This window comes from Phoca vitulina, unplaced genomic scaffold, assembly GCF_004348235.1.
Source record: "Phoca vitulina isolate PV1807 unplaced genomic scaffold, GSC_HSeal_1.0 scaffold28, whole genome shotgun sequence".
Taxonomy (NCBI): Eukaryota; Metazoa; Chordata; class Mammalia; order Carnivora; family Phocidae; genus Phoca; species Phoca vitulina.
Window position 1 is genome coordinate 16,527,096 of NW_022589731.1, and position 72,089 is coordinate 16,599,184.

The 72,089-nt window shown below is 43.3% G+C and overlaps 1 long non-coding RNA gene across 1 annotated transcript; it reads left to right on the forward strand.

Moving 5' to 3' along the window:
• The first annotated feature begins 22,664 nt into the window (after positions 1-22,664).
• Positions 22,665-23,781, forward strand: LOC116644123. Its single transcript, XR_004301701.1, has 3 exons — positions 22,665-22,842; positions 23,264-23,349; positions 23,753-23,781. It is a non-coding gene; the product is annotated as an uncharacterized LOC116644123 (long non-coding RNA).
• The last annotated feature ends 48,308 nt before the right edge of the window (positions 23,782-72,089 follow it).

Here is a 72,089-nt window from a genome sequence, read left to right on the forward strand (position 1 = left end):
CCAGGCGCCCCAAGATTTTCTTTTTTACTCTTATCCTAACCTATGATTCTAATCTAAGCTGAAGGTAGAAAAGGTGAAGGCCCCAAGAAATTCAGCTGTGTGTGTGTGTATGCACGTGAGTATGTGAGTCCACAGCGTATGCCCTGTTCGGGGGTGGGGGCATGTTGGAGAGAGGTATAGAGACCCAGTTAGAGTAACCGTAGGATCCCAGTGAGAACTTGGCAATGACTTTTTTAGAAACATAAGAATAAGGCTTTTCTGACATTAAAAATTTTTGTTCAGATGTCTTAGGTGATGGCATTCCCCTTGAAGAAAGATTAACAACATAACATAGCTGAAAATTCTCTTGAAGCTAAGAAAAGTAACATTTAATAACAAATTTTGACCTTGAGCATTAAAGTCTGTATCAGTGACTATATATAATCAATCAATTTTGGCTTTTCTGTAGCATTAACCATGGTGATGTTTGGATTTTAAGGAAAAAAACTAGGCTAAAAGTAGGAGGAGTGATTGTAATCTATATTCCACTTTCTAAAACTTCTGTGGGTAAACTTCCCTTAACAGAGATGGTTTGGTTTCACTGATGGCATAATTTTAATAATGAATAATTCAAAGAAGCACGCAGCAAATGTTAGCTGAAGACAGGAAAAAATATCTTTGAATTTCTGTTCCTTTTATGGGCCTTCAGAAGCCGCTGCCTATCTATACAGAGCCTCTCTCTAAGGGAGAAATGGGCACCATTCTTAGGCTAATGGGAAATAATGGTGTGATCTGTGAAGCGCTTTTCTTGGAAGCCGAAGATAGAGATAAACCACCTGAATCTCTCCACATCCCTGCTCTAGCATTTGGCATATTAGCAAATGAGGGATGTCCACATGGCACGCTTTTTCCAGGGGAAGCCAGCATCCACCTGAAGCTGTGCAGGTCTCTGGCGTGCAGGTCTGGGAGGAAGTCCAAAGTGAAAACGGACAAGGCATCATTTCACCCAGCAGATCGTGCAAGTGCAAATTTCAGCTTGCTCTGCTGTTTTCCAGTTTCTCCATGCCCAGAATGAAAATCCTTTGCTTGCGGGATTCTGAGACCGTTAGGCAGCCGTGCTCCCTGCAGGGGAGCTGATGGGATTGCATGCTGTCAATCTGGGAGCCTCACTCTCTCCTCCAGTCCTTAGGGGGCACGGAGCTGCTCCCATCTCAGCTGACCCCCTCCTGGAAGCGGTCTCGTACTTTTTTGAGCACATACATAGAAGCAGACGTCTATGCAGGGGCAAATGTGTTTAAGTGAATCAAATGGATGAATGTCTTTCTCTCCATGTACCCACTGTTTCTACCTTTGCTACCAAGCCCCAGTTTCTTTCTTCTGGATATATATATATATATATATATATATATATATATATATATATTTTTTTTTTTTTTTTTAAAGACTTTATTTATTTATTCATGAGAGACAGAGAGAGAGAGGCAGAGGGAGAAGCAGGCTCCCAAGGAGCAGGAGCCTAATGCGGGACTCGATCCCAGCAACCTGGGATCATGACCTGAGCCGAAGGCAGAAGCTTAACCATCTGAGACACCCAGGTGCCCTCTTCTGGATATTTTAGGAGCCTTTAATCTGAAAAACTGGCATGGACTGAGAGGAAAAGGCAGGAGTGATGGAAGCTTGAGGGGTTGGGAGCATGAAAGAAAGGTTTGCCTGTCCACTGAGTAGTTTGTGCTCAGTGGGCTGGATGCTCCCTCTCGTGCAGTGAGCATTTGAAAGTGTGGGTTTTTCTGGTTGTCACCTGACTGTGGGGCACTACCAGAACCTTCTGGGCAGGACCCATGGACACGATAGGCCCTGTAATGTGGAGACAATTGTATGAAACAAAGACATGGTGTATTAGTTTCTTAAGGCTGCAGTAACAAATTGCCACACACTTACTGGCTTAAAATAACATAAATTTACTGTAATTCTCAGTTCAGCCTGGGTCTCCTTGGGCTCAGGTCAGAGTATCAGGAGAGCTGGCTCCTTTCCGGAGGCTCTAGAGGAGAATCTGTTCCACTGTCTCTTGAAGCTTCTAGAAGCTGCCGGCATTTGTTCCTAGCTCTTGGCCCCTTCCACCATCTTCAAAGCTGGCAGAGTAGCATCTTCAAATCTCTTTGAATTTTGCCTTCCATTGTCACACATCCTTTTTATGCTCCTGTCTCCCTCTTTCCATTACAAGGACCCTGTGATGACACTGGGCCCACCCTGATAGTACAGCATAATCTCTCCATTTTGAGATTTTCAACTTAATCACATCTAAGTCCCTCTCATGATGTAGGTAACATATTCAGAAATCCCAAAAATTAGAACAGAGAAATCTTTGGCAGAGGCCATTATTCTGCCTACCACATATGCCCTGCCCCAGTGCCAAAAGTCAGTTTGGACTTGGTTGGCCAAGAGTTGGGTGATGTTCTTTTCTTTCTGGGGATGGCAGGAGTCTTGTTTCCTTCTGGTTAGGTGGGCCCGAAGATTTGGCAGGGGCTTTTGACCACTGCATGAGTGATGAGTAGGGTATTCTGGGCCAAACAAGGACTGGTGTTGGGCAGTATTAATCATCAATACCCATTTACCCCATCTTTCTCTCTGAACCATCAGTATGAGGTCCCAGATATTTTTCAAGTCTCAACAACATATCAGACAGGAGTTTGCATGGTATGGCCAACTGAATCACTCTTTCTTCCCAGAAGCAACCCTCATGCCTTCCCTTCATCGCCTGGCCCAGCCCAGCTGGCCGGTTTCCTTACTGACTTCATTTCCATCCCTGCTCAGCCACTTCCTCCACATCTACTTCAATTTGTCTGTCTAAATCGTTGGTGGGTTTGTGTGCTTCTCTGTGCTCTGTGTAACGTCTAGGTTTTTTCCAATAAGTACTTTAGTAATTAGAAACTCCTTTAACAAACTCCCTGAATAATAACCCTCAAGGGCGTCCTCCCTGGCCTCTGGGACTTGCCTTTCCAATAAGAGTTGTGCTTTTTCTCAGAGCCCCACTGGCTCTTGCATTCTACCTCGACTGTCACACCCACTCATTCATCCATTTGCAGCGATTCCTGGAGTACCTGCTCTGAGCTGGGCCCAGTGTTGTCCCACTACAGAACATACATAGTTGCCACCTCTGTTTCCCCTTGTAAGCTGAGTTCCACATGAAGTATACATTTATGCAGACAGAATCTCTCAAAGCTATGCTGACGCGTAGATCTCTGGTTGACTACCATGCAGGAGGAAACACATTTTCTAGGAAGAAGACAAAGTTCTCCTCATTGGCATGCTGTTTTGCTCTCTAATAGCTTGACTATATAATTGCCTCGTGGCTGGAATGAGGTGTTGGGCTTGAGAGATCTCCATCTTCAGACCTCCAGTTTGGTTTCTTGGCCTAGATATTTTCATATCCTTTTCTGAGGTGAGAATGGCCAGAGTGGCATTGAGCCCCTGGTCAGAGGCCAGCTGATGAGACTTTGATGTAGCTCTGCTGGTGGAAGTCAGGCTTATAAATTCAATCAGGGGTCTACCCAGTCTTGACTACAGCCCTGCCCTCCCCTGGGACAGCCCTTCTGCTGGGACGGACAGTGTGTAGAAAGGTGGGATCCAACAACTCCCACAAGAGGGGACAGAAGCTTCCTTGGGTGCTTGGACCATTTGGAACTTAGACTTGTTGATAGAGCCCAACCCGGGGGGCTGGCTAAGGTCTAAGACTCCCAATCTGTGACAATGGTTGTCACCCTGGCTTTGTCCTTTCTTAATTCTACATGCTTCACCCTCCCCAGATCTACCAATTGGGTTCTTGATCTGTCTGTGGCCTCTCATCAACCAGCATACTACTTGTCTTCTAGTCCCTTCCCTGTGTCCTTGTCTTTCCTCATCTCACTTCTCTTCCTCTCCCTCAAACATTTTACTCCTGTGTCAGGCAGGCAATTTGCTAGGAAGAGAGTGACCTAGTAAATAACTGGTTGATTCATCTCTTTACCAAATATGGGTATTGAGGAGTTGCCATGGGTCCGACCTTGGGACTGGCATGTCCAGATGAAGGGAGATCAGAGACGATGACGAAATGGAGGAACTGAAACAGGTCCAGCCTGACTAAGCACAGAGTAGGAAGCGGGGGGCAGTCTGGGAAATGATGCAAGAGGGGGAGGCAGGAGCCAGGACATGCAGGGTCTTGAGAGCCATTTTGGACACTGGCCTAAGAGCAGTGGGAAACCATGGCAACATTTGAGCTGAGGAGCAACACGGTCAAATTTGCATTTTAAAAAGCTTGTTTTGCCTAGAGCATGGGCCACAGATTGTGGAAGGGCCGGAGTAGGGTCCGGAAGACCATTGGAATAGCTGTTGCTGTGGGCAGCTGAGCTAAGGGGTGGACTCAAGTATGGCGGGGCCACGAATAGAAAGGAGTGCAAAGATCCATGACATGAACAGATATTCAAGAGTGGAGCCCACCACCCTTGGGGGCCGATCAAATGTGGGGCCCACGGGAGTGGAGGAGGGTGCTACCTTGGAGGAGCTTATGGTCTAACATAAGTGACTCCCAGGCTCTGGAGTGGAATAGGATGCAGATGCCAGGAGGGCCGATATGAACCTCTGGGGAAGGGTATGTGGTTTAAAAATGCTTTCAAATGCCTATTTTAAATACAAACTATAGAAAGTGAAGTTTTACAAAATTGTGGTGAGATCCGTAGAGAAGCATGCAGGAGTCATGGGTTATAAAATGTATCAGAATCCTGGCATAGGGGCGCCTGGGTGGCTCAGTCGGTTAAGTGTCTGCCTTCAGCTCAGATTACGATCCCAGGGTCCTGGGATTGAGCCCCACGTCAGGCTCTCTGCTCAGCGGGAGCCTGCTTCTCCCTCTCCCTGCTTGTACTCTCTCTCTCTCTGCCAAATAAATAAATAAAATCTTAAAAAAAAAATCCTGGCATAGTAGGAAGCAGAACATTAGAACAGATTACAAAATGGTGGGATCCATGTGCAGTCAGGACAAGGGGAAATGCTATTTTGAAAACCTCAAATGTTTCTTTATTCCATGATGGTAACAAAGCAATGTTTGGGGAAGATAGCCCTTTGTTTTGGGAGACCGTTTGGCGAGCCCCTTCCACGAGATGGAGGTCAAGGACCTTCCTGGTGCTACTGGGGGCACCTTACTTACTGGTATTGTACTTGGGATTCTTGTAATCTTCAGAGGAAGGTGTTCATTGTTTTCACATTCCTTATGTAGCCAGAGATGGAGGCATGATTTCTCTTAGGGCTCAGGGCTCCCCACTTTGGGGGAAATTACTATTTGATGCATCTGGCTGTGGAAAAGATGAAACTAAAGCTGAGCCTGGAATGGGTAGTGAGGCATCCTCTGCGTAAGGACGGTGACTCTGTGGAGGGTACAGGTGACTGCGGAGATTTTATCACATGGCAAAGGGACACGGACTTGGAGGTTTTGTGCGGAGGTGATGAGTGAATCCAGCAACCTGGCAGCTGGGGCTGGGGGAAAGGGGTTATTGAGCAGCCTCACGAAATATTTGGTCCACGGGGCTGTGACATAATTCTACTCCCCCAACCCCATCCCCGCCTTGAATTCTGTTATGTGCTGCCTAAACTTTGTTAACAGGTCTGTGTGGTTTCTGAGGCTGTGTTCACGATTGGGGATTGGGCAGATCGCAGAGAGCTGGGGGGGAGGCGGCCAGGTGTACCAGGTGAGAAGCTGGGGGCAAGTGGAGCGATACGCCCTGCATGACCTTCTGGAATGTTCAGAAGCAATAAGAAGTGATAATAAAATACGGAGAACATATGGGCATTGAGTGCTTCTGTGCCAGGCATTGTGCTGTGGGTTCTCCTAACTTTTCTACAGGGTTGGTGCTGCGAGCCTCCGACCCAGGTAGCGGATGGAGGCTCAGGAGAGGCGAAGGCTGCCTGGCTGCTGAGCAGGGGCTGTGTCACTCGGATCCTGAAATCAGGTTTAGGTCACGTGGGTTGACTGTGATTAAATGCTCAGCATTTGGAGGAGTGAACCCAGCCTAGGAGGGCTCCAGCCCCAAACCTGGGGCCAATTCATCCATGGGTGAGAACTGAATTCCAGCCCCAGGGCCCTCTGCCGGGACCCCTGTGATCCCCGCCTTCTGTCTCCACCACTGACCAGTGGCCTGACTGACCAGGGGAGACCCTGGTCAAGACCGAGGTGTTCCTTAGGTGGGCTTCCACCTGCTGTCCAGGAACCCCAATGCCCTCATCTAGCTTCAATCTGCCTCCCAGGCTCTGGCTTGGCCCAGCCCAGGTAAATGTTGCTCCTGTGTAGGGGTTGCTCCACAGAGAGCTTTCCAGCTTCTGCATGAAAACAACAAATCACAGCCCTCCTTAAGGATGTTATAAATTAGATCCCTTTGGCGCCTTTGTGAAATAGACCAGTTGGGAAATCATGCCATACAGGAGCTGATCTGCAGTTAGAATGCTTACTGCAGAATTAATGGACTAGTTAAGAGATGTCCATAAAATAGGGATGACCAAAGTCCCAAGGGTGGAGATGGAAAGTGATCACCGTGGCCACAGTGGAGAATTTATTGAAGGCTGTGAGTTCACAAGACACTTTGCAGAATGTGTAAAGAGCTGAGGCTCCTGGCCCCAAGGACTGCAGGCCTCACTAAGACTGATGTCATTGAGGATCGAAGTTCAAATACACTGACAACCTTGCGAGATCGTTACCAGAAATACTTTAGGCAGAAAGGCTAAAGACAGCTGTTGGCTTAGAGGAAGTGTTTAAAGGAGATTAAGAATGATGAGCTACAAAGAAAGGCAAAATGTTAACTTAGAGTAAAAAGGAAACGTCTGTATGTCTTGAATGCCTCAGAGACAAGGAGCTATATTAAATGTCAAATTAAAAGCCAAGTAATCAATGATAATAAATGCCAGCATCTTTAAAATGCAGCAGAAGTCTGCCATGGGCTCAGTGAGGCATGGACCATTTCTGTTCCACTGATCAAATTACCTTGGTTATATCTTCTCTGGGGGCAAAAGCCTCCACATTTGAAAAGACTGTGGTTAGATATTTAGGTGAACGTCCTGGCATGAGGTAAGAATTTGAGACCTGGGAAGGAGCGTGCTGAGCATACACACCCTCGTAGGGAACACACACACAGAACTGAGCTGCTTTGCTAAGTCTGATAAATCACAAAATGCCCCTCTGCCCCTCCTCACTTCCACACCACCTCCCCTCTAGAAGTTTTGAAAAATTAGCACTCGATCATGCATCATCTGATAGATATGACACATCTCTAAGTAATGTTGCAAAACTTCAGAATATATTAGTTGTACTTACCACTACCCCCTGAAATCCAGGTTTCTGTGTTGAAAGCTGCAGTTTTCCAACAAATGCATATACCAAATCACAGGCTGGACTGATAGCTCATGACCTCACTCCAGCTGAGCTCTCCTCTATGTGGGAAGAAGGGAAAAAAGAAAAGCTTCACTTAGTGCTCATTAGCTTAGGGAAAGTGCACATTATGTTTTCTGAGCACAGGGTTTTATGCATCACCCATATCCTGCCATGTTGAACTTTGTGCTTCCAAACGAGTCCGTGGAATTGGAATCATTCAGTTCCAAAGCTCTGCATGGAAGGAAAATACGCTGGCAAGCAGTACCTGTGCTGTATCCTCCCCTCAGTGCGCGTGCTCCTGGCTCTGACATTTGGAGGTGCAGTGCTGGATCTCCCCCACACTGCCTACTGACAGTCCTGAAGGCAGTTCAGACACCGTACAAGACTCCCGTTGCTGGGAGGCTACCTGGCTGCTGGTCAGAGCAATTCTGTCCATCCTCCTTCCTCTCTCTTTCTCTCTTCTCAATTCTTTCCCCTATTTCCCTCTTTTTCAAACACCACAGTTTGAAGGGCAAGTTGGAAGGTTTTAGGAAGTGGTTGTGGCTTCGGGACTCCCTTTAATTAGCCTTGGCCTCAGTGTGCCCCCCTCCCTTGATTTCCAGAGGGCACAGGAGCACAATGGCGAGAACACCCTGTGTGATGGTTGATTTTGTGTCCCCTTGACTGGGCTAAGGGGTGCCCAGAGAGCAAGTAGAATAGTTCTGGGTGTGTCTGTGATGGTGTTTCCAGAAAAGATTAACATTTGAATTGGTGAGCTGAGTAAATGGGATTGCCCTCTCCAGTGCGGGTGGCCCATCAGATCTCTGGAGGACCCAAATAGAACAAAAAGGTGGAGGAAGGGTGGATTCACTCTCTGCTTGAACTGACCTCCCATTTTCTCATGCCCTTGGACACTGGTACTCCTGGTTCACAGGCTTTCCGACTCCAACTGAATGACACCACCAGCTTTCTGGGTTCTGGCAGATGGTGAGACATCTCCGTCTGCATAGTTGTGTGAACTAATTCCTACAATACATCTCCTCTTATATATCCCTGTACATACGCTATTGGTTCTCTCTACCAAGCTCTGACTAGTATACCCTGCTGACACTTGATTGTTCATTGGACTTCGGACCTGAGACCCAGCACAGATCTCCCTGGTAAGATAGGTTTGACCTTATAGAGGACCTTTGTTTCCTAAACCTGAACAGCTTCAGAAGAAAGCCACCCAACATTGCCACCAGCTCCCTGGGCCTCATACACAGAAGCAAATAGCAGGAGAGCACCTTGTGTGGTCTCCAGGCCCAGGGCGGGCATGACTGGCTGCTGTGTGGACAGAGCACACTGGCCCTTAGGCTTAGAAGACAGAGGAGACTTTTAACCCCGCAGCACTCACCAGTAAGTGTGGCTCAGCCTTGCCCTGGAGGCCAAACAGTTGGCTCTCACAGAGCCTCCTCCCTACCACGGGCAGATGAGGATGGAGTGTGATGGACAACCCTTGGGCTTCTTTCTCTAGAGGCCACTGAAAATCACCCATCTCTATTCTTTTTCTACAAATCTGCCCTTTTTTGAGGCTCTCTATTACTTCTACCATGCAGAATGGTGCCGAAGTAAGGATTTACACAAATCGGGAAAAAGAAATTGAATACTGTGTATTTTAGATACTGTTCCAACATCTAATTAGCTATTGAAGTCAAAATGTTTCTAACAAAATAGGGAGTTTGCAAAATATTAAATGCTAGCTTCCATTTTTCCTCTTGTACATTAAAAACAATTTTACTAGCCCCATAATGTCCTTTTGAGACATTATCTGAAGATGAGTTTGCTTTGTCAAGATTGCTCTAAATGGTCAAAAGCACGCAACTTCATTTTCTAAAAGCTGCGAATCAGATCTGTTTTATACAATCAGTAATGAGGGCACTGACCTTATTTGTTTGAATTTGCACCAATGTAGTGTTTGGGAGACTCCAAGGCATGGATTAATGGTTAGAAACAAGGTGCTTGTTTTCCTCCCTGCGTCCTCCCTTCTTCTCCCAGCCAGCCAGGAAGTGGCCATGCCTATCAGACCCTGAGACCCAGGCCAGAGCCGGTCCTGCCAAGCCCGCCGGGGCTCCTGCGCAGAGAGCCTGACCCCTCAGCGCCTGCTAATGTGAATTTCCCGCCCGCCGTGACCAGTGACCGCAGCCGAGCAAACAACACACATGTAGGAGCTCCCAGTTCTGTAGGTCGGAGGTCCCTGCATGGGGCTCACTGGGCTCAGGTCAAGAGGTCAACGGGGCTGCTTTCGTCTCTGAGGCTCCAGGGAGAATCTATTTCCTTGCCTTTCCACTTCTGGAGGTTGCCTGCATTTCTTTCTGCCACCTTCAAAGCCAGCAGCAGTAGGTCGAGGCCTGGCGGCAGGAAAACTCTCGGACCCTGTCTTCTGCCTCCTCTCTTTCCTCTTTGAAGGACTCAGGCGATGAGGTGGATCCCACCCAGGTAACCCAGGATAACCTCCCATCTGCAGGTCAGCTAGCCAGCAGCCTTCATTATGGCCTCTGAGCCCTACATCCCTTTGCCGTGTCACATTCGCAGGTTCCAAGAGCAGGATGTGGGTGTCTTTGGGAGACACCATGTTGCCTGCCACACTGCCCCAAGGCCTGTGTTTCCATGTCCTCCACGCTGCTCCACCTGACTGCGCAGGCCTCCCAGACTCTTTGCTTTTCACATGTGGGTCAGCTTCTCTACCTGGAACCCAAGTAGCTGCAGCCTGGGGGAGCAGGGCCAACTGGAACAGGACCCTGAGATGGGGGCAGTGGGGGTTTGTGGCCTTTATAGGGAAGGAGGGAGGACCTGCAGGAGGTGTGGGCCTGTCTGGTCTGGGGGGTGACCCGAGGCCATGGCGGGGGGAGTGGGGGTCTGGGCCCGTGTGCAAACCACCTGGGTAATCTGCAATGCCAAAAGCCCACTGCTGAGGAATGAGGCTTTTGCTGTGCTGGTCTCGACTCAGCAATGCCAGACTACCCATCTGTTCCCACAGACCCATGCCACTGTGTATGCAAATCATTGCAAAGACACAGTAAACACTGGGGTTATGAAGTGCAGCCTGACAGCGGCTTAACTCAGGAGAATAATTTACTTCACTCTGGATGACTAGGGGCTGGGTCTCCCCTTTCCCACTCACGGGAAAATCTATTCTTGGCTGAAATTGATGTTTGATTTTTCCTTCTATACTCTTACATTCCTGAAGGTGACAAATAGTCTTTTGGCAAACACTGAATCTCTCTGAAATCCTGCTGACTGTGGCCTAATTTTCTTCTTGCACATTGACGAGACTCCCCGCAGCAGAGATTGATCCAGCTTGTTTACAGTGGGGTTAAGCAATTGATTTTAATTAAATCCTCTTTTTAGAAATCAGCAGAATGTGTCCATTTTGCTCCTCCCCCTTTTCTCAGAACATTAATCAACTTGTTAAATAATTTCTTCTAATTTATGGGCCCCAATTAGCCTCTGTCTGGAGACCCGGAGAACTAAGTGAGACATACCATTCATTTCCAATAGCCTTGAGTCATTAATTTTGAATGCTCACACCCAGAGTTCAGGGAAATCATTCAATAAGACTTTAGACCATTTTCCAGTTTTTTCGTTTTGCATTTCATGTGTCAAGAAGTGGCTTACCATGAGTGGATAAAAGTGCTGCAGCCTAGAATCCCTTTGCTGAAAGGGGTCCTGCTCCTGGCTCATCTGTCTCTGCACTGCTGGGATTCTCTCTGGTGGTTTCTCTGTCAGGGAGCCTCAAACTTGAATGTACATGAGAACCACATGGGAATCTTGTTAAAACATAGCATTACAGGTCCCTGATTCTGCTTTAGTGGGTGGAGGTGAGGCTTGAGAATTTGCATTTCTTTGTTATTATTTTTTAAAATAAAAATTGTATATATTTAAGATGTGCAATGTGATTTGATACAAACAGTGAGATGGATTACTACAACAAAGCTCGTTAACAGGTCCATCTCACAGTCAACCACTCTTTCTGGTTTTGTCATGGAAAGTATCTGAAATCAACTCAGCAAATTTTCAGTGTTCAATACAGTTTTAACTATAGTCCCCATGCCGGGACATTAGATGTCTAGACTTACTCATCCTACGTAACTGCAGCCTTGTCCACTTCGACGTCTCCCTACCTCCCCAGCCCTGGTAGCCACTGTTTGACTCTCTGGGTCTGTGAACTCAACTTTTTTAGCTTCCACATATAAGTGAGATCACGCAGTTAAAAAAAATTTTTTTTAAATGATTTTATTTATTCGAGAGAGAGAGCATGAGCAAGCAGGGGGTAAGGGGAAGAGCAGAGAGAGAGGGACAAGCAGACTCCATGCTGAGCACAGAGCCCGACACAAGGCTCAATCTCAGGACCCTGAGATCATGACCTAAGCTGAAACCAAGAGTCGTATGCTCAACCAACTGAGCCACCCAGGTGCACCCCCCCCTTTTTCGGGCTCATCCATACTGTTGCAAATGGCAGAATCTCCTTTTTTTTAAGGCTAAATGATCCATTATGTATACACCACGATTTCTTTGTATATCCGTCCATTTACTTAGGTTGTCTCCATGTGTTGGCTCTTCTAAACAGCTTCCAGGTCATGCCATGCTGCTGGTCCAAGGACCGCACTTCCGGCGATGCTGCTGTATCTAGGTGGAATGTTTCTGGAGGGCTGTGTAAGGAGGAACTTCAATGGGCTATGGGGAAGGAGGGTGAGGTGCTTCTGTGTCATCAGACATCTTAATGCCACAGATGGTTTGCCTGGAAGGCTACTTCTGGGGAACTCTAGGCAGAAACATAAGACTTTGGGTCCTAAAAGGGTAGAAAAGGAGTGATGGAGGAGACTAAAAAACAAATCTTACAATTCTTAACTTTGGTAGGCCAGTTTTCTCTCTCTGTGGTAGTTTACATGAAGCTTTTCTGTGTCTTATCCCTGGTTACTTCTTAAAGTTTCTTTTTAAGGAAGGGCTGCCCATGTATATTGCATCTTCACCTTTGCTCAGAACTTTCCTGGTAATCCACATTCATTGAAGTTCATCTGTGTGCATTGCTTTTTTTTTCTCTAGATTTTTTCAGCGAGCAGACTTTGGGGAAGAAATGGAACTTCATTTGAGAATATAAATATCTTACAAAATCGCCTCTAAGGTAGATAAAAATTTAATTGGCTTAATTTTCAGAGGGGCCTGAAAAAAAATCACTCTATCACCAGTTGATGTCCGTGAATCAGGAAACCCCTCTGAGTTTGAGATTTCCTGCCTACACTTCCCATTTCTTGTAAAAATGTGGAAGCTGATATTTTGCCATGTTTGTGAAGGAGCAATGATTTTGATGGAATGAAGCTCTTTATAAAGCTTAATATTAATGGTGATTATCAATGACTATGTATAATAGGCACGTGCAAAACTTAAAGCAGTTAGCGAGGGTAGTATCCTGATTTTTTAATACACTTAAAATATGACTTATAAAATGGATTTGTGAGGGTGCAGATATTTATAGGACATCCTGTTTAGTCTGTAAAGTATTTTAGTTAAGGGTTTTCCTTAAGCAGAAAGATGCCCATCTATAACGTAGGGTCTTGATTTACTTTTCAAAAATTGAATAACAATATTTTTGGAACAAAATCATTGTAAAACACGGGGTAAAGGTGTGCCGGGCAATCTGAGAGAGGGGGTAAAACAGATAATCATCATTAGGAATTTGTGGAATGTCAAGGGTTTCGCGTTCTTCAGTTACATTGGCTGCAACTAAACACTGTTCTTTCTCCTGGAAATGAGAGGAGTTTGAAGGAAGAGGTCAAACTTAAAGAAAGGCCCTTGGCAGCTCAGTGGGAAGGGCTGGGAGAATCTGCAGATGATCTGGGGCCGTGTTGAGGAAGGAACGCCGAGAACAGTCAGAAGGGAGATGTGCGTGGAAGAGGGTACGAGCCAGATGTGTGGCTACAAGTTAGCGATCCACACTGTGAATGAAGGCGCTGGTCTCTTGCATTTGCAGCCCAGTGGTAGCTTTCTTTCCATATGTCCTCTAAATAGTCATAGCTGGTTATTTTTAAGCATAATTCCAGACTCTCAAAGCCGCCTCGACAAGGCTTTCTATAAATGTCAGGAGAGCGGGGCCGAGGAGGGGAACCAAGCAAGATTCTTAAATTCTCGCAGTGACTTCCTCAACCCCTCCTGGCTCACTTCCAGGTTTCTTTAGTTCTCTTTTAAAAATTGTTTTTAGCTGCCACATCAGGAGCAGGAAGCTGCTTCTGGGCTCCAAACACGGAGTGACTGAGATAGTTCCTGTTAGAATGTTAAATGCTCACTGACCCCTTTCTTCTGGACTCTCGAAGAATAAATTGTGACTGCCCACATGTTCTGGGACCGCGTGTGTTTTGGCTTGCAGCTGGATCATAGAAAAGCTGTTATCCACGCTCCATTCATTTCATAAGCCCACAAAGCCTCTGGTGCCTCCCCTCCTGATTGCTAATTCAAACCACACTGCAGAGGAGGAGGTCGGGGGTCAGCCTTGCTTATTAAAGAGAACTGGAGCATTCCTGACACGAGCCCAGGGGCGGTGGCTTCAGATACTCTTAGAAAGCAAGGGAAGTTGAGTCTGGGGCTCTCAGACTCCCCTTCATTTCCTCAGGTTTATCTTAAATACATTTCCCCTCTTCCTTCCTTCAGTAATGACCTACCGTGCTTTGAGTCTCCTTTCAAAGAGTGCTTTCTCTCAGAAGACTCAGCAATCCACACAAGCACAATTTAGCACTGTCCGTCTGGGTCACCTCGAATTTTCACACATATCTCTAGGGCGGCAGTGGCCTCATTGTTTTAGGTTGTTTGCACTTCTGTGTTTACAGCTCCTAGCACAGCACCAGGCATGTAGCATTTATTCAGGACATGTGACCAAACGTGCTCCTTCGTCCATGTTCAACATGCATAACACGGGATCTCAACACACCCTTCAACCTGACTGAGGCCGATGTCCAATGGCACAAGTACTTACACTGAAACTTTTCAACCAATTGTGTTTGGACCTCTCGAGGAGGCGTCCAAGTCTCTTTTTTTAAGGGCCAGTGTAAAAAGAAGGACAGAATTGTCTGGGGTTAGACCCGGATTCAAGTCCCGACTCTTCCCTTAGCCATGGGAACTTAGACAAGTATTTCCCCCTGTCTGTGGCTATTTCTTCATCTGTGGAATGGGACAGAAATAGCATCTATTATGAGTTTAATGTGAGGATTATATGAGATAATGCATGTCATGTGCTTGGTCTAGTGACTGGGATTTCTTAGCAGTTAATGGTGGCTATTCTTAACATGAGCCATGGTGCTTGGATGCTTCCCCATCTTAAAAACTCTCCACAGAATAAACAGACACACACAGACACATACAGACATATGCTGTTTTTTTGTTTGTTTGTTTGTTTTTTATTTTTTGTTAATATGTAGCTCAATCTACTTGCTTTTCCACCCTGATCACTTTAAACCATTTTGCTTTTCGCTCAGTCCCAAATATGGTTGTCTAGGACATGTCCTTTCATTTTATTCAGTCTGCAAAGTTTGCTTTGGTCTTAAGAATGTTTTCCCAGTAGTATCTTTCTGTGAAATGAATCTGTCTCCCTGATGTAGGAAGGGTTTGGGGCGATGGGTTCCCACTGGGGATCATGCCCTCTTGGTTCTGTCCTGCAGCACAGATGGACTTGTGAGTTTAGCCATCTGGTGGCCTTAAGGGAAAATGACAGAATAATGGTGGATCCAGATGAATCTATCACTGAGACTGAAGAAAACATGACAAAATAAAAATCAGCTGGAGCCACGGCAGTGGCGACAGCCTCGTTTTGCATCAAGGGTGTAACTTCCTGAGGGAGGCTTAAAACTGTTCCTCTTCGTGTGAAAAAGTCTAGTGTCCTGGAATGTCAGATTTAGAACTAGAAAGAAAATCTGTTGTCTTGAAGACCACCGCACTCCCCACCACTTCTTCCACTTTACAGACAGTAAGACTGAGGCCTAGAGAAGAAAGGAAGTGGGCCACCCAGCGAGTTAGTGGGAAAAACAGGAAAACAGAACCCAGGTCTCATGACTCCCTTGGACATCATTTTTCCATGGAATTTAAGGCTCTTTGGCCAAAGTTAAAAATATTTTGTGATCCCTCATAGACCTGGGTTTCTATGAATACCAAAAATGAGGAGGAAGGAAATCAAGCTTAGATGACATTTCTCTTCCTTCACTAAACTCTTGTTCACTGGATCTTTCCATCTCTTAGATACTCCATTTGCCTTGGGCTCTGGTTTCTAATAGGGAAACCGCCACATCCCCTCTCTGGATGCTTCATCTCTCTTTGTAGACTCAACACTCTCAGTAGGTCTTAGTTTATGCCCCAGAGCCACTTATCCATACAGTGCTCTGAACAAATATTAGCTAAAGGCATGGAAGAACATGTGAATGTACATTTCTCTTACCTTGTTTTTATAGCATCTCATCTGATTACTTTAGCATTGCTCTCCTATCCTACACAGGCTGAATATAAATAATTTTATATCATAATGCTTTTGAAACTAGTACTGGAATCTTATGCTCTTTTGGGGATTTGAAGCAACTTATGGTACCCCTAAATTAGTATAAGTGTGTAAATTTAGATTTTTACAATTACAAATATTCCTTAAAATGTTCCCTTCAAAACCAAATTCATAGATTCTATGCTTTCCATTTGTGAATGATTTAAGATATTTGAATCTTGCTTGAAGTTAAGGATATTACAGCTTAGTGGTTAAGGGAAAGGACAAGGGAGTCAGATTGACTCTGTTTCGATGCCTGCCCAGCCTCTTATTCTCTGTACAGGCGTGGAAACCTATGTAACCTCTCCCCAAGCTTTAATCTCCTCATTTGTAAAATGGAGATGTAATAGGACCTACCCCATGGGATGACTATGAGAATTAAGTGAATTAAAGATGCAAAGTATTTGGCTAATATCTGTCATATGGTAAAGGTGTGATAAAGATGAGCTGTGATGATGATCATAAAGAAAAAAAGTCAAAGAAAAAAAGTGACGTTGAGTAGGAAACTTATTCCTGGAAAACCGTTCCTGGAGATTCCCAGCAATCTGAGAAATGATTCCATTCCATCATGTTACTGCAGGTGGAACTGTGTTTCCCAGAATTCCTTGCCATGTCTGATTCTAGATTGGGGTTGGCCATCAAAGGATTTTGCACAAGGCTTAGTAGGAGAAGTGCAGTGGCAGCCACAGCCCTCTGAAGGTCAGTGTTGAGTGCCCCTGGTGGTCCCTCCCCTCAGTGCTAGTTCACTTTATTGGTGCCAGTGAGCTCACAGCTCCTTCAGCTTTCACTGGACCTCTTCCACCAGCTTCTCCAGGTCCTGGGGTAGGTGCATGTGCAGCTCTGTGGCAAAAGGGACATCACCTTCTGCCAGTTACCATGTCATCAGAGTTAGTGTGATGAGACAGACACATGTTCCAATTTGTGTGTGGGTTCCAGTTTGTCAGTGTGTGTTCCAGATGATCTTTGCATTTTCCAATGTAGCCTTATCTCTCCCTCTTCATTTTTCTTCCTGATTTCCATACCTGTCACCCTACAGTGACTTCAGACCCATCAATGATGGAAAGTCAGCAAACTTCCATAGATTTCTTTACCTGTCCCCATTGTTTTAGAGATAACCAAGTAGTTGCTGTCATAGAATATTTTAATGAAAATAAGGAGTATAGTGGGTTTGGCTGGTTGTTTCTGAGTGTACTGGATAACTTGAGGCAAGTGTTTCTTGTGTGTGTGTGTTTTGTTTTGTTTTTAAAATCACAGATGTCTACAAGTGCTACTGGGCAACACCAGATACTTAACCACAGGCCATTAGGTGACCATATGACCTGAGCCACCTATCATAAGTTGGGTGTTGTTCACCCACCAAGCCATAAGGTTGGGTGTGCCTAGTAGCATTCCATCATCCAATGTAAGCATTATATATGAGATTAGGCTAGAGCAGATAAAGTGTCAGTAGATGCATGCTCATGGAATTTACTGGTTTAACCATATCCACATAGTCCTGACGCTGCTAACCTGGTAGACCCTGAATTGCCTTTTAGAAAATCCATTTACAGTGCCAGTGGGCAAAAACACCTTGTAGGGCTGGAATCATATGCTCTAAATTAGGAGCCAGTATATGGTGCTGTTTTCCCCATAACTTTCTTGGGACTGGGAATCAAGGAGAGAATATCAGAGTGGCTCTTCTTATTATTATTCCCAGTGACCCAAAAGTGAATTTTACTTTCCATGTCTGAGACTTTGGGTCTGTTTGTCTAGAGGTCTTAGTTCCCAAAGGATGACTGCTTCCACCAGGAGACACAGCAGTGGTTCTATTAAATGGGAAGTTGAGGCCGCCAGCTGGCCACTTTGGGCTCCTCATCATAGTGAATCAACAGGCAAAGAAGAGTTTCTGTACTGGCTGGGCTGAGTGATCCTTACTATCAAGGGTTGCTTCTATGCAGTAGAGATAAGTACCTCTTGGTACCTCTTAGAATACCCATGTCCTGTGATGATTAAAGTCAATGGAAAATCACAATGATAAAATTCAGCCAGGACTTCTAATAGCCTAGACCCTTTAGAATCAAAGGTTTGGGTCACCTCACCAGGCAAGGAATCATGACTAGCTGACATGCTTGCTGAAGGCAAAATGCATATGGAGTAAATAGTGAGGATGTGAGGGCGATCTGGCTGCGACATCTGTCACCCCATTGATTGCCAGGGTTGATTCGGCTGATCTGGCTGGCTAGGTGGGGGTCCCTTTCCTCCCTCACCGCTCCATGTGCATCCCTCCCGAAGCTGCGTGCTCGGTCGAAGAGGATGACCTTCCCCGATAGAGGAGGACCGTTCTTCACTCAAGGGTATACGAGTAGCTGCGCTCCCCTGCTAGAACCTACAAACAAGCTCTCAAGGAGTAAATAGTGAAAGAAGGAAGTTATACCAGCTATTGCAGAAATAAGTTACAGATGCTATAATAGTTATGAGCATTTCTTCTTTATGTTGACATGTCCATACTTGGTGCACGCATGGTTTTGTTCCCCTCTTCCCCTCCCCCCACCATTCTACATGAGATGTGTTAATAGTAGATAACTTTATATCTCAGTATTTAAGTTACAGGAGATCAAAAGCAAAGTGTGACTCAGAAGAAGAATGAAAATGACCCAAAGATGGATAAAAAGACTCTGTAGCCTCTTTTTGGGAGTGTGTTTTCAATTGTTCAAGGAATAGTTGCATGAAGGCAGGTGGAAACATGATTTTGCTTTCTGTCTTTATTTGGAAGTTAAGGATGGTTAGAAGAGATACATATGGATGCTGAGTGGACAAGGGGTGGACTGTGGTGGCTTTATACTCTGTCAGTTGACCTAAGCTAAAACTATCAGTGAGTTTTCAGGAAATGAGATGAAATTATTCCACATTAAGCTGCTGAGGATAGTTTTAGCAAGGAGATGGAGTTTAAATAACTAAAATAAAACCTTAAAAAGAACATCACAAGTTATTTTGCTGGAGTCTCCCAAACATTAGGAAATAGGGAAAATCGCAATTTGGATTAATAAGTGATGTGGAAATGTTGGGGTTTGGAGCAAATGGTCAAGAAGGAATTCTTGAGACGTCTTTGGGTGCAAAAAGGTGGTTTTACCAAAGCACGGGTACAGGACCCATGGTCAGAAAGAGCTGCACTGGGGTTGTGAGGACTGGCTGATTTTATATTTCCAAGTTGGGAGGGGGTGAGGGATAACACAAACCTCCAAGGTATTTTGGAAACAAGGCTTCCAGGACTCTCAGTGGGGCTAGCTATTGTTAGGAAAATGTCATTTATTACTGTTTAGTAAAAACTCAGTCATGAGACCTTTCAGATGTATCTTAGTGGGCCATATGCTTGCAGGATGACTGCCAACATATATCTTGGGGGGTCAAGACAAAGGAAGTTTCCAAAGGAATTTCTGTTTAAAGTAGACTCACAGGATCCTGGGGGGTCAGGCTGAGATTGCCTTTTGCCCTAGCAAAGTGTCGGTATGGAGGCAGCTGAGCTCCCAGAGGAAGGTCACTCTACCTTTTTCAAGGAATTATCAGTGGGCTGTAAGTAGGAAGGAGATTTAATTTTTCCTTTTGCCTTTGTTTCCCACATCAATAAGCACTCAGGAGATGAAATGAAACCTGGTGAGTTAAGTTTTGGCGAAAGAAATTGGCTTCACTGGGTTGTGTATTGAATATAGGATTGTTTCAGAAGTCTTGAGAAACAGATGAAGCAAAGCTGACTCCCCACGGTCAGAAGGCCGAGCTGAAAATGTTGAATATCCAGTGAGCAGAATCAAAGTCAGGGCTGTGTCTGCAAGTGCAAGGTAACAATGACGATGAAGCAGGCTCACGTGAGGGAGGTGTGAATTAAACTCCTCTCTTCCTTGGCTGGTTGGGGGCATCTTGAGTCTGTAAGGAGGGCATTAGCAGCCCTACTGATCCTCTCTTGTGATGTGAAAGTTGAAAGAATCTCTTCAACAAATTGTGCTGGGAGAACGGAATTTCCTAACGCCAAAGAATGAAGTTGGACCTTTGTCTTGTACCACTTACAAATTAACTCAAAATGCATTAAAGACCTAAATGTAAAACATCAAACTTATGCAAGAAAATATAGGGAAAATCTTCATAACATTGGACCTGGCAATGTTTTTTAGATATAACATCAAAAGCACAAGCCAACAAAAGCAAATAGATGAATGGACTATATCCAGCTTAAAATCTTTTGTGCATCAAAGGACACAATCTATAGAGTGAAAAGGCAACCTATGAAGTAAGAGAAAATATTTTCAAAACCCTTATCTGATAAGGGGTTAGTATCCAGAATGTATAAAGCACTCCTGTAAGTTGACAACAAAAAATCAAATAACCCAATTAAAATATGGTTTTAAAACTGAATAGACATTTCTCCAAAGATTATATACAAATGGATAATAAGCATATGAAAAGATGTTCAACATCACTAATCATCAGAGAAATGCAAATCAAAACCACAATGGTATATCACTTCACACTCATTAGGATGGCGACTACAACCCCCCACCCCTGCAGAAAATAACAGGGTTGGCCAGGATGTGGAGACATCAGAACTCTTGTGCCCTATTGGTGGGAATGTAAAATGGTGCAAACACCATGAAAACAGTATGAAATTTCCTTAGAAAGTTAAAAATATGATCCAGGGGCGCCAGGGTGGCTCAGTTGGTTAAGCATCTGCCTTCGACTCAGGTCATGATCTCAGGGTCCTGGGATGGAGCCCTGCATCGGGCTCCCTGCTCAGTGGGGAGTCCGCTTCTCCCTCTCTCTCTGCCCCTCCCCCGGGCTTGTGCGTGCTCTCTCTCTCTCTCTCTCTCTCTCTCTCGTTTGCCCCTGCTCTCTCTATCTCAGATAAATAAATAAAATCTTAAAAAAAAATATGATCCAGCCATCTCACTTCTGGGTATATATCCAGAAGAATTGAAAGCAGGGTTCGAAGAGACATTTGCCCACCCATGTTCGTAGTAGTGCTATTCACAACAGTCAAGAGGTGGAAGCAACCTGGGGCACCAGCTAGCTCAGTTGGTAAAGCGAGACTCTTGATCTTGGGGTCGCGAGTTCAAGCCCCACGTTGGGCATGGAGCCTACTTAAAAAAAAAGAGAGAGAGAGAGAGAGGTGGAAACAACCAAAATATCCAGTGATAGATGAATGGCTAAGCAAAATGTGGTATATACATACAATGAAATATTATTCAGCCTCAGAAAGGAAGGAAGTACTGTCACGTGCTACAAAATCGAAGAATCTTGAGGACATTCTGCCACATGAAATAAAGCAATCACAAGAAACCAAATACTATATGGTTCTGTTTATATGAGGCATCTAAAGTAGTGAAATTTATAGAAACAGAAAGTAGAGGGGCGCCTCGGTGGCTCAGTCGGTTAGCCATTCAATTCTTGCTTTCTGGTTCAGGTGGTGACCTCAGGATTGTGGGATGGAGCACTACCAGGCTCTGCACTCAGCGGATTGTCTGTTTGAGATTCTCTCTCCCCCTCTCCCTCTGCCCCTCCTTCCATGGCTCAGGCTCTCTCTCTTAAAAGAAAAAAAAAAAAAAAAGAGTAGAGTGGTGGCTGCCAGGGGCTGGGGAAATGGGGAAATGGGATAGGAAGATGATAAATTTTACTATGTGTTTACAACAATTTTTTAAAAAGGGAGAGATGGTGTTCAGTGGAGTTTTGTCTTCCCTGCCGCATGTCCTAAAGAGAAAGCTTTACAAAAGTCTTCCTTCTGCTAAGCCTCAGGGAAACTTGATCAGAAATGCAGCAGTTCATATGCAAAACAACTTGCCTCGGGGCATCTCACCTTCCTCCTCTAGCTGTTGCTCATCTTGAAGGGCCTGTGTACCAGGTGCCATCTGCTAGCTCCCAGAGCCCTTTTGTCATCTGTGCCCTAGTAAGATTTCACCGTCTCAAAATCAACTCGAAGTAGCTGTCGCTTCTTTGTACTGAGGCCAGGAAAACAGCTGGACCCCAGTAGTTCCCAATGATCAAAGCATTTCATGATATTTTGATCCATACAAGAGCCAGTGATCTTACCTCCCATCCAGTTGAATAGATCTGGATGAGCATGGGTCTAAGTTTTCTGTAATCTAAATCTGAAAAACGATCAGATGGTGAACCCAGAAATAAAATGGAGTAAGCCTTGTCTAACCGGTATCCTTACCAAGACATAATGCCTGGAAGCCAATTAACTGGATACACTAAGTGACCAGAAATTCCCCCTGCATTCTGTGTCATTTATGTAACAGGTTTAAGTAGTACTTACAGTGTATAGGTGCCACTCTGCTTTGCAAATACTAGTTTGTTTAATCTTTATCACAGCTCTATGAGTTTGCTACAAATATGATCACATTTTACCGATGAGGAAATTGAAGTACAGAGAGGTTAAGAAACTTGCCCAAGGTCAGTCGCCCAGCTACTCAGTGGTGAATCTGAACTCAAACCCAGGCAATCTCGTTCCAGAATCATGTCTTAACTGGGGAAGAAAAACAGAAAATCTCAAGGAAAGCAAATATCAAGGAAACAGATATACTTTAAAAGTAAATTTCTGCTTTGGAATTTATTTGTTTTCATCTATTTCCTTTACCAGCTATGGTATCCATAATAATGATTATTAAATCTTATTTTAGCTAATATTGTTTGAAGCCCTACTGTGGGCCAAGCATTGTACTGTTTTTTCCATGCATTTGTTCACATCCTACACTACAGCTGCTGAGTTACTTGTCTTCATCCTCCTTTCACAGATTGTAAAACTGAGGCTTAGAGAAAGAGAATCAATAGTGCAGAGTCACATGGAGGACAGTGAAGAATCATGGAGCCAGATCTGCCTGCTCTTGGACCCCATGCCACTTACACAAACTCTAAGACATCAAAGAGAAATGGGCAGTTCTGTACTTTATATATAATGAATACATTCTGGAAAAATGGGGTAAGTGTGAGAGAGTGGCCACTGGTACCTGCCGGGAACACCAACTAGGGTGGTGGCCCCATGAGAGGAACAGGCTCTGGAGGGTGCTGGGCATGTACAGGGCCTGCAGTGTCCAGGGGAACACGGCTCTAAGAGGTGGGTGCTACTACCTGTGCTGATCACCACCTGCCATCTTGGCTGAAATGGTTGGCAGTGGTACCACCATTCATTCATTCATTCATTCATTCGACATTTTTGGAGCACTTGCCATGTTCCGGGCAAGGGATCACACACAGGAGGTATCTGCTTCCTGAGTCTCTTTGGAAGATTAAATGGGATGATGCAAGTAAAAGGCTTCATAGGGTGTTTGACTCCTTGTAAGTGCTCAGTAAATCTACTGATTAAAAGCGCCAATCCTCCTTCCAAATTATGTATGTTCTAGATCCACTCCGACAACAATTGGAACTGCAGGACAGATTGATAATAGCTGCTTCAGGAGCGGGTGCTGTGGTCATGTCCAGTGCACAGGTGAGGAGATGAGGCACACAGAGGTTAAGTAACTTGCCCAGGGTTACGCAGCTTAATGGAAGACGTACCCCCAAAGCTGACTGATCCAGGGGTGGAGATACCTTCCTCTGTCAGGCCAGTCCAGCAGCTCATTTCTCTGCTAGCTGGGGAAGGGAAAGGAGATGGAGGTGAGCGACCTTGAACCTCTCAGAAGGACCTTGGACACTGGCTGGGCTGCTGCACTTCCTAGAGTATCCCCCCACCCTCCCCCAGCCCCCACCTTCTGCCTTTCCCAAGTCCTGGCTGTTCAGTTCTCCCTTTGATTCTGTAAGCTCCCTGCTATCCTTCTTAAAAAGCTCTCACCTTTTGTTTTTCAGTTACCTGTAATCAGATTCGTGTTTTGTTTCGTTTTTTGTTTTTTAAGTTTGTTTTCCACACTCAGCATGGAGCCCAATGCAGGGCTTGAACTCACCACCCTGAGGTCAAGACCTGAGCTGAGATCAAGAGTCAGAGGCTAAACCAACTGAGCCACCCAGGTGCTTCTGTAATCCAATTCTTTATTTGCACCCTCAGTAATCTTAATATACTTCTGTTGGATTAAAAATGTCAGCCTGTACATTTATTTTTAGAAAAGGCCGTAGGAATGACTCTGCCCATGGTTAAGAAACACTGCCCAAAATTACTGAGAAACTACTTCATGCATATTTAAAGATTTCTAACTGCACTATGACCTCTCTGCACAAATGGACTCCAACTAATTATTTCCAGTGAAAATAGATTGGTCTGGCTTATAAGCTCTCTGCATCAGGTACGGGTATAATTTCATTTACGTGACTCCATCCTTTTTGGGAGGAAATGCCCTTTGAATCAGAGGAATTTAGCTGGCTGTGTCCTGTCTACCGCAGTTCATAGTTCAATCACCACCTAGCCAAACAAGCCTTCAGGACACTTATTTAGAGATAAGAATTATTGGCTGCGGTAGGGGCTGCTATAGTAAAGTAATTCTTTGAGGTTAAAAAAACCAAAACCAAAAAGCACCTAGGTTCTAGGAGATGACTGACGAATGCACCGCACAGGAGATGATTGGATAACTAGCCGTGTAACTTAGTCATGGGGCAGGCACATTTCTGCATCTAATACAGTATAGCATCAGTGGGCCACGTGAGTGGTGTGGCAGAATTGTTTACTCTTCAATATCGTTTGCATCCCCACCCCCACCCCCTGACAGTTAGGTTTCCTGTTCTGGCCAGTGGGTCATGAGTAGAAGTGACAGGTGTCACCTCTCGGCTGGGGTATTTAAGAGACTGCATGTAATTCTACAGCTCTTGCATCCCCTACCTTAGGAACCTGGTGGTGTCATGTAACGGGAAGGTCTGGATTGCTAAGTCATTACAGAAAGGACAGTCACCAGCTCAACAGCAAGTTGCAAACCTTTGGTAAGTGTTAAGCCATTGAAACCTTCAGTTCATTTTTTTCCCTCTTTTTTCCTTTCCTCCTCCTCGTCCTTTTTTTGTATTACTGCCTGGTGTTATCCTAATATGGTAGATAACTCAATTTTCTCCAAATCAAGGTTTCTAAACCATGCTGCTATTATTTTGGGCCAGATATTTCTTTGTTGTTGGGGGGCTGTCCTGGGCATTGTAGGATGTTCAGCAGCCATCCCTCTAGATTCCAGTAGCGCCCACCCTACCCCTACCTGTTGTGACAACCAGAAATGTCTCCAGACATTGCCACATGTCCCTTGGGGGGCAAACTTGCCCAGAGTAAGAACCACTGCCCTAGATAATGGACTAGCTTTATATTTATTGTATTAGTCCTACCCTCTCCTCTGTGCTGGGGAAGATATTAATATCACTATCTCGGACTGCATGGCACAGCACAAAGAACACCAGTGATCTTTGTTCAAGACTGAGAGCTTGGGCAAATTGTAAACATATTGTTATGTTCTTGGTCGTAAGCAACAAAAACTATGATTAACTTAAGGCAGGAAAAACAGATCTGTCGGGAGCAGACTGGAAGGGTTCCAGAAGAAAGGGGGATTGAGGCAATCCGGCCACTCTAAGGATCTCAGCAGCAGGCCTTGTGGGCTGTCCCTCGGTTCCAACGGCCTTCTGCCTTGAGTCCTCTGCTTGGCTCAAAGTTGTGGGAGACAGAAGGTCTGAGTGGCTTTTTTTTTTTAGCGGTGACCCTCTCTTAGCTTGGGGGGGGTGGTGGCAGCACAGGAGGTAAGCAGCAGTGTCCAGGGATTACCAGCCTCATGGAAACCAAATGTGATGTGGGTGGAGGTTTTTCCTAAGTGAGAGGGAGATGCTGGTATCCGAGAAGGGAAGGGAGGCTGGACGAGCAGAAAAAGGTGTCTACGTAGAGTCTTAGTTTCTTTCTTTTTTTCTTTTTTAAAGATTTTATTTATTTAAGAGAGAGAGCGAGAGTGCTTGAGTAGGGGGAGGGGCAGAGGAACAAGCAGACTCCCCGCTGAGCGAGGAGCCCCAACTTGGGCTAGGACCCCGGGGTCATGACCTGAGCTGAAGTCAGACGCTTAACGGACTGAGCCACCCAGGCACCACAAGAACCTTAGTTTCTGTTTCTCTAAGATGTGGATGATAAAACCTGCCCTGCTTGCTTCACAGCATTTTAAGGATCAAATGAGATGAATGTGAAGCAGTAAATATCAAAGAGGAGACTTGACATGTCAGAAATGAACATGATCCAGAGATTTGTGTTAACAGAATGCTGCCGTACCATAAGGCAGGACTCTGGGACATACTAGAACTTTCTCATTCCGGTGCTTGTGTATAGCCAGAGGCTTTGATTTCAGTTGAAGTTTTATGAGACTTGGGCTTCTTAGGACATCTCTGGGAGTAATGAGGAGAGTGAGAAACTTGCATCTGCTCTTTCCCTTCTTTGGGCCACAACATCAGACCGGGAAACTAGGCTATGGGGAGGACACATCATGCAAAACAATTCTGTTGTCTCTTCTTTTTGGAAAAAAACACTATCCTACCTTGTTCTGCGTCCTTCCTTTCTGTGGAACAAAGTATACACGTGGTGTTAGAGAAAAATGAGAGATTTCTAGAAACATACAATCTAATCCTTTGGGGTAAAAAAAGGTAAAAATAAACACAAATGCCAATAGGAGAAAGTTGATTTATATCCAACCCCAAATCCTGAAAGCTATTGGAATCTGATGAATTCACGAGAACCAGGAGAAAGGGCTGGGGAGATGGTAGGATTGGAAGGCTGTGGCCTTTGCAGGCTGATTGTGGGTCAGTGAAGAACAGAGAATGTTTACCTGAGATCTATTTGGCTCAGGATTTAACAGGGAGTTCTATTATTTCTTGACAATGGTAAAATTAAATAAATGAAAGTCCCTATTGTTGTCTCCAAGGTAGGAGAGGTGCAAATAAAGCTAGCATCAGTTTTTCCCAAATCCTTAATGTATTTACATTCGTTTGGAATGACCACTTTGATTCAATTGTGCTGTGTCACTCATCTGTAATCCCATCAGCCTAATTTCATGTACAGAAACCTCAAGCTCCAGGGAGGATGTGCTTTGTAAAAATCCGTTTAGCCACAGAGGCAGACAGGAGACCACGACAGTAAAACTATGTGCGTGGAACAGTGGCAAATACCACAGTATGGGTATTTGATCAATTTGTTGGGGAGCCAAAGAACAATTGTTAAAAGAAGTCATGACTAAAATACATCAGGGATTGGGCCCCTCTGAGCACTAGGACTGAAGACGATTTCCCAGCACTTTGATCCCTCAGGTGGGAAGCTTCCTGAGGAAGGGAGAGTAACATGTCCGGTGAGAGATGAGAACGCTAATATTGTCCATTTTATAGTCCGTCCATATCATTCATATCACCCCTGGGTTACCAGGCTAATTTGGTCACCCATCAAGTAAATGCTTATTGAGGGCCAACCATGAGCTAGATGCCAAGGATGCAAAAATGGACAGAGTATCTGTCCTCAAGGAGTTTAAAGTCTAGTGGAGATCAACACTAACCCCCAAAATCGTACAGTGAATGCAGTACTGTCACTGTGACAAGGGCTATGGAAGGACGGGCATGTTTTGCTCTTGGAAATTATAATGGCTCATTGGCAGTTCAGCAGGGGTGACCTCCCTGAGAAAGAGAGAATTTAACTGAAATCCAAAGGAAGTGTTGGAATTCACTAGCAGTAGTGGTTTGGAGTTGGGGGTGGAGAGAGAGGCCTATAAGGCTGGGTTTCAGAGAGTCATGCATGTGTTGAGAGATTGGGCTTAGAGGCTAGTACTGTTAGGCCATGTAGAGCCATGTAGGCCAAGTATGGGATTTTGGTCTTTATCTTACTGAAGGGTGTTAAGCAGGAAATTATATGAGATTTGCATTTGAAAAGGTCACTTTGTGACATGGTGAGTGCTACAGCAGGGTGGGGTGGAGGGGGGATGTGGGAGCCAGGGTTAGACTCTGCAGAACCTCAGGTATCCAGGTAGGCAAGAGAGATGCCCAGAACGAGAAGGCGGTCCCAGCCTGGTTGGGCAGGTGAGCACTAGGAAGGAGGAGGCTGTAAGTGACCTACTTCTGAAGCAGTTTTTAGTCTGTCTGGCCACGGGCTACTTAAGTACATCTGCCCGGGAAGTAACCACAGGTGAGATTAGGAAAGTAACTTTAACTGGTGGGAAAGGAGATTTAAAAAGGAGTGCTGGTTTTGTCAACCTCCCTGTTCTAATTTCTGATTCAGAGAAGCCATGGCCTGCCCCTCCTCTGCTTTTCTTCTGATGGACTTTGGGTTCCTATTGTAGATCTAACTCTTCTTGGTTTACCATAGAAAAGGTAGAAAAAACTTTGCCTATTACTGAATGCTTCAGTTTAGAAAATGAATTATGTTATTCCTGTAGAGAGCAGAGAACTCTTATTGAATGAAATTTGAGATGGTTTTTAAGTTGGGAATTGAGAGATGCTTAAATGGAGAGGGTGAGTAGAGCCCATGTGTGACCCCCAAGAAAAGATGGGAAGAGCATGTCTTAAAGAGGGAACAGGCTGAGGCAAAGACAAAAAGGGGAGGAGGGGGAGCTGTCTTTGAAATGGCCAGTGGTCAGATATAGGACTGAGAGGCAGGAGAGTAGTACCTAAGGGCGCAGGCTGTGGACCCAGGCTGCCTCAGTGCCGGTCTCGGCTATAACACTCCTAACCGTCATGACCTCAAAGAGCTTCCATTACTGCTCTGTGGCTCAGTTTCTTCACCTATAAAATAGGAATAAAACCATTCACTTTATAGAATCATTATGAGCCCTAAATCTTCACAGATAAGGACTGCATAAGTTTTAGCTGTTATTACAGCAGTAGGAGACAATCTTATAAACAATAGTTGAGTCTATCATGAAGGGGTCAAAAATCAGACTGCAGAGCTTGCAAATAGTAAGGATTTTCCAGATATTCTGTTATTTCTAATTTAATTCCAGTCTGATTAGAGAATATACTTTGAATGACTTGACTCTGTTTAAAATTATTGAGGCTTTTATGACTGAGGATATTAGAAAATGTTCCATTTTCATTTGAGAACAATGTGTATTCTATGATTGTTGGATAGAGTGTTCCATAAATCTTGATCAGGTCAAGTTGGTTGATAGGGTTGTTCAGGCCTTCTATATCTGTACTAATCTTCTACTTGTTCAATCAGTTTTTGAGAGGGGAATCGAAATCTCCAACTATAATTATGGACATGTCTATTTCTCCTTACATTTCTATCAGTTTTTGTTTTATGTATTTTAAGTCTCTGCTAATACGGGCATTGATATCTATAATTGTTATATTCTCTTGGTGAATTGATTCTTTTATCATTGTTAAATGACTTTATCACTGGTAATATTCTTTGCTCTAAAATTTAATGTTAAATATGCCACTCCAGCTTTTTTTCTTAGTGTTAGCATGGTATATATTTTTTCATCCTTTTAATCTTTTGGTGTCTGGATATTTAAAGCATGTTTCTTATACACAGCCTATAGTTGGGTCTTGCTCTTTTTTTTAGTCCAATATGATAATTTGTACCTTTTGATTGGAATACTTAGACCATTTACATGTAATGTGATTATTCATATGATTAAGTTTTAAATCATTTTGCTGTCTTTTTTTCTATTTGTTTCAACTGTTCACTGTTCTTTTTCCTCTTTTCCTGTCTTCCTTTGGATTAGTTGAATATTTTTTTACTATTTTATCTTCTCTGTTGGCTTATTAACTATACTTCGTTTTGTTTTCTTGGTGGTTACTTTAAGTTTTATGGTATGTATTGTAACTTATCATAGTCTATCCCTGTTAAAGCAGTATGACGTCATATAAGAACTTGACAATAGTTTATTTCCATTTCTTTTTGTCCTGATGCTTTTGCTATTTTGTCGTATGTTTTAGTTTTTACATATGTTATAAACCCTATACTACATTATTGTTTTTGTTTTAATAATCAGTTATCGTTTAAAGAAATTTAACAATAAGGAAAAAAAATCATATCTTTGCCCAGGAAGTTACCATTTCTGGTGCTCTTCATTCTTATATGTAGATCTATATTTCCAATTGGTGTATTTTTTTCTTCTGCCTGAAGGACTTTCTGTAACATTTCTTATAGTGTAATTTTGTTGGCTATATATTCTTCCTAGTTTTTATGTCTTAAAAAGTATTTCACTTTTGTTTTTAAAAGATATTTTTTGCTGGTTGACATTATTTTCTTTCAGTACTTTAAGGATGTTTTTGTACTATTTGCTTGCATTGTTTCCTACAAAAAATCTGTAATCAAAAGGATCTTTGATCCTTTATATTTAACATGTCTTTTATTCCTCTGAATGCTTTAAAGATTTTATCTTTATCATTGGCTTTGGGCAATTTGATTGTGATGTAGTTTTCTTCGTGTGTGTGTGTGTGCGTGCACGTGTGTGCACATGCTTGGGGTTTGTTGAGATTCTTGGATCTGTGGGCTCTAGTTTTCATCAAATTTGGAAATTTTTAGCCATATTTTTTCAAATAGTTTTCCAGTCTCCCCTTCTTTCCTCTTTTAGGAGTCTCCAAGTACAACATATATTTGGCCACTTGAACTTTTCCCACAGTTCACTGATGCTCTGTTAATTGTTTAAATTCTCTGTTTTATTTTGGAGAGTTTCTACTGTGATATCTTTAAGTTCACTAAGACTTGTTTCTGCCATGTCTAATCTATTAATCTCATCCAGTGTATTTTTCACCTCAGACATTGTAGCCTCTGGAAGTTTAATTTTGGCACTTTTTATGTATTCCATATCTCTACATAGCATTTGAACATATGAATTATCATTGTAACAACTATTTTAATGTCTTTGCCAATTCTAACATTTATGTCAGTTGTGTGTCAATTTTGATTATTTTTTGTCCTCTTTAGGGGTTATATTTTTCTGTTTCTTTGCATGCCTGGTAATATTTGAAAGTATGCTAGACACTGTAAATTTTATTTTGTTGGGTGTAAGATTTATTTTCTTTGTATTTCTGTAAATTTTATTGAGCTTTGTTCTGTGACAAATTTAGGTTACTTGGAAGCAATTTGGCTCTTTGGGTCTTGCTATTGATGTTTTTAGGTGGGACCAGAGCTATACTCAGTCTAGGTTTAATTATTTCTCATCAATAAGGCAACCCCCTCTGTGTACTCTCCTGAAGGTTTCATGAATCATGGGGTTTTACAGTCTGACTAGAAGAGACATGTTTTTGGTCCCATGTGAGCAATAGGCACTCTTACCTCTAATCCTTTCAGGTGGTTCCCTGGCCTCAGGAAGTTTCTGTATGCACATGTGTTGACCAGGATTCAGCTGATACATGAGGAGAAGGAACACTGCAAATCCAGAATTCTCTCTCTCTGCAGCTTTTTCTTCCCTGACATTCTGTCCTGTGAACTATAGCTGCCTTGGTTTCTCTGGACTCAGCTCTGTCTCCTCAGTTCAGGGACTCTGCCAGGCTCTCTGGTATCCCCAGCCTGTGCTGTAGACTGGAAACTCTACAGTATAGAGGAATAATTGTAGAGCTCACCCTATTTGTTTCCTGTCCCTCACTGCTCTTCATTGGCTGATGTCCAGTGTCTTGGAAACCATTGTTTCTTATATTCTGTGTATTTTTTTGTTAGTTTGGATGGGAGGGTAAATCCTCCTGTTACTTTATCTAGGCTAGAAGTGTAATAAGCTCTTTGCTGCAAAGCTTCAATGTCATTCTATAGACGATATGGAAGCGTCAAACTTGGAGAATGATGATCAGTCCTGGGTGTCCAGAAAGTAATTCTAGTAATGTTTGGAGGAGGGACTAGAGAAGAAAGTCAGAGGTGGGGAGGTTTTGCAAACCCTAACGACAGGCAGTGAAGACCCAGAGAAGGTATGAATTTGGAAGCCCCTAAAATTCTATATGGGAAACATCTATCTGAAAATAAAGTGCAAAAGTCCAAGCTTGCATAATAGAAACATCATGTGAAGTATTTTGTTAAGAATTTGTAGCATTTTTGTGCCCTGACAACACATATTGAAGGTTGGATTAAGGTAGAAATTGTGTTTTCCACAGTGCCTCCCAAATGCTAGGTACTTAAAACCCTTAGAATTGGAGATTGAGGGGACTCATCAGAAGCAGCCCCAAAGGCCCTCGCCGATTCTGATGGCTGGAGAATCTGTGGATTTATGTAATCTGAAAGGACTTCTACGTGGCCCTTCTTGTTTGGACAACATTTTAGGCTATTTCCCATGAGAAATCATGATGTTTTATTCATGGGCATTTGTAAACTTTGTGAATAGCAGAGAATATTTTCGTATTTTAGAAGGCAAATCTCCACATGTGCTTATCACAAAGCCTTTGAATTTTCAAGTCACATTGGAATGATAATATTTTCCTTCGAAAGCACGGTCTAAGTCCAGCTGGGCTCTTTACATTTGAGCATTGTGTTTCTCCAAGTGACTGGTGTGCTTAATGCTAAAATAATATATTTAAGATAATAAAATTGGGAATAAAAAAGCACAAGCCATAGTCGAATACAATCAGTCTTGAGAAAATGTGCCTGTCCCACTTTGAGAAAGCTGGGCTTACATGGTTTGTCTTTAAACTTGGAGTGGGGAATGCTTGTCCAAGAAACAAGGGTATAGAAAACATTAAGAACTTAGTGTTGGAGAAAGACCATTAGTAACGTTTCAGCGTTCATTGCTCTGGGGGAGCAGTTCTAGTCCGAAAGATGTTCTCTCTGTGTCCTCAGGAACGAGGACAGCAAAGAACAGTGGGTGCCAGCAGCCTGTGGCTCTGTGCCGACTTCCTTTCCCTGCGGGAGCCTGGGGCCAAAGCCACACCTTCACCTTGAATTCCCATAGCTTTCAGAATGACTTGCAGACCATCCCCCAATATTCTTACTGATGCCCCTGTAAGGGGACCTCCACGAAATAGAAACGTCCTTATGCACAAACTCTCTACAAAGGGAATGTTGACCACCAACAAAAATAGTTACCTTTCCAGAAGCTTAAATTCAGGAAAGAGGACCTGCTGATTCTCAAACATTTATTTTTTTATTTTATTTTTATTTTTTTAAAGATTTTATTATATATTTGAGAGTGAGAGCACAGGCAAGGTGAGAGGCAGAGGAGAGCAAGAAGCAGATGCCCCGCCGAGCAGGGAGCCCAACGTGGGGCTCGATTCCAGGACCTGGGATCATGACCTGAGCTGAAGGCAGACACCTAACTGACTGAGCCACCCAGCCGCCCCTCAGCTAAAGTTAATTAATTAATTAATTAAGTTTTTTTATTAAGTTCAGTTAGCCAGCACATAGTACGTCATAAGTTTTTGTTGTAGTGTTCAACGATTCATTAGTTGTGTATAACACCCTGTGCTCATCTCAAACATTTAAATATGGTATAGCCACTGACTAACTCTTTTTATTACGAAGAGGGAAATGGGTGATGAACAAGGTGGCAGGAGAAAGAAGGAAGAATAACAGAGAACCTGGGTACATTGGTAGAAAAGAAAATCCCAAAACTTCCTTTAGTGTGGTTACTGATAATATACGTTTGACAACCATAAGACAACGAAGACATTGTTAGCTACTTGACAGGATTGCTACAACACTGTCATCCCCTGTGTGGTGCTTTTTGATGCTGGTATGATGGAAATCCGCCCCCCCCTTTAATGGGAATGGTCTTAACATCCTTTCCCATCCTTGCTGATGCCCTCGGAGGCATCATGTTCGAAGGCCGGCACGATCATGGCAGCTAAGCTTCCCCCCGAAGGTGACAAAGCTGGCAGGATCTAGGAGTCCAGTTGCTGGCTGAATGCGGTTGAGGGGAAGGAGGATGCCACCAGGGAAATGTAAACAGGGGAATCAGAACCTGTTTTGTCATTTTGTTAAATACCCAAATGAAGCCCGTTTCATAACAGATGGAGGATTTTAAGGATTAATGGTTTTTTAAAACGGCTTTATAATTGCAGACACTTATTTTTGATACAAATATGCTTTCTATCACGTGGATTGAAACTATCATCCAATTGCTTTCCGGTCTTCCTGTCAAGGTGATAAACGACCCGGATCAGAAAAGTACCAGCTGGCTGGGGCCGTCAGCTCATGATTTCACCACCACAGAAAGGGCAGGGGCAACAGCTGCTGCTGGTGGGGCTTGGTCCCTCCAGGAACTGGATTCTCTGTGGAAAATTATCCCCTAACATCCAGTGTACATGGGTAGTTGGAACGAGAAACAATCCTCCTACATAATTGGAAAGGTTTAATAGAAATTGGCTGCCCTTGGCTGTTCTTCGTGAATTGTGTTAGCCGAGAAGAAAACGGAAATCTACAGTTTCTGAGGAGCTGGAATTTAAATCATCCAATAAATGCAGGATTGGCCAAACCTATTACTGAGCGAAGCAGTGAGATTGTTTACCATTGGTTTCAGTTTTGAGTTTGTGCAAGGATGCAGGGACCGTGGGCTGGGTTTCTGATACTTGAGGAAAAGAGAACCCTGTCCGGTATCATCTTTAAGGTGATGCAGGATGGAAGACACAGATTCATTCTCTCTGGAGGCCCAGTGGAGACCATGAACTTTGCTCTGTCCCCCAGGAATCTTCCTTTCTCTTGGTTGGCTGAGAGGTCCCACGGGAACTCTCTTGGGGCACACCTCAACCCATTATCTGTCATTGTCATGAATGAGAAAGGCAAATCTTCTTCTCTCTCATGCACACACACATACCAGTTGGAAGCACGTTCTTACTGTATGGCCACCCGGGGAAGAGTCAGAATTTAGAAAATGTCATGGAAAGGAGTTAGTACCAGAGCTGGCTAACATTTTCTGTAAAAAGCCAGATAGTAAAGAAGTGATGTGGCTGTGTTCCAATAAAACTTTATTTATAAAAACAGATGGCAGCTGGATTTGGCCCATGGGACTTTGTTTTCTTATCCCCAGCTAGTTCTCTGCCCTAAATAAGGAAACAAAATCAACATGATCTACCCTGCTGCGTTGCTAGTAAAAAGTCCTTATTTCAGACGCCTGAGGCCCAATCAATTCCATTCCCACTGTCTTATATAGCAATTTTTGTTCTTAAATCCAAGCAGGTGAGCTATCTAGGTCCTTCTGTCTCTGGAGAGCTAAACACGGGTGCAAGGGATGAGCGTGCTGCCTCCTGAGTACTTAACGACTGTTCCCAAGTGTGTACCTTGTGTGGAGGCTAGGCTATGTCAGGTCACAGCCTCCAAGGGAGACCCAAGAGCCAGAGGGCAACTCTAACGTCGCCCCTTTCTGCCAGTGGGAACTAAACTAATGCTCGAATACACATCTTGTACCTGCTTATAGAGGCCGATCTCGGAAACTGCACAGTGAATTCTGAAGATAATTTGGCAAATTCCTGCAGAGGGATAATTCTATCTTCTAACGGATTTAGCAATATTCAGGACATTTTTCTGAGCCTCCCTGCTCTCTTCTTATCTGATATGCCTCAACACCACCCCAAGAACCTCATCGCTCAGTTGTTTATTCCTTTTAGGTAGTCAGACTTGCTTATCTGTACACCTTTACTCTTCATTTAGCTTGGCTGTAGCATTAATTATTTTAATCTTGTCTCATGAATCACACTCCCCTGATTTTGAATCACTAGCCTAACTTTGCCCTGAATGTTCTCTGGTTCACTTTTATTCCAGAAGTGGAATCTGAACTGTAAACGGAAAGTCCAAATCTTCTTTCCACATCCTGGAATTTTGTGTTATGAAAGACTGAAAAATATTTTATTAATTTAAGAATTTGCAGATAAAATGAACGCCAGGATTCATTTGGCCCATTTGATGTCTCTTTCAGCATGAGCTGAAGGAGATTGAAATGCCATTAAATCTAATTCTGCTAATTTGTTTAGGGATTGTTTGGTCATGAGGAACAGACACACAGCCAAGCTAACTTTTAAGGAAAGATCAAAATGAAGTTTACTGGGAGAAAATGGCGCAGACCACAGCAGACCAGCTGGGTGTCCACAAGGACCCAAACTAAGACCTGGCATGTCAGGGCCAGGATCACCTTCTGCATCTTTCTGGAACTTCAGCTCTTGTCTCCTCATATCTCTGCAGTTTACAACGAAACTGGAAGCAGCCTGGTCTAGAGCTCAGGTCTCTAACTCTCAGCCCCATCTTCTGTGCTCTTTACCAGTGTTCCCCACATTGGGCTCTTTGGGAATGCCACAGGGCCTCTCCAAATAACTCCAGAATATCCAGACCAGTGAAGATGTGGACCATCTGGAAAGCCCCTTCATAGCTTCCCTTAGCTTCATATGTCTGGGTTCTCTGTAAGAGAGGCATTGGAAAAAGGGGTTCTGCCATCTATTTTGTGCTTCCACAAAATCAGTACTGGGAAGAATTGGTCAAAACAAACAACAAAACATCAAGAACTATAATTTATGGGGCAATTTTTTGGATAATTATACTTTATTTGGTGGTAAATGAGCTAGTTGTCTTGTTAACCTTTAGAATGTGTTTCCTTTTAGTTTCTTAGGACAAGAATCCATTCGTTTTCTGGCTTTTTAAATGTGGGGCATACATGACTACAGTGGGGGTCAGCACACTACGGTCCTTGTACTAAATCCAATAGCTGTCTGTCAATAAAGTTTTATTGGAAGACAGCCATGACCATTCATTTACATATTGTCTATGTCTACTTTTGGGTGACAATGGCAGAGTTGAATAGTTGTGACAAAGACCATCTGGCTCACAAAGTCTAAGATATTTACTACCTGGCCCTTTACAGAAAGTTTATTGATCTCTGGACTAAAGAGATAAAACAAGAACAATTTTTACTTCAATATATCAGAGAGAGATGTCTCACATGGCTCTGGAGCCAAAAGACAAATGGTGTAAGAGTCTACAAGGAGGAAGCCATGGACCCAACATCCCAACTTCACAGTGAAATCTGGCCATGGGACTTGTTTCAAGAGTATTAGTAAACCAGGGGCTGCTCAGGTGAGGTGCTAGACCAGTGTTTTCAAGTACAGGCTGCAGTTCAAATAGTTTGACAAGAAATAAATAAGCTACAGGGGAGTGTGAATTATGGCCAGATTCTGGGTGTCTGTTACCGTAACCTCGCAAACTGTGGATTGAAATCTCCTCTCAAGGCTTGCTGGAACTGGGGCATGTTCTAAGGTAAAATCTGACAGAAGGTCAAAAGAAAATATGTACTTGACAGGTAACGAGGATACAACTTTTAGGTTGCAAACTGGATGATTCAGACAAGAATTTTGATAATTTTACTTCAGGTATTAAGGAACAAGCCTTGCTTGAGGCTGGCAGGGAAAGACTGTGTTGGTTTCCATGACAAAGTATAGCCACTGCTGGTCTTCTACATTGTTCTTTGGAGATGCTGTCAGAGCAAGTGGAATCCCAGTAGTACAGCCAAGGGAAAATGTTGTCTGAGTCCCCTCTTCCTTCTGGCACCTGGTTAGCGCCCCCCAGTCTCCGACCTAAGGGGAAGGTTCCTCCTCATCCAATTTACATCTGCATGCCTTATTTTAATCTGACAGACTTCCCATGTTATTAAGCTTTCCCCAAATGTCTCTTTATCATGTGGTTTACCTTTTTAACTGTGTTCTTGTTTTTATTTTATGTCCATAATATCAATGATAATGATATTGGTTATAACCTGGTATTCATCTATCAAGCACCTTTTAATGAGCCAAGCATTTGAAATACTTCATCTCATTTGACCCTCATATTGGCCCTTGGGAAGTGAATATAACTATAATTTTTATTTTACAAATGATACTGAGACTTAGGGAGATTAACTTAATTAATGTATTCATACATTCAACGAATATATACTTACCCTCTACATGTACCTGATCTAGCGCTGGGTGTACTGCAGTGAGCAAATATTCATGAAGCATGAGGTTGTAGTCGAGTTGGGCAGACAGATACTAAGAAACAAAACAAACACATAATTCCAAAGTAGGATGAGGGATTAGTAGGAAAGGACAGGGTGAAGGGCAGCAAGAGGTCACACAATTAGGGTGTGGCTGCCTGGCTCCCAAGTTTGTTCAAACTCAAGCCTATCTCTGAGGTCTATATTCTTCTTCTTCTTCTTCTTTTTCTTCTTCTTCTTCTTTCTTCTTTCTTCTTCTTCTTTTTTCTTCTTTCTTCTTCTTTCTTCTTTTTTCTTCTTCTTCTTTCTTCTTCTTTCTTCTTTCTTCTTCTTTCTTCTTCTTTTTTCTTCTTCTTTCTTCTTCTTCTTCTTCTTCTTCTTCTTCTTCTTCTTCTTCTTTTTAAAGACTTATTTATTTGAGGGAGCAAGCAAAAGCAGGAGGGGGAGCAGAAAGGGGGGGAATATCAAGCAGACTCCCTGCTGAGTGTGGAGCTGAATGTGGGGCTCAGTCTCACAACCCTGAGATCATGACCTGAGCTGAAATCAAGAGTCGGATGCTTAACTGACTGAGTGACCCAGGTGCCCCTTTGAGATTTCTATTTTTGCACACCTACCTGTCCTTCCTCCCTCAGTGGAACATTCTCGCCTAGAGTTGGATGGGATTTTGAGATCCCCTGGTCCTGCCTAATTATCTTACAAGGTGAATTTCTCCATTATCTGTTTTTGTCTGTGTCTTTTCTACCATTTTTTTCTTTCTCATTTTTAAGCAAATGAGTAAGTTCCTTCCTTCCATTTACATTATTTTATTTCTACCAGGGAGTGTAAGGTATTTAATTCAATTCGGCAACTATTAAAGATGCCTGGAGCTTCGCGGAGTGCTCTCCATAAATATTTATTGAAAAAGTGAATGTACTAGGCTCAAAACAAATTTAAACCAGATGGGATCCCTGTCCTCGGGGAGTTGACCACTGGCTGAGCAGACTGACCTGTAAACAGCTCCTCATAGTCTAAGGCAGGGAGAAGCAGGCATCGATGGGGCTCACTTAGGGTGGCTCTCCAAAAATTGTGCAAAATTCCAAGAGATTGGGTTTGTTTTATGATTCCATTAAGAGCTCACGTCAGCGGTCAGCACTGATTTGTAGTTTGTCCCTGCATTGTGTCTAATGATCTTTTGACTCAAAAGGAGGACTTTTTTTTTCAAAACTCAGATAAGGCTCTGCAGCTCACTGTCCAGGACGGATTTAATAGCACTGTTGCCAGTGACATAAATTTGTTCGGGTGACACTGCTGGCAGCAGTGAGCAGAGAAGTGATGAAGGGGATGGGGAATGTGTACGTGTGAGACTCATTCAGCTATGGCCAAGTGATTTGGTTACACAGTCAGTGTCCCCAAAGGCAGGGACTTCCATTGGCATCATCAGCGCTCCAAGGAAGGGGATGGAGAGCTGCAGCTGGGCATGTAATTTATGGCCACAGAAGCTTGGTCCCTTTACTCCAGCTCTGCAGGGCTCCGTGCCATTCTCAGAGACCCGCTCTTGTCTCTCACAAACTTGTATTGGTTTCCCGGGGCTGCCCGAGCAAAGGACTAACACTGGGTGGCTTGAAACAATAGACATTTATTCTCATACAGTCTGGAGCCCAAGTCTGAAATTAAAGTGTCACCAGGCCCCTGGTCCTTGGAGGCTCTCACGGAGAACCCTTCCTCGCCTCTTCCAGCTTCCAGTGGTTGCTGGCCATCCTTGGCCTGCCCTGTCTTGGGGCTGTGCCCAACCAGCCTCCCCCTCTGCGTGTCTCTGTGTCTTCACGTCTGTCTCCTGGTGAGGACACCAGTCACTGAATTCAGGGCCCATCCTCACCCGCTGTGACCTCATCTTGGTTGTATCTGCAAAGGCTCTATTTGCAAAAATGATCATATTCGCAGGTATGGTGGGTTAGCCCTTGAACTTCTGTTTCTGGGGGACACAGTACAGCCCACCCAGCCCTTCCTCCTGTGACATGTGTCTGGATTCTGAACACTTCTCATCATCTCCAGTGTGACCACCCCTGTCCCCACCACCATCTTCTCTCTGCCAGGTGCCTGCAAGCCTCCTGCAGGCTGCCCTGCTCTGTCTCCTGCCTCCCGCAGGCCCCTCTCTGTCCCATGGCCAGTGCAGCCTAAGCCTGTCTAAAGTACAGAGCCCGGGCTGAAAACCAAACCAGAACCAACCCCACCAATAACCCTGTGGTGGCTTCCTGCCGATACTGGAGGAACACCAAGTCCTTCTGTGGCCTCCCATTGCTCATTGCTGCCGGCCACCATGGCCACCTTCTGCTCAAATGCCCCGACTTGCCTCCTGTCTCCAGTCTTGGCACTTGCCATGGCCTCTGCCAGAGAATCTCTGTCTGACTTCTGCAAGTCAGGCTCCATCTTCCAGGTCTCATATCACATGTCACCTTCAGAGAGATCTAGACCACTCGTCCTGCCCCCAATTCCCCACCTCCCACTGCTTGCTTTTCCTCAGTTATAACCGCTGCATCATCTTGTTGATTTAATTAGATGTTGTCATCTGTGCTTCCCACTAAAATGTCAATCCCATCAGGCAGGAGCCTGGTCTCTCGGGCCCTTGGTGTCTCCAGTGCCTGGACAGCGTCTAGCACAAGCAGGTGCTGGAAATTATCTGATGGGTGACAGAACAGAGGAATGAAGTGTGCCTTTGTTTCACTCATGAAAGAGCTTTCCAGGTACTTGGTGACATTTGGTTTTCTGATTTCCTAGATCCCTAGCCGGAAAGATCCAAAGAAGGCCATGAGGGAGTGGGGTTGGGGGGTTGGGTGTGGGGAGGTGTGGCGCTGTGAGAGGGGGGCAGATGGACCCTGTTGGTGAGGGAGCAATCCAGGAAGGTCAGAAAACGCCGCCAGAGCCCACACAGGTAATGTGATGGGGGGGGGGGGGACATTTCATTGTGGGGGGATGGAACTGACCTCCCAATGGCCCACAAAAACACATCCACAGTGAAGTTGCAGGAGAAGCAGGAACCATGATGCACCTGCTCCTGTCCCCACCTCACTCCTGCAATGACCCCCTCGCATGGCTGGCTGGCCCCATACCTTCCTGGTTTCCACTGGAGTTGCTTTGTGGGATTGCCAGTCTCTGTGCTGGGGGGCTCCCTTTCCTCATGGCCCAAACCACCGGTCCCTGAGGGACCCTCTGTCCTGGATCCCAAGTGGAGCTGGAGGGAAAGGCCCTTCCTCTAGCTCTACTGACCATGGCAGACATGCCCATGGCTCCTTCTCTGTGCCACTCACCACATTTCACCAAGTCAAAGACCCTTTCCTCCCATTCCCCATATTTTAACATCCCATAGTCCATGACGTGGGAGACCCAGTGACATCCAGCCTTCTTGCTACCGGCCCTGGGAGGAGGGCACTATTACTGCCTCGTCTAGGGAAGGGGCCCGGAGAGCTTACGTAACTTGTCGTATGTGGTGGAGCTGCGATCAGGCCAGAGCCCGGAGCCCAAGCTCTTCACGGTCACACTTCCTGCCACACCTGGACACCAAGCCACACTGTCATCTGCCCTTCCCTCCCATCCATCATCTTTGCGAGGTAGAAGCCTGTGAGTGAACACTTGTGTCATCTGCCCCTCCCTCCCATCCATCATCTTTGCGAGGTAGAAGCCTGTGAGTGAACACTTGCAAACAAGCTCTTTCATCCTTTATAGTCCAACAAAAGAGCACCTTGAATATCAACTTGTGCAGTTACTTGGAATGGCTGCTGGGTCACCTGTCCCACAAATAGTCTGGCTCTGAACCCCAATTTAGTCTTTCCTGGAGACCTTGCCTATCAGCTAAGCACTTTTAGATGCAAGAAAAGGATCCTTTTGACTGCAGTGACTTCACAAGAGGATAATCATTTTTTCGCCTATCTGGAAATCTTGGGTCCTATCCAAGCTTAGTTCAGCAGCTTAGTGATGCTTCCAAGCACTCAGGTATCTGCCATCCTCAGGGTGCTATTCTGGCTCTCCTTGTTGGGGATCGCAACTATGGACAGAAGAGAGTCTTTATTTCCTCCTCGTCTCTTTTTATTTGGACCCCAAACAATAAAACCCCCAATTACCGCCACCTTTTCCTAATGTGCCCCCAGAGTGTTCCATTGGCTAAGTTTGGGTCACATGTTCAGGCTGTAGCTGCAAGGCAGGGAAGCTGGTGCCTGGCCCTATCAGCCTGGACAGTGGATAGCCAATGATGCTGAAACTGATTTCCCAGAAAGATTTAATCGAGCTCATTATTCTCAAGATAAGCAGACAGGGAAATAGGCTATATATTTTAGAAAACATTCAATCCTTCATGCTTAAAAACAAAGTTTTCATCCTTGTCAGTTTTCTGGAAAATTCATTATGTAGTATCCCTCAACCTCTGACAATTTCATATTCGTTATGTATTATTATAAGTGAATAAGTTGCTCTTCCAGTTGGCCAATCATTCCAAAGAAATCCTGGTAAATGATTACAGATTTCTGAGCTCTGACAAATTTATACAGTCTGGTCGATTCTTAAGCACACTTCATGGATTGTTTGTAAGGTCTCTCCATTTTCTCCTTTCTTTTGATTTTTCTAGCAAAGTGGATAAAAACTGAAATTTAAGTAATACCCAGACATTTTTGCTCTGGATGGAGTATCGGAATGGAACACTTGAGACTCATGGTTTCAGAGAGTTTTGGGCTTATTCTTGGGTGGTTGAGTAAAACATGTCCATTTTTCTTGTGATTCTTAGACGCCTATTATCAAATTGATAGAAGCATTGTGTTTTTTTATTTTTTAGAACCATTGTGTTTTAGAGTGAGAACGCCTATCACAAGTTAAGAAATAGTTGCATTTTTTTGGATGAATGATTAAAAGCACACCAACAATACTTGCTATTTATATAATCTTGAATATTTTTTCTTGCTATTGAGGAAACTGAGGCCTAGATGACTCGTTTGAAGTCACAGGTGGTTGCTGGCAGATCATGAACTTAACCAAATCACACTGCCACACCCCTGCCTGGCTGGAACATGTAAGGAGCATTATTGTATGATGACTTTTTCTTTGCCCTTTCTCTCATTTCCTTCTTGTGTTCTAACTGGAAATTAAGAAGCAGAAACACTATGAGTCAAATAATATTTAATTATGAATAAAAGTCACGGTGGCCTCCTTATCAGTAAATCTGTTTGCTTCTAACCTTTATAAATGTACTGCCCAGAATAAATGAAGCCCTGGGTGGGCCTATACAATCACATTTAGTTACCTTTGTGACCTTATACTGGAAAACCTTATAAAGGCATGTTTTCTAAGTACTGTGTACAGGGAATGGTGTAGAATATAAGATTTCTGTCAAAAAGCACTCAAATGATCTTTAAACAAGTGATGTTCAAATATGAACTGTTTAGGATCATAAATATTTACAAGGCTGACATTTGATTATTTTTTATGAAGGTTGAGAAAGCACTTTAGCTGCCACCTAAGCTTTTGGAGAGAAATTTGCCTTTGCTTTTTGGAGATAAATGTGTTTATAGTAGCCTTTGTTATTGATGGTCTCATTGGTAACCTTCTTCTGTCCTAAGGCAGACACAAATGTCATTAACATCGTGGAAAAATGTGCCAGTAGAAGTCCACCAAGGTCACCTGAATATCTCATTCATTCTTGTAGATCCTGTAGCACTTAGTGCTCTATCTAGTTAGCAAAAATTTGTACTGAGCCCATTCTATGAGTCAGGCCCTATGCTATGCTCTGGAAATAGGGATGAGGGAGACACGTTCTCAAATTCTCAGACTTCATGGACCTCAGCATCCAACATAATGTTGACCATGTCCCATTGAGTTCCTTATCAAAGTCAGTAAAGGAATGAAAGCCATTTTTCCTTTGGTTATAACTTCATTAACATATATAGCTTAGACAAGTGAGATGGAGTACTCATTATCATCAGGTGCATTATCAAGTGCTTATTACTCACCAAGCACTTCTTACCTTAGTTTACTTATCCACTCAATAACTCTAGGAAGAAAATACTGTCGGTTACATCCCCATTTTGGAGATCACAATTAGAGCCACAGAGTAGTTATATATCTGGGCTGAAGTCACAGAGCTAGCAAGTGGAGGAACTAAATTGAACCTCAGGTGGTCTGATGACTGACTTATTAGCCACTGTACTATCCCACCTCCCATTTTATCTGCTGTGTTCTCTTTTTACTCATTGGCTAGATGCTCTTGTCGGTGTTTGGTCATATATTTGCAAACCTAGGTTTTCTCCTTTGTGTTGTGATTGGATGCTCAATTGCTGAAGAGGCCTGGGGAAGGTTGGACAGGAGAGGTATATGAGCAACAGAGCCTCTCAAAGTCCTGCTGGGGAAGCCTTTATCTGGGGACCTGACTCTCCATTGAATGGGACATGGCAATGTTAAAGGAGCATCATGATGAAGAATGAGAAGCCAGGGTGTGCTGAACCGACTGCTACTGGCTGGTTTCCCATCTCCACATCTAGTGGCTTCCTGTGGTTTGAAATTGGCCAGAGTAGGAGTACTTACACCATGGAAATTGGTAAACTATGCAGATCAGGCCCTCCCTCCAGAGGCAGTAGTTAAACATTTACTAGCATACCCCTGGAAAAGACTGAAAGTACCCCCCAAATCAGTTTAGATTTAATTCTAATTAAATTAAATCTCCTTGGGGGCAGACTCCCAGATCCCAGCCACAGTTAAACCTTGGGACCCCTTCTTCATCAGCTCTGCTCTCCTCTGCCTTCTGAAATTCCATTCTGAAGGTGCCTCCATCCTTTCCATCTCCATCCCAGTGCTTCAGCCCACTTCTGGGCTCCCCTCTAGACAGTAGTAACAGCTTCCTGACTTGTACTTTTGGACCAAGTCTTGCTCTGTCTAGCAACTGTCAATGCCCTGCTTAACCAATTTGGGATGGGGAGTGATCTTTCTAAAACACAGGTTCCATCTATTGCCAGTCACCTATTTTAAAAGAAGATCTTAGCTGCTTGTTGAAGACTTTTCAGAATCGGTTCCTGCTCTTTCTGTCCAGCTTCACCTAGGGCTGCTCCTCTACTCTACCTTACATTTCAGCCTCACCGAGCTCTGCTGATGGAAGCGGTCACTCCTAGTCCCCATAGGATTTTGTGCAGACTGAGATAACCACACTCATCCCATTATGTTGAAGTCTATGTATTCCTGTATCTTCCTCTGGTCTGTGTGATCCTTGGGTATCAGGAAGATGCCTCACTCAACTTGGTCACTGTTGTAGATATCTAGAGGTTTGTTTACTCATTACCACTCCATCTTTTTTGGGGAGCTGCTTATCTCACCCCTACTCCAATACCATTTCTGTGGTTCTATGTGGTAGCCTCTTTGAACCTCCAGCCAAGACGTTGGCTCAAGATGTACCAAACAGTGTTGCCTTTGATACCTTGGACCTAGAAGAGAGTAAAAGCAAGTGAGATAGCAAGCTCCCTTTCTTGATGCCTGGAACGTAAGATATAACATTCCATGAACTGCTGGTAGCCGAATTCTGAAGTGTGCATCCAGGATAAAGGAGCCCAGTCTTCAGTGGAAGATACAACCTGCTGATGTAGAGCAAAGCATAGATGAGAGGCTGGGAAAGAGGGATCCCTGGCTGGGTTCTGTTTTTGAGGCTGGGTTGCCCTTAAAGTGCTATGATATCATGGCATCTTTCTAAAAAAGAGACCTGTTTGTGTAAGCTAATTTGAGTTGCAATTCTCTAGCAGCCTTGATGAGGTAGACAGAATATGCCTGCCCCAAGATAGCCACATCCTAATCCCTGGAATCTGTGAATATCCTAATTGCATAGCAAAGGGGGACTATAGGAGTAGATGGAATGGAATCAAAGTTGCTAATCAATTGATTGTAAGATAGGGAGATTATCCCGTATTATGTGCATGAGCCCAGTGTAATCACAGGGGTCCTTCAGAGTGGAAGAGGGAGGCAGCAAAGGTGGTCAGAGTGATGTGATATGACTAGGATTCTGCTGGGTGCTGCTAACTTTGAAGTTGGAAAAAGGGACCACGAGGACACAGGTGGTCTCTACAAATTGGAAAAGGTAAGGAAACAGGTTCTCTTTGAGAACCTGCAGAAGGAACACAGCCCTACATTACTTGATTTTAGCTTTAGAAGACCCATGTTGGACTTGTCACCCACAGAACTGTAAGACAAAAAATACATTTGTGTTCTTTCAAGCCACTAAGTTTGTTATAGCAACACTAGAAAACCCATACTCTCTAGCATCCTTGTAATCACTGAGAACATCTCTACTCTCAGTATCTCTAACTTTAAAATTCCTTTCTCTGAACGCTTATCTCCATTTTTTTTTGCTGTGTGGTCTTAACAAGTTCCTTAACTATTCCTTATGTTCTTCAGTCTCTGCCTCCACACACACATACATTTCATTTTCCTTCTGCTTGTGCAAATCTTCTAGCAGAGCTGCAGGCACACGGAGAGGTATCCAACAGAGTAGCAATGGTAATAGTGGTTTTCACTGTTATTACACCAAAGGGACTTACCTCTACAGAACCTAGAAAAATGCTTCTCTTATAAATATTTCTTTCAGAAACTTTTGTGAAATTGAATTGAAAGTGTGCTGACCAAAAAACAAAACAAAACAGAACAAAACCCCATAAAAACAATTCCTCATAATTTCTGGCAAGTTTTAATTAAAAAAAAACACCTTAAAAATATTAACTAAAACTGGTTAATCCCCCTTTTTTAGTGTAAATTATAAAACAACATCACCATAAATGCCTTACCTCTCCAGCTAATATCCTTTTGAGAACTCAAATATTTGATCTTGATCCTTCTTCTCTGGCTTTTTGTCTATAAATACAAACTACATTGGTTTCAGTCTCATGATATTTCAGTGATGAAGTGAAAACTATGTTTCTTAAAGGATGAAGTGAACCCATCAATATATATATAAATTGTTTAATTAAGAACCGCTCCTAATTTATATTCAGCTGACCAAGTTGTATGTCTTTAAGATCTTCATATTGATTTTAACTTTATTTTCTTCAATATTTTAAATGAACAAGATACCCCTTGACTCAAGAGATTTACTAGCCTTTCCTTCTGTAGGGTTTTTATTGCCTTCTGAAGCCCATTGCTAAGATCTTTGTCACTAGTGTGGGACTGTCATATTAAGAGCTTGTGAGAACTCAGAATATAATTAAATGTTGTAAATAGCAACTAAAGTCTTAATGTGAAATGAGCATTTTATTTAAATTTAATTCAGAGCTCTGCATGGGCATACTATAGATGGGATTAGGTTAATTTGCTTGGGTTTTAATTAACAGATCACTGAAATGAAAGGACATATGGTGAAATTTGTAGCCAGGCTTGGGGGCTGGGACTCAGATCTCAGTTCGATGTAATTTGTGATCTTAAGCAAATTATTTGACCCTTCAGTTTTATGTTATTATTACTCTAATCTTTTTATTGTGGGATGCTGCAAATATATAGGATAATATAGCAAACTCACTATCCAGCTTTAACAAATCTTATTTGCCATATTTGCTATGGATTTTTTTTTTTGTAAGAAATAGAACATTCCAGATCTCTGTAAACCCCCTGTCTCTGCCCCTCCCCCACCCTAGTTCTTTCCTTCTTTCTAGTCTTTTGTCATGAAGCTGGTGTCATTCTTATGCTTTAGATAATCTTCCATGTTTTTAAACTTTGCATAAATGGTATCCTACTGTGCATATAATTTTTCTTTTTCTTTTTTTTTAAAGATTTTATTTATTTGAGAGAGAGAGAGTGAGAAAGAGTGCACGAGAGGGGGTAAGGTCAGAGGGAGAAGCAGACTCCCCACTGAGCAGTGAGTCCAATGTGGGACTTGATCCCAGGACTCCAGGATCATGACCCGAGCCAAAGGCAGTCGCTTAACCAACTGAGCCACCCAGGTGCCCTGCATATAATTTTTCAACTTCCTTCTGTTATATAGTATTTTGAGGCTTATCCATGTCGATGTAGTTCTTATTTATTCATTTGAAATGCTTTGCCATTTTCTGTTATTCAAATATATGACGGTTTGTTTTTCCATTCTTCTTTCAGTGGATTTTGAAATTGCTTCCTGTTTTTCACTTTTAGGAAAAAATGCTGCAGCAAACATTTTTCTTTTCTTTTTTTTTTTTTTAAGATTTTATTTATTTATTTGAGAGAGAGAATGAGAGACAGCACGAGAGGGAAGAGGGTCAGAGGGAGAAGCAGACCCCCTGCTGAGCAGGGAGCCCAATGCGGGACTCGATCCCGGGACTCCAGGATCATGACCTGAGCCGAAGGCAGTCGCTTAACCAACTGAGCCACCCAGGCGCCCAGCAAACATTTTTCTACATGTCCTGAGGGAGAGGTTTCCTTGACTAGAAGCATAGGTATGCAGTTGTTAGGATTTAGCACACGTACATCTTAAACTTTCCCCGATCTTGTCACATTGCTCTCCCAAATGATTCACACACAGTAGCTGTGTGTGAAAGCCCCATTTCTCCACATTCTCACTGCTCCAGTGGTCCCCAAGATCACCCCTTGATTCAGTGATTTCCTAGAAATAGACTCACGGAACTCAGAAATAGTTTCTACTCATGGCTATGGTTTATTACAGTGAAAGAATACAAAGCAGGATCAAGAATGGAAAAGGGCACATGGGACTATGTCTGGGAAGACCTGGCATGAGCTTCCAGAAGTTCTCTCCCAGTGGAGTTGTATAGGACAGGCTTATTCCTTTGGTAACTAACTGCAGCAATATGTGTGAAGTGTAGTCTGTCCAGGGAAAGCTTACTTGAGCCTAAGGGTCTGGAGATTTTTAATGAAGGTTGGCCATACAGGCACATATTGTGTTTATAACTAGCTATAGTTACTGAAACTCCAGACCTGCAGAAGGAAAGTGGCCTTGCATCAAAATTCAGTGTTTGCACAAATTTCCTGGACAGCTGGTATAGCATGGTTAGAGTATATAAAATGCACTATCACTTAAAGCATAAAGAAGAGGTGCACCTGGGTGGCTCAGTCAGTTAAGTGTCTGCCTTCGGCTCAGGTCATGATCCCATCTCCTGGGATCAAGTCCCACATCGGGCTCTCTGCTCGGCGGGGAGTTTGCTTCTCCCTCTGCCTCTCTCTCTCAATCTCGGTTTCTCATGAATAAATAAATAAAATCTTTAAAAAAAAGAAGCATAAAGAAGATTCTAATAGCTCCTTTCGCAGGAGCCAGCCAAAGGCTAGTCATGTTAAGCAGGCCCTCACAAGAATGTATAAGATTTGAGCAGTCAGGCCTGCTGAGTTAATTTTTCTGCACACTTGCCAACTTGATATTTTCATTCTAAACTTTTAGCCAATTTGATGAGTGTGAAATAGAATCTCATTAGCATTTTAATTTACATTTTCTTGATTGCAGGTGAGACTGAGTAGTTTGTCTGTTCTTCCGTGAATTGTTCATTTTTAGTACCCTTTTTTTCCATTTAGGATTTTGGTCTTTTCCTTATTGACTTGCAATTCTCTCCACATTTTGAGTAATAATCCTATAATGGATATGTGTGTATCTTTACCCCATCTGTAAATTGACTTTCCCTTATATTCCTAGTTTTTTTGAAAGTTACTTTCTACAAACTCATGTTGAATACTATTGAATGTATTTGTTTCTTGTGGCCGCTGTGACACATTACCATAAACTTGATGACTCAAAGCAACAGAAATTCATTCTCCTCCTCCAGTTACGGTGGCCAGAATTCTGAAAGTATCAGCAGGTGGGTTCCTTCTGGAGGCTCTAAAGGAGAATACATTCCATGCTTCTCTCCTATCTGCAGTTGCTGCCAGCATCCTCAACAGCCTGGGCTAGGAGCTACATTTCTCTAATCATAGAATTGATTTTCCCATCACCTTCTCCTCTGCTCTGTCTTCTCCTTGTGTCTTTTTGTTTTGTTTTGTTTTTTTAATAAGGATGCATCATTGAATTTAAGGCCTGGATAATCCAGGATGATCTCCTAATCTCAAAATCCATAATTATGTATGCAAAGACTTTTTCCAAATAAAGTAACATTCACAGGCTTGGGGATTAGGGCAAGGACCTATCTTTTGGGAGACTGCCATGCAGCCCACTACGACTGAGAGGATCCTTTCATTTTCTTCTTTAATCTGATAATGTAGTATATTTCTTGATATTATAACATTGAACCATCCTTGCATTCATAGGACAAATCCTATTTGGCCCTAATGTTTTTATAGTCTCTCACTCTTTCTCTGTGTGTGATAGAGTCAAATTCAATTTTCTTATGTTTTATTTAGCATTTTGGCCTCTGTGTTCATAAACAAGACTAGACTGTAATTTATTTTCTTGACCAGTTTTGATTTCATGGTCTTATAAAACAATTCAGGACACCTTCCCTTTTCTTTTTCCTAGTCTGTAGAATAGTTTGTGTGAGACAAGGAAACTTGCCTGTCAAAGCCACTTGAACTTCCTGAGGCTCAGTTTCCTCTTAGGTCAAATGAGGATAATGCTGGTACCAGCTTTGGGGATGGTTGAGAAGGTTTAATGAGCTAAGGCCTGTGGTGAAGGGGCTGGCACCCAGGGGGTGCTCTGTAAGGTTGGCTGTTGGTACTGAAGGTGATACCTGTTCTGAAGAACGCCTGACTTGGCAGTTGTTGGTGCCTCCTGAAGCTGTCCTCTCTGGAGATTTTTCTGATGTTAGCCCAAATTCAAAGTGAGAAGTGGCTGGTAGCAAGGAAAGAACGCTGGATCAGAAGTCAGAAAGTCTGGTGTGGCTGTTTACTGTCCAAACAGCCCAGATCAAAACACTTGTCCTGTACTTTTCTGCTTTGGGACAGTTTTCTTTTCTGTTTTTGAGTAATGTTGTCTCTGCTGCTTCCGGGGGCTCAGCATGAGTAAGTGACAGGGAGATTGTCTTTTACAAAAATAGCTCTAAATCCCACAAAATGTTCCCAAGAGGCTTTGCTGCTGTCTACATCTTCATGTATTCTCTCCCTACCTGAAGAGCCAGACTTGCAGGTCACTTTGTCCCCATGCCCTCAATTCCTTCCACTCAAGGAAGACTTACCTCATCCCAGGGGGACAAGAAACTTTGTCCATTCATGGACCAAGCAGATTTGTCTTTCAAAAGTGTTCAAGTTTGAGTAAGAACAATATTTAATAAATAATAAGAGCTACTGTTTATTGAGATCCTATTCTGCTCAATGTACTCTGCTGAGGTCACTAGATAAATTCCACCAGCCCCCTGAGTCCTCATTTTATCAATAGGATAAATGAAATAACTTGCCCAAGGTCACAGAAATGCATATATTTATTTAATTCTTACATTTATTCCCATAATCTCACCAAGCCACAGACTTGCCCAAAAATAGCCGATGGAAATCCCAGAAGATCTCACTCAGAGAAGAAGAGTCTGGGTGCTCCAGGCATCTCTGAGCAGCCAGTGTAGTGAGATGGGGTCTGACTGGATGGTGGCTGGAACATCATGGAGTCTGCCAGGTGAGTGACCCACTTACTGATCACTAGTTATTCCCTGCTGTTTGCCATGCAGAGTGTTCCCATGTGCATTAACTCACATGATCTGAGCATCACCCCTAAAGAAATAGACACAATTGAGCTCATCCAGAAGGATCCAAAGCACTAGTTCAGGCTTTTGATCTCAAATAGTCACCGCTCTACTCAAAAAAAAATGGGAAGAGGGGCATTAAAAACATGAGCTTGCTGCTAGTGAAGCATGAGTGAAGATCCTAACCATACCTAGCTTCATTAGAAATATGACAGCGATGGTTCAGCCTGCTCCAAAGGTCAACAGACCCTTCACTGGTGTCCCCAAAGCTCTGAGGACTGATTAATATGCCTCATTAGCCAGGGTAATTGGATGTTATGAAAGCCACAGCCTCTGCTACAATGGGAACAAGAGGCACCCATTCAAATGTGTGGATTGACCCTGTTAATAATGAGGCTCACAAAAGTTTTAAGGCATTTTCAAAAATTACAACCTAACTTCTATTTGGGTTGGTTCAAGGAGAAATGAAAACAAATCAGACTGTCAGATTGGGTAGCTCCTTACAGCTGGTGAAAAGGATTCAGAAGGAGTCATTATCCAGTCGCAGAAGCCTTTCCTGTTCGATCTCTTAACAATGGTAATGAGGGAAATAGATGCAAAAAGAATGGCTTAGTAATGATGTATGTCATCCTGAAGACTTTTTATCACAGGGTGCCAGGATGTCTGAGAGCCTGGCAGTATTGTTTCTGGAAGGCAATTCTTCAAGGAGCCAGGTTGCTTTAATTGCTATTTGTTTAAAATAGCACTTTCCACTTAACTAACCTAATTTCGGGGGCCATGTCTTTGGCCTCTCAGAGTGACCGGCGCGGCATTTCTTTGGGATCATCACTATGATCTATGCTTTCATCCGAGCTGGTTTCGTTAAGTGTTTATTGAATGACTCTAAGATTCCAGAGGTTATAGGCCACATCTGATTTTGCTGAAGTTTGCTGAGCGTAGATTAAAGTTCTGGAAGGGAAACTTAGTCTAGATTGCTTTCTGTCTCTGAGACGGGGCTCAGTACTATCTGGGATGCAGAGATGCGGAAGACATGGTCCTGCCCTTCCAAAAGCCGAGCATTGGAATCAGCATGAGACACAGGCTCTGTGTCGTGTGCCGCCACCATCTGGTTGACCGGCTGGTTGTGGATGCCTGGAGTGCAGCGTTGGGAAAATGCTGAGACCTAGTCTGGGCTCTGTGGGAAAGACACTGTGCTCAAATATAGCATCTATCATGAGCAAGTGGGTGGCAGATGTCACGGTGCGACATATTTCCCACCCCCAGTTCAAGGAGCATAAATAAAGCCAGTGTAATGCAGCTGGTGTCAAGGAGCACAGGAACTCTATAAATAATACTCGGTGGTAGTTCTATTGAGGGTGGGAATACCTTCCCCCTCGAGGGCCAGTGGTCATTCTGGCCCGCTCTGGACAGATGGCTTGCCCATCTGGAGGAAGGACACGAGCTTCCCGCACAGCTCAGGCACGCGTGATGCTCCCAGAAGCCAGGCAGAATGGCTCTGTGCTCACCTTATAACGAGCCCCACACCTGCTTCCCACTGCTGACAAGCCCCGGACGCTGCTTGCCCTTTATAACCTTATAGAATCTCTCACAAAGAAGAGCTTGCCTTTGCAAATCTGATGAAGGGTTTTGTTTCTTATATCCAGAAGGCACCTTTGAGAAGCCCTCCAGGTTTGTTGACGGGGCTAGATTCTTATCGGGGCTGTATACACCGAAAAGCTTACCGTGCCATCCAGCATCTGGAATTCAGAACAAGATTGACATTAAACCGTAAAATAATTTATTTTTGAAATGACACGAAGCTTGCATACATGCTGAAATTTAAATGGGTTCTTGCTGAATTGTAGAATTTCCTTTCTGTCTCCCTGCTCTGCTGGTGCCCTGGATATGTACTTGGTTTGCTCTTTGGATATTTCGTCCTGGCCGTGGACCTCCCTCTCAGACAGGTTTGGGGGTGACAGGACAAAAAACAGCACTTTCTTTCATTCTTGTGGTCTTGCCCATGTTCACTCCATGCTTTGGCTGTTCCCACTCCAGTCTCTGAAAAATAGACTTTGTAGAATCTCTTATTGACGCTGTTGCCCACTAGTGGCTTTTTTGCTCCGCCCCCACAGACAGCGAAGGGACCATCAGCAGCACGGACAGGACAGGATCAGGGACATGCTTGGCACCCAGGAGTGTGACTCATCCCGACACCCCTGCTTCCAGGAGACCCGAGGCTGCCAGAGTGGGGCATCTCCGGGTTGTCCGGCAGCTTCTCGAACTGCCCCCACACTGCATTAAAGCCATCTTGAGTCCTCATTAGGCCCGAAGAAGTGTGTCTGCTTGGCTCTGCTTGGCTGAAACTAGGCATTGGGGAAATTCCTTGGCTCTAAATAATTCCTATTGTAACTCTGCAAAGACAGATTTCTCCCCTTATGTTTCAACAAATACAAAAAGTTAGTTCCATCTGCCACCATGTCCTTGAATAAGAGGTTGTTAGTAGCCAGCCCTTCTCACATCTACCCATGGAAGCACAGAATGTTCATGATGTCCCATGGGTACCCATCCAGAGAGGAGAAGCTAGAGGGCTGGATGGAGATGCTCTCCTGGCCTCTGACTTGTTTTTTCCCCAAATGATGTCAAAAAGCTTGTCTCCGCCTTCCTGTTTGTTAGTTAAAACTCATGGCTGAGACACGCTCATGCCGACCATCAGACTCAACACACAGTTTTTGCCCATGGGTCCTGCCCTAGGCTGGATGTTGGGAATCCAGAGACAGCTTCTGTCCTGGGCATCTCACAGTCCAGTAAGGAGTGGGGATACATAACCACATATGTCTCAGTGCAGTAAGGAGGGATGGACCCTGACCCATCCTTTATTTCTTTCTCTGATGTATCCCCGTTTCACTCATCAAAACCCAGCATCCTGCGAATGGCCAACCAGGCTGCTGCAGCCTGGCCCCCCGTGGTGTCTCTGAACCTGGCCTCTTGCTCACTCTCTTGGCTCTGGCTAAACATGCCTCCTGCCCTAAGCCTTGTTACCATCTGTTCCTCAGCTTGGCATGTTCCTCCCCGATGGAGTATGTAGCTCCTTCTCCTCTCTCAACTTTGTGCTCAAGTGTCACCTACTCAGTGAGATCTACCCTGTCCCCCTATTTTAAATTGGAAGCCTCCTCTACACTCCCCTGCTCTGGACCCATCTTTCCCTGCTCTGTTTTCCCCATTGCACCAATCACTGTCTAGCATATTCTGTTTCCTTTATGTGTTGTGTGTTTTGTCTGTTGTTCTCAGCTCAAGGGTCATCTCTGCATGGCAGGCACTTCTGTCTGTCGGATCCTGGGTGTCTCCCGGGGCCTCTGGTGGTGCCCAGCACACATAGGACCTCAGCGAGTATTTGCTGGAGGAATGAGTAATTGGAATGACTGCATGGGAGCAATGTTGTGTGGGAACAGGGAGTGGCCATCACAGGGGACAGGTGGGGATGTGTGAAAGGTTTCGGTCGTGAGGACATGACTTCTGAGCTGGGTGCTTTACAGACAGATGGTAGGCAAGGATGGGGAGTAGTTGGGTTGCTCTCGGGCAGTGGGAACAGCAGTCAGAAAAGCACAGGGGCCTAGAAGAGAAAATTTAAGAGAGCACACTTGTTATAGTGACAATTTTATGACCTCTAAGTAGCCTGTCCCCAGACTCTTTATCTTAAATAACTCATCATGGTCTTATAAAGTCTGATGTTTTTTGTAGGCTTGGCTTAATCTGAGTCAAATACTGCTCTGAAAACCAAATTTGCTATCAGAAGATTGAAATTTGAAACTTTAAAATGTGGGGTATTCTCATCCATTCTAGACAGATTCCTCAGATATCCAAAGGCATAAATCTATACACATAAAGCTGTAGAGCTAGAAACCCAGAGACTCAGATTTGTTGGTATTGATTCTCACAGGGAAAGGGAATGAAACTGTCAGTTAAGGCAGTTGGCTGATGGTGGAGGTGGTGGTGGGGGGTGTCTCCCTACCCTCAACCTGACGCCTCTTGGAGGGGAAGCTGGCTGAGTTTGACAGCGTCCAGGCTGTGTCTCTGAATAATGGGATGAGGTGCTGTACGAAATGTTGGCTTGGCCTTTCACTCCTCAGGGACTCAAATATCGTAGATGCAGTGATACCAAATTCCTTTAGGAGTCTAAAGAAACAAATAAAATGTCAGGAATTCACTGTATGATATTTAAAAAACAACAAAACTCTGCAAACTTGTCATGTAGCACAGGAGACAAAGACCTAGATTTTGAGGTCTACACCCGGGGTTAAAATCCTGGCTCCATCCCTCAGACTTTTGACCAAATGACTTTTCTGAGTCTGGCTCGTCTCCGTTACAAACAATAGGTCTGGTGTGTGACAAGGCCCGACACAGGCGCTCGAAAATTATTCGTGAAATCGCAACCTGGAAGTTATAATTCAGGCAGACATGCATGAACATTTTGTAAATAAAAAGGCAGCTAAATCTAGAAAATATTAGTCAAAATGATGGAGTGCAAAGATTATAGAAAGAGATGCCAATGACTGGAGAACAGCATTTTATATTCTCTAATGTTATTGATGAAGTTGGTGTTCATTATTACAACACTGATTCACTTGGGATTGAAAAGGGATTCCATATGCCTTGCTGCAGGAGCCAAGTCATAATTCATTACCGTTAAAATAAAATCATTATGATGACATATTGCCAACATAAGGAACACAGTCACAAAGCTCCAGAAAAATAAACAATTCGTGAGTGAGCTCCCATTGGTGGGAATGCCTGACTGATTATGATCCTGTGGCTTATTCTTTATCCCAAACTCACCAGCAGACACTGGAAGAAGTAAACAAGAAGGGGAAAGGTAATGTTTGGGGAGAAAAGACAGGAGCCCCATATCCTTAACTGCCCTGTTATTTATAACCTCTGTGCTGGACAACTTGTCCTAATTTTTGGCCGACAAGTATCCAAACTCCTTTCCATGTCTCAAAAATCTGCCACTTTCTGTGGCTTGGGAGGAGGCAGGGTCCCCTGGGATAGGATGACAGAGCCATATCTTCCTCTTGAAGATCCCAATGACAGAGATCCATCTCTGGTTTCATCTGCTTCCCTGGAGTATGGGATAAAGACCAGCTCATGACTGAACAGGGTTTGGGGAATTTTTGGGGGGTACTTGCTATTGGCAAGACACCTGTATTTATGTGGAAGTGTGAAGCAGCATGTTGAATTTAGAGAATGAAGTACGCTGGCTTTGAGTGTGGTTTGCAAGGGAATGAGTGATGGGATTTGGCCATAAAATGAGGTAGGTCATGCAGAGGAGAGTGCTTCCCAAATTGTAAAGTACTAGAAACATGCTGGATCATTTTCATTTTCTACTTTTCAGGATTATTTACAGACTAAATGAGACAGTATCTACCTGGGGTTGCCTTGATGAGGTCCAGTGCTGGGTAGAATGAATGGGAACTTTCATTAACTTGTAGGAGGATGGGAAATTGGGGAGGATGGGAAATCAGTGTTGCTATTTTTGGAGGGCAATTTGTCAGCCTTTAGGATAATGGAATATGCACATACTCAAAGACCCAGCAATTCCACTGGGGGTGGGGAGTTCTTCTCTACACCAAGACCCGTGTGCCAAGATGTCTACCACAGCATTGCTTGAAATAACAAAGGGCTAGAAATAAGCTAAATAGCCCACAGTAAGAGGGATTGATACATGTGGCAAATGTGTAAAATCCCCAGAGTGTCATACAGCAGTTAAAAATAATCATCTATTTACTAATCAAGCCCAACAAAAAGCCCAGCAGAGAAAAAAAGACTAAAGACTTGAACAGTCACTTCACTCAATGACTGATAAATGTATAAAAAGATTGTCAAGTTCATTGGTTATCAAGGAAATTCAAATTAAAACTGTATTTTACTGTTATGACATTGACACAAGTTTAATTCTGACCATATCAAGCCTTTGAGCAGCTTGGAGCCACTGGGTTGCTTATCCTCTGCTGGGGGAACTGCCAGTTGCTGCAGCCCCTTTGGATGTCAGCATGGCATGGAGCAAAAGTTGGAGATGTGTGTACTCCTAACCCAGGCATTCTGCTTTGTGGCATAGAGATGCTCCTGGCACATCCGCTTAGGGATGTTCCTACAGCTTTGTTTGTAAAACACTGGAAACAATCCAAGTGTCTGAGGATGAAGAATGGATAAATAACGATACAGGGTTATGAAAATTAATACTCAACGGTTACAAGCATCTGCAGGAAGGAATTGTGCACATACCTATTGAATTTTTAAAACTTGTGTAAAAAATGCATATAATTGCCTTTATGTAAGGTTGAAAACCATAAGAAACCAGACAATATATTATCAGGAGTATATGATATGTATGGCAAAACTAATAAAGGTAAGGAAATAATAAGCAAACATTTGGGATATAGTTACTTATAGAGGGAGAGAGTTTGGTTGAATCAGGGGTGTCACCCTGGGTTTCTTTGGTACTAGTGATCTAACGGCCTATGGGGGACCACCACGTGTTCATTTTATTGTCAACCTCAATACTCCTTATATATACATGTAAAAAACATTGATAAATCTCAAACATGTAATATTGAATGAAAAAAGTCAAAAGTCAAATGAGATACCCAGCACACTCCTGTTTGTGGGGAAAAAAACCCACACTAGTACATTATTTTTAAGGATGCCTTTAGATGTAAATAAGGTCATTCAGAAAAGTTGTATGTTCGATCAGAGTGTGCAAATAGAGTAGAATGGGAATGGGATTAGGAGTTAGGTGAAGAGGACGAAAATAAAATTTTGAAATATTAAGGGTAAAAATGGGGATGTTTATGGACTCTTTGACGCTAATATACCATACACTGGTTTGAGGTGGTCAGATGAAGCACATCACCCCGATTCTATGCATCGGAAATCCCAAAGGAAAGAAAGACTGCTTTGCAAACTGCAATCATCAAAATCAAACTTTAATTCTTAAAATATGTTGTGCTTGTTGGTAGGTTAAGGGTTACACCATAGATAAAAGGTAGAAAGTAAAGCTATTTGCTAATTTGTCTTAACTCCTTAGTCACAACTCTGTCATAAACCTAGGTGCGCACTTAATTTCCTTCTCCCCTCTTTTTAAGTTATCAGGATTGAGTCAAAACAGAGCTCTTTTCATGGTTTTGCAGTGAAAGAAACTCCCAGCGTTAGGACCCAGGGTCCGTCTTGGCTTTGCCGTCTCTCTTACCACTGTCCAACATTTGTTCACCTAGACTCTCTCTCAGAGAGGATTCTCCTGTTTCTCAGTTACCACCGGCCACTGTCCCATCACACCCGAACTACTGAGGTGGCCTCTGCTCATTACAGGGATGATAGCATCTCAGTTCCTAACTCTATCACTTTCAGCCTGGCCAAAAATTCGACACCAGTATCTTCTTTCTAAAGAAAATTAATTTAATAATCGCCAAAGTGATAAGGCAGAAAAAAACCCATTATAACAATTAGGAAAAAAAGTGTCCTGATTTTCGGAAGATATGTATTTAGAAAACCCTGGCAAATTAACTGGACAGCAATTAGAACTAATAAGACAATTCGTTCAATGGGGAGAACAGATACAAAATAAATATATAGATATCGAAGTCTTCTGTAAATGCCAGCAGTAGGTTAGTTAGGAAGCTTGATGGGGAAAGTGCCATTCTTTTCTTTTCTTTTTTCTTTTTGACTGCTTTAATAATAATAGCAATAACATTAATAATAATTGTTAATGTTTACTCAATAGAATGTATATGTATGTAATGTATATGGTAAGCACTTCACTTGTATTACCCCATTTAATCCTAACATCAACATCATGTGGTTATTATCCCCATTTACAGATGAGAAAAACCAAAGCTCAATGAAGTTAAGTCACTTGCCCAAGGCCACCTAAGTAATCAGTAGCAAAGCCAGCCCACTGGGCCATTACTGTCTTACTCAGGACCCTCTGTTTTTTGTTTTTGTTTTTTTTTTCCCTAAATAGTATTTTTTTTCCTGAATTTTTAAATTTAAATTCAATTTAGTTAACAGATAGTGTATTATTAGTTTCAGGGGTAGAATTTAGTGATTCATCAGTTGCATATAACAGCCAGTGCTCGTTCCATCACGTGCCCTCCTTTAATGCCCATCACCCAGTTACCCCATCCCCCCACATTCTTAATAACCACCCTTTGCTGAGGGTGCTTGTCTGAGTCTAGACTGTCACAAGGTCCCTCATGAAAATAATCCCATCTACTTTGGACCCTGCAGCCCCTAACCCTGGGCTGGACCCTTTCCAAAGGGCTCGGGGTGGAGGCAGATGCCAGGGCAACCCCTCCACAGTCCTTGACATGTTTTTTCCTTGACATGCCTAAGAGCTACAGTCCTGTATCCCGCAGAAATCTTTAGCATTCTCCCACTGCAGTTTCAGCCCCTTGGAGTCACATTTCCAGCCACATTGCCAATGTAGATGGCTCTGTATTTGCATTGCTAAAAGGCCTGTTTGGCTGCCTTTCCTAGGGAAATGGAACCGTCTCCTCAAATGCACAATTGAAGTCTCTTCCTCCTGCCATGCAGAAATGGCTCATTTAGAGCTCTCAAATGACAGATAAAAAATTTTTTTAGCCTAAATGTTTCAAAAAACAATAGTTCTGGGAAGAAATCTCTAGGATCGTACAAACTCAGTAATCTTGGCTTTTGGGGGTGGGGTTGATTGAAAAGGAGCAAGAGAGGATTTTCTGGGGTGATAGAAATGTTCTTGTTTAGGGCGCCTGGGTGGCTCAGTCGTTAAGTGTCTGCCTTCAGCTCAGGTCCTGGGATCGAGTCCCACATCGGGCTCCCTGCTCGGCGGGAAGCCTGCTTCTCCCTCTCCCACTCCCCCTGCTTGTGTTCCCTCTCTCGCTGTCTCTCTCTCTGTTGAAAAATAAATAAAATCTTTAAAAAAAGAAATGTTCTTGTTTAAGGAGGTGGTTTCACAGATGTACACAATGTCAAAAATAACTGAATAGAACCCTTAGAATCTGTACATTTTGTTGTATGTAAACCATCCTTTGATTAAAAAAATAGCTGTTGTTCTCAAAAACTAGGGTTGTGTCAGAATTGGCCAGTGGGCCATGGATGGGGTGGAGGAAGTGTTTTTAATGAGCACTTCTAGTGGTTCTTTTGCCATCCTATAGGAAACACCATCTTAGGCTCTGAGTTTCAGTCGGGGCACCCCAGATATGGTTCTTGGAATTGACAGGCTCCTGGGCAGTATATAAGCATCAGGTGGACTGGCTTCATTTCCCCACCATACCCCTGAACTTGCTGGGCACCCATCCACATGGAAGAGTCTATGGGCACATTCTAGTGACACAGGCTTAGAGTCATTGGCCACCTCTACTCCAGGCAAAAGAGAATTCCTCAGAGGAATCCTGCAGGAAAGATCATGTCAATTTGCTTTAAATTTCCAGAAAATAGTAATGTCTCAGCAGATGTCTTCACTGTTCTTCTGAGTGGGATTTGAGAAGTTTGCCCCGAATCATGTCTTCCTAACTTTTCCTTCATCCACGGTGATGCACGGCAGGAAATTTCTACTCTTAAAGTCAGTACTATAGGATGAGATGCAGTCTCTTTCCAGTAGATCCCTGTTAGAATGCAAATAGGGAAGTGGCAAAGAGCCAGACAAGGCTATGGGCATCAGATGCAGGAAGAGATGTCAGGTCGTCTAAGTAGAAAATAATCAGCACAGGCATGGAAGAAGTTGGCCACACAGTGGACCAGAATCAGTAATAGGCCTGAAGTGCAGGAAGAAAAGAGCCCACTCCTGTTGGGGAATCACACATGTCTTGGGAAGAAGAAGTTGTAAACTAAAACTCAGGTAGCCCCAGAAGCTTAAGCCATTGTACTAGGGGTTTCTATTAGTTATGCATTGCTATATAAAAAAATCATGCCAGCATGTTTGGGTTTTTTTTTTTTTTTTTGGTCTTAAAAACATTCAAACATTATTTCACTGTCCCTGTGTGTCAGGAATTATTGAGCAGCTTACTGGATGGTTCTGGCCAGGTGTCTCATGAGTCTTAAGGTTATAGTCACAGTGTCAGCCAGGGCTGCATTATCTGTAGATGTGACTGGGCTGGGCTGGAGGATCCACTTCCAAGATGGTACAGGATTTATTGGTAGGAGGTCTTAGTTCTAGGTAGACCTCTCCCTAGGGTGCTTGGGTATTCACAACATGGCAACTGGGCTCCCCCCAGAGCCAGTGACCCAGGAGAAAACAGCAAGGAGAAATCCATGGTATCTTTTGTGACCCAGTATTGGGAGTCATACATCATCACTTCTATCACATTCTATCTGTTAGAGGTGTGTCAGTAAGCACAACCCACAGTCAAGGGGAAGGGAATTGGGCTTCACTTTTTTGAAGGGAGGAGTATCAGAGAATTTATGCATATAATTTACCCCGGCACAGGATCTCACTCCCTTCTCCATCCCCCACAAAGAAAGGAGGAGAGGAATATAAATGAGGAAGAAGTTACCTACAGTTTAGAGAGGTAAACATCTGAATTAACCCATGTTACACTTGTTATGAATGAATCCATAAACTCTCCCCATTATTGAAGACCCCTTGAGTTGGGTTTTCTGGCCCTACAGCTGGAAAACATGCTAATGATACAGAATACAGAATACAACAAGTTAGAGCTCATCACGCAAGTGGGCAGGTAGGGTAGAGGTCAGCAAGGTGAGACCCTTGTGCTCTGGAGAGGTGGCCAGCCCAAGGGAAATGGATCAACAGTGGTAATTCCGTCCCCCCTTGCCAGCTGATTGCCTTAGGTCAGTGGTTCTCAAACTGGAGCAACAGAATCAGCCTCACCCTGAGCTTCCGATTCAGTAGGTCCAGGATGGGCTGAGAGATTGCATTTCTGAGGTGCTGCTGCTGGCTGTGGTCCAAGGACCACACTTTGAGAACCACTGGATTAGGCCAACGAGAGAGTAGAAGGGGGCAGTCTTCTAGGGGGCTCCTGGAGAAACTTCCTACATTTTAAAGCAATCGAAGAAGAGGCAGGGTTTTCTTTGTTTTCTGCTTTTGGGTGTTAGTGTGTAAAAACGTGCTGCCAGGGGCATCCTGTGACCAACCATAGTAGGAGTGAGCCAATAAGCTGATGTGGGCAGAGCAGGGGGATGGTGAGAATCTGCACCTGAGAAGACATCATGGGGTTTCTGAAGGGACCAGCCCTGAAGCTTTCTACAATCACACTTGTGTTGTGAGATGATGAGTTTCCTTGTTGATCAAGTCATTAGGAATCATGTTTTCTGATTTCTCAGCTGTAAAAAAAAAATCCCAAGCTCATGCATATATAAAATTTTAAGTTTATAAAGCATGTTGACACAATGTCTTACAAAAAGCTGTATCCATTTACACTCCCTGCAACAGAGGATCAGCATACTTTCTTCCCTACACCCTTGTCAACTCCTGGTTAAGAGCATTTAAAAAATTTGTACTCTCAGGGGCACCTGGATGGTGCAGTCGGTTAAGCGTCCAACTCTTGGTTTTGGCTCAGGTAGTGATCTCAGGGTTGTGAGATCAAGCCCCTTGTTGGGCTCCACTCTCAGCAGAGTCTGCTTGAGACTCCCTCTCCCTCTGCCCCTCCCATTCATGCTTTCTCTCTCTAAAATAAATAAGTAAATCCTTAAAAAAAAATTCATACTTAGGTGAAAAATGACATCTCAGTGTTAATTTGCATTTCCATGATTACTAGTGAGATTGAGGATTTTTTTAATATCCATTCTTCTTGGAGCAGATGCACTGTAGACAAGAGACTATAAGCATAATATCTCCATGATAATCACCATTCATTACTTTTGCTTACTCAGGTGAGACTGAAATTATGTGGCTTAGGCTGTTAACTCTGATGCAATCTGGGGTCAACAGTTGTACTTGGCAATAGCTGTGTTTGGGTAGAAGCTTCAAATCTGTCTTGATAACTGGCAAAAAGAAGTGTCTCATCCCTGAGTTTCATCTTCTCCCTTTGGATCTTTTTAGCTTGAGACATGTGCTTCTGTGGATACCATTTCTCTCTTCACCAAGGTGGGCAAGAGTATAAACTGTGCCGACAAAGACTTCCTTTCTGACCATTTAAAAATTCATTCTGAAAGCAAAGAGGAAATCCTCAGACATTTCACTGCTTCATAAAGAAAGGGCAGCAGATGACTAAGCGCAGACATGTGTCTGGTTGGCGATCATTACTCACAGCAGGCTACTAATATCCAACTTTGCCTCTGGTATCACACATTAGAGTGATCGAGCTTTAGAAATAACATTTCTCACCAGGATGGGTGGGGGCCTGGAAGTTGGACAGTTTCTGCCCATTCCCTGAAACAAAGCATTGTCAGGATTCTCGTTCACCCTCTGCTCCTATTGCTCCCCGACCCGCATGTGTGTTTGCAATTGGAGACAGCTTGCTGACTAAAGACTAAGAAGTGTTCTTCATTGAAGAAGCCAAAGTGTCAGGTTGAATAAGCCACAGCGAGGGCGTAAGTTATATTTTCTTTATTAATGTGACACATGCACAAACACACACACACACACACACACACTCTGCCTGGCACACACCCAGTGCCCAAAACTGTATGTAGAGTGAAGGAATGAAAAGTACATGGTCTTATCTTTGGGCATGGCCATTCTCTCATTGACCTGTCGTATGATGAAATTTCTGTCATTGGCACAACTGGAATGAAGCTCCCCCGCCTGTCAAATGATTGAGTTACTGATTTTTCCATGATGACAGTGGTAAGTTGAGGCTCCAGCCTAGCTAAAAGAATGAAAGTGGGGTAGTTTATTGCCCAGGGATGAAGGTGAATTGGTGGGCTGTTTCAGCAGGGCTCACAGGATGATGACATTTACTGTTTTTGCCATGATGGAGAAACTGGGCATCAGCTGTGTGAGTGAGAAATTTCTGATGTGTGGAGACTGCTGGTATGACTCTGTTCAGGGTGACTCACGGTGACCAAGCATACAAAGGCTGATTTATAAAAGCAGAAGTCTTTACTCATTTACACTGAGGAGTGTTATGGTGAAGGGGGGGCTCATGCAATTGAATTGCATGGCCAGAATATTTTCTCTGTCCATGAAGGCCCAATGGGAAGCCAAATTATCATCTGAAAAGTTGTTCTTCAAGTAAGAAAGTTAAAGCAGGACATGTCAGGCAGAGACCGAAGCACTTGAGAAACACAAAGCTCTAAGAGAGCTTCTCCTGTTGGAAAAGCTACAGTTATTCAAGCACTGTTAGTGGGTGAAGGACCAGGGTGGATGTGTCAGGGAATGAAGCTGAGGGAGGTAGGGAGGAGCCAGATCCTGAATGACGTATGCAGTGTTCAAAAAGTTGGAGTTCCCAGCTCCCCTTCTCACAGAAAGAAATTCCTTTATTTATATCTACCTATTGTAAAGGCAATACATATTCATTACCAAAAAAAAAATACAAGCAAAAAGAACAAAAAGATTGCCAATCATGCCTTCCAACCAAGGAAGACCAATCTTACGCCTTGATATTTGTTCTTCTATGATGAATGATAAAATACTACTTTCTAATTAGCATTTGCACTTAACAATATATCCCAAACATGTTTTATGTTAGTTTTTATATTTCTGCCATGTTTTATAAAATGAAACAATGTATTCTATTTTATGTACAGATCAACATGAGTAGTGATAATTTAAATCATTACAGCTTTTATCTAGTATAAATAATGCTGAGATGAATCACCTTTTGTATAGGTTTTTGGCATATGACTGTGATTTCCATAGGATAAATTTCCTTGAAGAAGACTGGTGTGTCAAAAGGCATGAACAGAGTTCGGAATTTTTGTCTTATCCAAATCTTTTCAGTGTTTTCTCTGAAATATCCTCATAGTCCATTCTGAAAGCTGAGTCCAAAGTGGCCATCCAGGTATAACATTATTTTAAAGTCTTGGGTTTCCATTTAAAGTTTTACATAACTTTTGCACGTAACTCCATGTTACGTACACAATTAAAATATTTTCCCTGCCAAATCTTTGAGTAAAATTGTAGCTTCTAGAAGATGTTTTGTGTTTGTTCTGCGGCTTCCTATATTCTTGGCACAACTTTTTGTACCCATTGGGGAGGTGTACCCCAATATTAGAAGCTTGGTGGAGACACTGAAGAGTTCCCAGAGGATGTCCATCAGGCAGTGACATGATCAGATGGTTGGACTGGCCAGCAGAGAAAGGAACCAGAAGGCCCTGGGATGGGAGGCTTAGGCAGAAGGTTCCCAAAAGAATGAAGGTGAGCTGCCTGATGCTGAGTTGCAGTGGCCACGTGGGAGTTGAGAAGACAGATGGGAAGAAAGAGGGAGATGCCATTGTCAGGCTTTACCTAACTGGTTGTGAAGAACAAGGGACATTGAAGAATGTGGGATGACAGGTGTGTTTCTTCCTTTAATCTGACAAATGATCAAATGAGAATTATGTTCCCATCATGTTTCTAGTTTTGCTTTGACCAACAGAAAGCTCCTAGGTCAGTTTGTGTTTGGTAATAGTAAGTTTGTTGTGGTGGTTGATGTCGCTGGTTTTAATTTTTTGTTTCCGGAAGACATCTCTGATACACAGTTGAAACTAGGCAGTGCACAGTATGTAGGTAAATAATAAATAAGTACCACCTGGGTCTTAATCTGGGCAAGTCCTCTCCCCTCATGACTTGAACCCAAAGGCAGAGGAACAACCAAGCATTTGGATTAGAGCCAGGTTTAATGAGGGGTGGGGGTTGTTGTGATAGAGTGGACAGACCCCTAATCTCAGATAAACTGGTTAGATTTTTTTTTAAAGATTATTTATTTTAGAGAGAGCGAGCGTGAGCAGTAGGGGGGCAGAAGGAGAGAGAGAGAATCTCGAGTAGGCTCCCCGCTGAGTGTGGAGCTGGACTCGGGGCTCGAGCTCATGAACCTGAGATTAGGACCTGAACCGAAACCAAGAGACAGACGCTTAACAGACTGCACGACCCAGGCACGGCTGGTTTGACTTTTTAAGGCATTTAAATTTTTGAAACTTAATTCAGCCATGCGCCTCTTTCTTCTTCCCTCCCTGTTTACCAAATATCCAGTTTTACTAATTTTTGACACTTCTTTTAAAATGTATCAGCTAAGCTCTCTGGAAATCTGCCTTTAATCATGATCTGAGCTTATTTTAAGTAGAAACCGTGAATTAGTGTTCTGGAAATTTGCAGATTTCCTTTTATTTGATTTGGTTCTCATGGGGGCAGCCCTCTCATTTACTTGTGTCTTTGTAATCTTCATCTTTTTATTTTCTCTTCTCTTTTCTTATGTCTGGAGACGGAAAGCAAGGCTCCCGCTTGACGCCAGGGCCCTCAAAGCCTGGGACTTGGGGAAGCAGCTGCTTGTCCTGAGGCAGGCATTGGATCTTCATTCTTTATTTCCTTTTATTAAAAAATGTTTTTCCCCTTACTTAATGTTATCCTGGATTTTATTTTCAAAATTGCGAAAAGTAAATTGGATTTGCTTCAGTGAGCATGCAAAAGATGATTCTGTGCCTTCCCTCCTTCCCCAATTTTTTATGATGTTTGCTCTGCTTTCCCTTTGATATTTTGTTTTTTCTGAGGAGGAGATGGGCCACCCAATTTTTAAGAACCCTATATTTAACCCTAAAGAAAAGTCGATCCCAGTCACTCAGCCTTCTGTGGGCTTCCCCTTCACCAGTTTTATTTTTTGCTGCGCTCCTTGGGGCAAAATTGTGATACCTGATATTTGCATTTAGTCATGTCTATTAATTCAACTGGTGAAAATCAGCAGCTTATTGGTTGTAAATAGGATGTCTGTGCCTAGGCCCCGAGTACTAGAGAGATTATTCTAGAAAATGTAAATCACTGCTCAGATTAGCTATATCCTGATGATGATCAGATGATCTATGTACTGATATACTGATACCTACAAATGAAGAACTTTTTATGTATTTCAGAGGTTTCCAGGAGCGTGGACAGCTCATTAGCTACCAAAGTGAAATATTTTAAATGTAGGCTTTGACCACCTCCCCAGTGGGTACAAAAGTTGTGCCAAGAATATAGGAAGCCGCAGAACAAACACAAAACATCTTCTAGAAGCTACAATTTTACTCAAAGATTTGGCAGGGAAAACCTGCAACCTGAGACAGTGTTAACATTTTGTGAGAAAATATTTGGAAATTATGTTGTCTTTTGAGTTTCTCATAAAACTTAGTTCCCTGATACTTTGCTTCTGTTGATTCAGTTATGTCTCTCTCCGGGATGAAGGGACTAAACTTACAATAAATATAACAAATTTTAAAATATAAGGGAAGCAGTTTGTCCTGGTTAGGATGGTATATACTTATTACAAAGATCTCTGTGAGGCTCTGTTTTTAAATTCATCTTTCAGCCGTTTAATTTCTTAAGACCATAGATAAACACTGCATAAACTGGTAAATCTAAATATTGCCTTGTTACAAAGGCTTCCATTAGGTAGATTCCAGATCGAGTGGAAGTAATTAAATAAACATAACTCCAAATTATTAAAAAAAAAAAAAACAAACACACCCCACAAACCTCCAGTTATCTGGAGCATTCCCTGACTAAGCAAAAAAGCATTCCAAGTTCATTCTTGAGAGCTGAGGCATGCAAATTGTTTGGTCTCCTTCAAGGCCAATTGTAGGTGAACGTAGGTTTAGGTTGTGGCTGCACCAGCAAACATTGTATGTTGATGGAAAGGACCTCTGGAGATACCAATTCAAAGGAGAGAAACAGGTTTTAGAAAATTCAACGAAGTCAGTTTGTTTCTGAGACAGTGCCAGCATGTGGAATATTGGCCAGACCCAAAGAGGGTGTTATCATCGGGTGGGAGGATGAGGGACAGTAATCAATTAGAAGGTGAAGATGGAAGAGGCTGTGATATTTCTTTGGTTTTATGAGGGTCCAGAGGTGAGAGTTGTCATCAGGCATTCCTGATGGCAGACGTTTGCCAATTTATGCCCTAATGTTGCAATGAATCTCCAGAAGGACTAAGCAAGGCCAAGTGTTATTATTAAAGCTAATTAAATCACTCTGGGTTATGGTTTGTCCAGTGTGTTACCTACCAGAACGATCGTCTTAAAGCCTGGAGAAAACAAACAGATGAGGATTGGTTAAGCAAGGAGTTTCACTGATTTTTTTTTTTCACTTTAAAAACAAGCCTTCCCCCAATACCAGAAATTATTATTAAGTCTCACTGTGCTTTCAATCTTACTAGAATTGAATACTGGCAGATTGACCCATGTTTATTGTGGGGTGGGAAAGCAGGCATGGATTTTCTTGTCTAGGGTTTTTTTTTTGTTTTTTTTTCCCGAACTGCAATTGCCTAAGTAATTAAGTGAGAGGTTAATGGCCATCAAATGTCCTGCTGCATTATAGTCACAGCTTCGATATAAAATAACTTTTCTCTTTTTGCATCTCAATATGGCAAAATCATTGGAGGGACAGGCAGAGAGCAGATTGGTTTTCCAGGCTCTAAACAATAACTACATAATGGTCTGAAATGAAAATGCAAGTTAAATATCATCATTTGAATAAAAAAAAGGGAGATGTAATGAACCCAGAGGCATCATCCATAGAAAAAAGTAATTTAAAATGTTCACTTAAAATATAGCCAGTTTGGGGAGGAAATGAGCAGAAAAAGGCTTATGGAGCAAACACATTTGAAAGTTAGATTGCATTAGATTTTATATATGTGTATGTATATGTATATTTATATACAATGTATGTGTGTATATATATATTTATAAATGTGTGTTGTAAAGTGACAAGTATGCTGGCAAAATGAATGAAATGGAAGATGGGATTAACCAAATTAATTTTTATGATCTGTGTAGCTTGCCAAATAATTCACTTGGCTGGATTATGGCATGGGGGAAAGGTTTGAAATGAATCGTTGAGTTCTGCTAAGCCTGTGATGATGGTTGATATTATGTGTTAACTTGGCTAAGCCATAGCACCCAGTTATTGACTCAAATGCTAGTCTAAGTGTTGCTATGAAGGAATTTTGAAGACATTGCCAACATCTACAATTAATTGACTTGAAGTAAAGATTACCTTTGATGGTGTGGGTGGGCCTCATCCAATCAGTTGAAGGTCTCAAGAGCAAAATCTGAGGTTCCCCAGAGAAGAAATTTTGCCTCAAAAGTTGAGCATCAATTCCTTCCAGATTTTCCAGCCTGCTGGCCCTATGAATTTCAGGCTTGCCATGCCCCACAACCACTTGAGCCAGTTCCTTAAAATAAATCTCTGTAAATCCTGTGTATGTATATATTTGTGTCTATCCTCCTCGTTCTGTTTCTTTAGAAAACCCTGGTTGATACAGTCTCAGGTAGGCTTCTTATACCAGGTAATTTTAATCTTCCTTGTATATTTCCTGATTTGAATCTGAATTTCCAGAGACCTCACTGGATTCATATTTAAATAATTTTAAATTCATTTAAACCCAAATATGAAATTATGGATGGAATTCTGAAGAAGGATTTTATTAGGAGGGAAAATAGCTGCGATAACACAATGCAATTCCATATTGTACTTTTTCTTCAGAGATCCAAATTTGGGATTTTTTTCCCCTTGAGGTTTGCTTTCTGATGTAGAAATGCAGGGCAGGCATTTTTGTGGTGATGTCATGTAGGCAACTTTTAGACGTTCTGTGCACAATGTTTAAGAGAATTATGGTATGGTCAAATGCAAATATATAGGAAGCCAGGAGTTTTGACTTCTGCTGGGGGTTTTGAATTCTTTGGTAGGAGACATTAAATGAAAACTGTTTCTCCACTCACAAAGCTTTTGACAGCAAATGTGTGGGTGCCCCACATCAAGCAGTTCTCCAGATTCTATGGGGACACCAACTGGGTGTGCTAAAATTTAATTCAATTCTGACAGTCACTGCCCAGAATAGTGCAGTCTTCATGGGTCAATGGCTCAGTCCCACAAGACTGCCCCTCACTACAGATGCCAACTGCAAATACTGGGTCCCCAGGTGACCCACACCTCTGTCTGACTTGGCTACAAACTGGGAATTCCTATACCCCCCCACCCCCAGTTCCCATAATTTGCTATAACAACTCACAGAACCCAGGGAAATACTTTATTTATGATTACCAATTACAGAGAATATTACAAAGGATACAAATGAAAAGCCAAATGAAGGAGGTATAGAGGGTGAAGTCCAGAAGGGTCCCAAGTGCAGGAGTTTTTGTCCCCATGGAGTTTGGGGTGCAGCATCCTCTCAGCTCATGGATGCATAAAGCAACCCAGAAGCTCTCCAGGCCCCTTCCAGCAGGGTTTCTGTGGAGATTCTATTATGTAGGCATGGTTGATAAGATAGAGCACTGGTGATTCTCTCAGTCTCCAGCACCTCCAACCCTGGTTAATTTCAGCAGAAAAGGAATTTATGGGCAGGACATCAGGAAGCAAAATGGGAAAACTGGAAACCTACATTCGGGGTATGGCCTGGAGCAGGGGGCTTTGGGCAGCCAGAACCGGTGGTCATCTACAGTTCCAGCCTGGTTAGCATCCCCTGATGCCCACTGGCTCTGGGGCCCAGGATGTGAGCTGTTGTCCATGGTCCTGGGATGGACTCTATGCTGCCCCCGCATTTTGTTTCTCTTGCTCCTGCTCCTGAATCACAAGTCCGGGCTGAAGCATCCGAGTGGCTGAGTTTAAGTCACCCTTCTGTTGCTTCAGGGGCAGTGGGAGAAAGTGAGTAGCCTTTGGGGCTTGACTTCATGGTAAGAAGTCCTTGCATCACGCCAATCCTCAAAGAAGAGCATTAGAAAAAAATCAGTGAAGAAAAACCAACAAACTTTCCCCCACCAGGGCTATATTACTGCGTTTAATCTTCCTAGCTGCTATTACTATATGTATTTTACAGATGAAGACATTGAGATTCAGAAAGGTTATGTGCCTTGCCTATGGTCACACAGCTAAAAAGTGGATAAAAAAAAAAAGGTGAATTCAAACTCCATGTACTGAACCACTCCAACAATTGCAATCTTAATTTTCATTCAGTATATTTAGGGAGACCCTTACATGATTAAAACTTCCCTGGTCTCCATGGTCTGCGAAACAATCTCAAACCCAGACAGCTCCTCTTCTAAAGGCTTTCCAACTATTTTTCAACTTGGCAATAGCATCTTCTCACCACATTGTTTAGAAAATCTCTTAACATTCAGCTGAGGATGTGTATGTATTTTTTGTTTCTGGATTAACAGTGTTCTGTGTGTTGCTGAGTTACCTCTTCGGTGTTTACGCAATGCTCAGGGCTTGCCAGTGCGCTGAGATGAGATTAGAAATTGTAAATCAAAGTCTAACTCTGCACCCCCAGAAACCGAGTCATCACAAGAAGGCCCTGCCCAAGCCCTAAAGCCACCTTCCTCCTCTCTTCTCCCACTGTGCTTTTACTGGATGTCTGCAAAATTCCAGGAGTAAGTTATTCTCACAAGCAGGTCTGAAAATTTACCAGATGGAGACAGTTGTGTTTAAAATTAATTCCCCTGAAATGTAAAATAGTGTTAATTAAAAAACAAGAAAAACCCATTCTGCATTTGCCTCCCATGTGATTTTTACCGCCCATTTGCTCATCCCTGGGTTTTTGGCATTGAGGGCGAGGCAGGTAAAGCCTGTGCAGGAGGCATGCGGGGCACACTCTGCAGGGTTTACGTTCTGAGGAGGCCTGATGCTTCCCCTGCTCACTTCTGAGAGGACAGCCTCAGGTCTACACATCTCTGCCTGATCAGATGTTCATATTTCCAACCCAAAGGGTGACTGCCCTGCCCACGTCTCAGCTTCGTTCGGAGCGCAGAGCACAGCAGTGAGCTCGCCGCAGGGCTGTGTCCCTGGTGGGGGTTCC